Consider the following 72,089-nt stretch of genomic DNA (forward strand, 5'->3'; position numbering starts at 1 on the left):
ATGTTGGCTTTGACTTCCCTTGTCAGCCACAGTTATGACAACCTGCCTTTAGAATACATCCTCTTCTTTGGGATGTATATATCCTGCACCGACCAAATTGGTCCTACAAACTCCAGCAATTGCTGCTCTGCCATCATCCCTACTAATATCCCATTCCAATCAACTTTGGCCAGCTCCTCTCTCATGCCTCTGTAATTCCCTTTTGCTCAACTGTGATACTGATACATCGAACTTTAGCTTCTCCCTCTCAAACTGCACAATGAATTCCATCATATTATGATCACTTGCCTCCCAAGAGTTCCTTTACCTAATCAAGTTCCCTAATCAAATTTGGTTCAGAACTGCTGATCACTTTGTGGGCTCAACCACAAGCTGCTCGAAAAGGCATCTCAGAGGCATTCCACAAATTATCTCCTGAGATCCAGCATCAGCTTGATTTTCCCCAATCTCCAAACTGAAATCCTTCATTACTACTATAAAATTACCTTTTTGAATTGCTTTTCTATCTCCCACTGTAATTTGTAGACCACATCCTTGCTACTGTTCTGAGGCCTGTAAATAACTCCAATCAGGGTATTGGTCAGATTACAGATCAATAATAAAGGCTCCTGACGTTTTAAAAAAAAGACAAAAGTTAATTCAAGGCTGCAAAAACCAGGTCCTGTTAAAGTAATTTATTTTTGATTGTTGATCTTACAAACATTACAAATGAAAGGATAAAATAAAACTGAGGCAACAAAATGGCAGAAAGTATTATTTTGTTTCACTGGGGCCAGAGATAAAAATAAAATTCCAAATTTAAAATATGAACTGTAGATTAGAATTCCTATTCTGGCTGTATCAGTGCATTCAAAGTAATATGTATTAAAGTGGTTTTATCTTATTGGATCTGCAGTCCCAAATCTATTTAGACTGGATGCTGAAGGACAATCTCACTCATCCTCCACATTAATGTAAGGCAGAAAAATCTGCACAGAAAATAATTGATCTCCAGTGTATATATAGAGGCACAACACTTACCCAGCACTCTCAGACCAGATGCAGGGTCTTAACATAGAATAGTACAGCAAAGTACAGTCCCTTCGGCCCACAATGTTGTGCCAACCCTTAAACCCTGCCTCTCATATAACCCCCCACCTTAAATACCTCCATATACCTGTCCAGTAGTCTCTTAAATTTTACTAGTGTATCTGCCTCCACCACTGACCTAGGCAGTGCATTCCACGCACCAACCACTCTCTCGGAGTAAAAAAAAAACCTTCCCCTAATATCTCCCTTGATCTTCCCACCCTTTACCTTAAGGACATGTCCTCTTGTATTGAGCAGTAGTGCCCTGGGGAAGAGGCGCTGGCTGTCCACTCTATCTATTCCTCTTAATATCTTGTATACCTTTATCATGTCTCCTCTCATCATCCTCCTCTCCAAAAAGTAAGAATTTCCCCTGATATATTAGTCTTAAAATTTAAACTTGATTAACAGATGGAAATATGTTCAAGATGAAACAAAGCTTTATCTGCAGACGAATGTTTGGACGGACAAGTTGACATGCAACTCTAAGCTCCAATAGTCTGGTTGGATGTTTTTCCAGCATGCTCTTGTATATATTGTCTGGATTTTCTTCATCAAAATCTGTACAATTTTTAAATGAAACTGGCACACGTCTGCCCTATTTCTCTATTTGAATTTCTTGCATGATTCTCATATCATCTTAACCACAAGCAATGAAATGCTCGGGTGATTCATTAAATATTTTGATACAAGCAAGTCTAATCCCAGCACCAGCTAGTGACTGTTTATCAATAAGTACAGACATGTTGGGCCTCAAATATTGGAAACAAGTCAAGATTCATCAGAAAATTGGGGTTCTCAAGTCTTTTTGACTGTTGTGGTTAGACATCAAATTTCCCCAATATTGGTATAAATCAGCAATCACTGCTTATTATTTGGAAGCACATCTTGTTTACAGACTAGTAATTAAGAGGCACTAGCAGCTTGACACTATGTATCACTTGGCAACTGTGGATACCTTTATAATTCAATTTGTTGTTCCCCAATAGAACTTGACAACATTTGGTAAATACATTTGTTAAAAAATAACAAAATGAATTAGTACAAAATTTTCAGCAACATCTCAGTATGCATTAGTGGTTGAATAAATTTCAAAATAAATATTCTTGATATTAATATTCATTTAACTTTCTTAAATTTCTTTAATTTCTTAATATTCTTTAACTTTTAAAACTCTTAACAGATATACAGTTATTTAATCAATATGCAAATTTCTTGGCTCCTTGCAGCATTTCAAAAGATTGTCTTCCTTGCTTGCAGATCCTCTTCCTAATCCTTTCAGAATGAAGATCCAGTGAGGGATTAAATTTCACACCCAAAGGCGATAAAATCCAAGCACTACGGTGAGGCATGTGAAAACTGAACCTGCAAGGAAGTATCCACCAAGATAAAGATCAATACTATATGCCAATCATTTCAGTTAATATTTTAAAAAGCTGAATCCCTGTTGTGCATGATTCATATTAACCAGGCTGCTGTGTTCACATGCTGGACTCTTCCTTTACAAAATCATCTTTGTAAACTTTGTAAACTCAAAACTTCCTCCCCTCAAATCTCCATTAGGCAGAGGGAATCTGTTGTACCAACATAGCTTTATGGAATAACTACCTGCTCTGATTAGGATGAAAAGTAGCATCAACTTAATGTCCTAAGCAAGTTGGACATCAAACTACCTGCGTCTCAATATCACTAAGACCAAGGAGATGGTGGTGGACTTTAGGAGATCTAGGCCTCATATGGAGCCAGTGATCATTAATGGAGAATGTGTGGAGCAGGTTAAGACCTACAAGTATCTGGGAGTACAGTTAGACGAGAAGCTAGACTGGACTGCCAACACAGATGCCTTGTGCAGGAAGGCACAGAGTCGACTGTACTTCCTTAGAAGGTTGGCGTCATTCAATGTCTGTAGTGAGATGCTGAAGATGTTCTATAGGTCAGTTGTGGAGAGCGCCCTCTTCTTTGTGGTGGCGTGTTGGGGAGGAAGCATTAAGAAGAGGGACGCCTCACGTCTTAATAAGCTGGTAAGGAAGGCGGGCTCTGTCGTGGGCAAAGTACTGGAGAGTTTAACATCGGTAGCTGAGCGAAGGGCGCTGAGTAGGCTACGGTCAATTATGGAAAACTCTGAACATCCTCTACATAGCACCATCCAGAGACAGAGAAGCAGTTTCAGCGACAGGTTACTGTCGATGCAATGCTCCTCAGACAGGATGAAGAGGTCAATACTCCCCAATGCCATTAGGCTTTACAATTCAACCGCCAGGACTTAAGAACATTTTAAAAGCTATTATTAATGCTTTTTGAGATAGTGATTTAGATGCATATCATATTTTTTACTGAGTTAAGTATTGTATGTAATTAGTTTTGCTACAACAAGTGTATGGGACATTGGAAAAAAGTTGAATTTCCCCATGGGGATGAATAAAGTATCTATCTATCTATCTAACTTAATGTCCTAATAAGCAAGTTTGAAAGGGAGCAGAGAGTCACTACTAAAATTGAGACCAAAATAAAGAGCAATTTTGAAGGCTATGTGCAAATTCAGAAAAATCTGAAAAATAAATCTTCTACCACATTATCATTTGATTAGAACACTTAAGCAGCCAACTGTTATGTAGTGATTTTCTTTCATTTGGTTTTTATAGCTTTGACCAAAGGACTTTTGAATTGTACTCTACATTTGGCCTTTATTACAAAGGGAATTGAGTACAAGAGCAAGGAAATCCTCTTGCATTTGTACAGAGCTCTGGTGAAACCACACCTGGAGTATTGTGTACAGTTTTGGTCTCCAGGGTTAAGGAAGGACATCCTGGCTGTAGAGGAAGTGCAGCGTAGATTCACGAGGTTAATTCCTGGGATGTCTGGACTGTCTTATGCAGAGAGGTTAGAGAGACTGGGCTTGTACACGCTGGAATTAAGGAGATTGAAACATATAAGATTATTAAGGGATTGGACAAGAGAGGCAGTTTATATGTTCCAGATGCTGGGAGAGTCCAGTACCAGAGGGCATGGTTTGAGAATAAGGGGTAGGTCATTTAGGACAGAGTTAAGGAAAAACTTCTTCTCCCAGAGAGTTGTGGCGGTCTGGAATGCACTGCCTCGGAAGGTAGTGGAGGCCAATTCTCTGGATGCTTTCAAGAAGGAGCTAGATAGGTATCTTATGGATAGTGGAATCAAGGGATATGGGGACAAGGCAGGAACCGGGTATTGATAGTAGTTGATCAGCTATGATCTCAAAATGGCGGTGCAGGCTCGAAGGGCCGAATGGTCTACTTCTGCACCTATTGTCTATTGTCTACATTTATTTTCCCTCCATCTCATCGCTGCTTCCAAACATACAAGAGGTATACACAACTGTTATCAAGTTGACATTGCAGCTTTAGCAAAGTTCCAAAATGCTCCAAGTCATGAAGAAATACAGTAACTGATAATCAAATAGTTGAAGAGGTATTATGTTTTATGAGAAAAAGGGGTTTTGTGTACAGGATTTAAGTGGTGAACTCATAGCCACATTGGGTGGAGCAATTACATTTAATAGACAAACGAGACCACAATTAAAGTGCAAAGTTTTCAAAAGATTGCAAGGATGGAAAATAACTTGAAAAAACAGGTATGAGCAAGCACATGGTAACTACTAAATGTAAGAAATAGGCACCCGAGTTCTGATAAGCCCAAACTCAGAACAGAATAAGATTGGTCAAAAAGGACGGGTTGCACTTGAATCCCAGGGGGACCAATATCCTGGCGGGCAGGTTTGATAGAGCTGCTGGGGAGGGTTTAAACTTTGGCAGGGGGGTGGGAATCAGAATGTGAGTGCAGGGATTAAGGTAGAAGGACAAGGGCATGATGCTAAGAGTTTTGAGTTGATGAGGAAGGACAGGCAGGGGACAGGACATAATTGTAGCCAGTTAAAGGGGTTGAAATGTGTCTATTTCAATGCTAGGAGTATTAGGAACAAGGAGGATGAACTTAGAGCATGGAACTACGATGTTGTGGCCGTTACTGAAACTTGGTTGGAGGAAGGGCAGGATTGGATGATGCAGGTCCCTGGGTTCAGGTGTTTTAAAAGGAACAGGTTGGGGGGTAGGAAACTGGGGGGGGGGGGGGTGGCATTGCTGGTCAGGGATAGTATCATGGCTATAGAGAGGGAGGATGCTGCAGATGGAGTGTCCACGAGTCTGGGTGGAAGTCAGAAATAGGAAGGGATCAATCACTGTGCTGGGAGTAGTCTATAGGCCCCCAAATAGCCCTCGGGACACCAAGGAGCAGATAAGCAGGCAGATTTTAGAATGGTGCAGGAAATACAGGGTAGTAGTTATGGGTGATTTCAACTTCCCTCATATTGACTGGCACCTCCTGAGTGCAAGGGGGATAGATGGGGCTGAATTTGTCAGGTGTGTTCAAGAAGGATTCCTGACACAGTATGTGGACCGGCCGATGAGAGGAGAGGCTATACTGGATCTAGTTCTGGGTAATGAACCTGGTCAGATGACAGACCTCTTGGTGGGGGACCATTTTGGTGAGGGGGACCACAACTCCCTTAGCTTCAGCATAGCTATGGAAAGGGATAAAATCAGACGAAATGGTAAAGTGCTCAACTGGGGAAAGGCTAACTTTGAAGGGATGAGGCAGGAACTAATGAGAGTAAATTGGAAACAGATGTTCAAAGGGGAAAGCACAGAAGTAATGTGGGAGAAGTTTAGGGACGACTTGAGCTGGGTGGAGACATGTCCTTTTTGTGCATCCCATCCTTTTTGACCAATCTGATCCTGTTCTGAGTTTGGGCTTATCAGAACTCGGGTGCCTATTTCTTACATTTAGTAGTTACCATGTGCTTGCTCATACCTGTTTTTTAAAAGTTATTTTCCATCCTTGCAATCTTTTGAAAACTTTGCACTTTAATTCTGGTCTTGTTGAGCTGAAGGGCCTGTACTGTGCTGTAGTGTTCTATGGTCTACCCAAGCATGATAGGTTTGTCCCACTGAGGCAAGGAAAAAAATGGTAGGAGAAGGGAACCGTGGCTGACGAAACATGTGAGGCAACTCGTCAAGAGGAATATGAAAGCATATGTTAGATATAAGAAGCAGAAAGTAGGAGGGGCTTATGAGAAATATAGGGAAGCCAGGAAGGAGCTAAAAAAAGGACTTAGAAGAGCTTGAAGGGGGCATGAGAAGGCCTTGGCATGTAGGATTAAGCAGAACCCCAAGGCGTTCTATGCGTATGTGAAGAATAGGAGGATGACGAGAACGAAGGTGGGACCGCTAAAGGATAAAGAGGGCAACATGTGCCTGGAGGCAGAGGAGGTTGGGGAGGTCCTAAATCAATACTTTGCTTCAGTATTCACAAGTGAAAAGGATTTTGACCAGGATGAGGTCGAAGTAGTGCGGGCCTGTGTGCTGGACAATGTGGAGATTAAGGAAGTAGTAGTGCTGGATCTTCTTAAAAACATTAAGATTGCTAAATCCCCAGGGCCGGATATGATGCACCCCAGGTTGTTGTGGGAATTGACAGAAGAGATCGCAGGAGCATTAGCTATGATCTTTGAATCCTCTTTGGCTGCAGGGGAAGTGCCAGAGGACTGGAGAATGGCAAATGTAGTTCTCTTGTTTAAAAAAGGTAATAGGGAGAAACCTGGGAACTACAGACCGGTGAGTCTTACGTCGGTGGTATGCAAACTACTGGAAAGGATTCTTAAAGATAGGATCTACGAGCATTTGGAGAAATACAGTCTACTCATGGATAGTCAACATGGCTTTGTGAAGGGAAGATCGTGCCTCATGAGCCTGATTGAGTTTTTTTGAAGAGGTAACAAAAGAAATTGATGAGGGTAGGGCAGTGGTTGTCATCTACGTGGACTTTAGCAAAGCATTTGACAAGGTCCCTCATGAGAGACTCATCCAGAAAGTCATGAGGCATGAGATCGGTGGAACCTTGGCTATTATGTACAGTTCAGGTCACCGAATTATAGGAAAGATATCAACAAAATAGAGAGAGTACCGAGAGGATTTACTAGAATGTTACTTGGGTTTCAGCACCTAAGTTACAGGGAAAGGTTGAACAAGTTAGGTCTTTATTCTTTGGAGCGTAGAAGGTTGAGGGGGGACTTGATAGAGGTATTTAAAATTATGAGGGGGATAGATCGAATTGACGTGGATAGGCTTTTTCTATTGAGAGTAGGGGAGATTCAAACAAGAGGATATAAGAGTTAGGGGGCAAAAGTTTAAGGGTAACACAAGGGGGAATTTCTTTACTCAGAGTGGTAGCTGTGTGGAACGAGCTTCCAGTAGAAGTGGTAGAGGCAGATACGGTATTGTAATTTAAAGTAATATTGGATAACTATATGGACAGGAAAGGAATGGAGGGTTATGGGCTGAGTGCGGGCCAGTGGGACTAGGTGAGAGTAAGCGCTCGGCACAGACTAGAAGGACCAAGATGGTCTGCTTCCGTGCATAATTGACTTGTGCACCATAATTGTTATATGGTTATATGGCTAAAAAATTGGCTTAAAGGAAGAAAGCAGAGGGTAGTTGTGGAAGGAAAGTATTCTGCCTGGAGGTCGGTGACTAGTGGAGTGCCACAGGGATCTGTCCTGGGACCCCTGCTATTTGTGATTTTTATAAATGACCTGGATGTAGAGGCAGAAGTATGGGTGAGTAAGTTTGCAGATGACACAAAGATTGGAGGAGTTGTGGATGGAGCTGTAGGTGGTCGAAGGTTACAAGAGGATATAGACAGGCTGCAGAGTTGGGCAGAAAAATGGCAGATGGAGTTCAATCCGGACAAGTATGAGGTGATGCATTTTGGAAGGACAAACCAGAAGGCTGAGTACAGGATTAATGGTCGGTTACTTAAGAGTGTGGATGAACAAAGGGACCTTGGTGTTCAAACCCATACATCCCTCAAGGTTGCTGCTCAGGTTTAGAGTATTGTGTACAATTCTGGTCACCTCATTATAGGAAGGATGTGGAAGCTATGGAGAGAGTGCAGAGGAGATTTACCAGGATGTTGCCTGGTTTGGAGAACAAGTCATATGAAGCAAGGTTAGCAGAGCTGGGACTTTTCTCTTTGGAGCGTAGAAGAATGAGAGGGGACTTGATAGAGGTCTACAAGATTATGAGAGGCATAGGATAGTCAGTACCTGCTTCCCAGGGCACCAACAGCAAACACCAGAGGGCATATGTACAAAATTAAGGGAGGGAAGTTTAGGGGACACATCAGGGGTAAGTTGTTTTTTTTTCTTCCTTTTTTTTAAATTTAATTTAATTTAATTTTATTTTTTTTAAACACAGAGGGCTGTGAGTGTCTGGAAAAACTTGCCAGGGATGGTGGTGGAGGCTAAAACATTCCGGGTTTTTAAGAGCCTCTTGGACAGGCACATGGATGAAAGAAAAATAGAGGGTTATGGGGTAGTGTGGGTTTAGGAGGGCTGAAGGGCCTGTACTGTGCTGTAGTGTTCTATGGTTCTATGGTCTACCCAAGCATGATGCTACACATCTATGTGTAGCAAATGCACAGAGGAAGGTTACTCACCAGAAAGACTGAGGCAGAGTATAATGAAGCCAGAAATATGTAGTCTTACTGAAAGCAGGAATAATATAGCCCACTTCATGTGGGGGATTCAAATGTCACTAGGATTGAATTGATTTTATTTCTTACATCCTTCACATACATGAGTAAAAATCTTTGTTATGTCTCCATCTGAATGTGCAATTGACAGTAATTTGTAATAAATAGCATGTACAAAAGGACAGTCAATATAGCATAGAAATACAATTGTATCGGCGTGAATTAATCAGTCTGATGGCCTGAAGGAAGAAGCTGTTCTGGAGCCTGTTGGTCCTGGCTTTAATGCTGTGGTACCGTTTCCCAGATGGTAGCAGCTGGAACAGTTTGTGGTTGGGGTGAACTGGTCCCCAGTGATCCTTCGGGCCCTTTTTATGCACCTGTCTCTATAAATGTCCTGAAGAGTGGGAAGCTCACATCTACAGATGCGCTGGGCTGTCCGTACCACTCTCTGCAGAGTCCTGTGATTGAGGTAAGTACAGTTTCCATAACATGCAGTGATGCAGCCAGTCAGGATGCTCTCAATTGTGTCCTGTAGAAAGTCCTTAGGATTTGAAGACTCATGCCAAACTTCAACTGTCTGAGGTAAGAGGCCTGTTGTGCTTTTTTCACCTCATAGCCAGTATGTACAGACCACGTGAGATCCTCAGTGATGTGTATGCCAAGGAACTTAAAGCTGTTGACCCTCTCAACCCCAGATCTATTGATGTCTCCATTCCACCTGTAATCCACAACTAGCTCCTTTGTTTTTGTGACATCGAGAAAGAGGTTGTTTTCTTGACGCCACTGTGTCAGACTGATGACTTCTTCTCTGTAGGCTGCCTTGTTATTATTTGAGATTAGGCCAATCAATATAATATCATCTGTAACCTTAATTAGCAGATTGGAGCTGTGGGTGGTGACGTGGTCATGGGAATACAGAGTAAAGGAGGGGGCTTAGGACACAGCCCCGACGGGCTCCTGCATTGACTGTCAGAGGGGCAGAAGTGAGGGAGCCTACTCTTATCACCTGCTGGCAATCTGACAGGAAGTCCAGGATCCAGCTGCACAAGGCAGGGTGAAGGCAAAGGTCTCTGAGCTCCTTGTGAAGCCTGGAGGGAACAGCATTCTCACATAAGCATCCCTCTTCTCCAGATATGCAAGGATGGTGTGTAGAGCTGTGGCTATTGCATCATCTGTCGATTGGTTGTATTGGTAGGCGAATTGTAGGGGGTCCAATGTGGGTGGTAGCATGCTGCAGATGTAGTCCTCGACCAGCCTCTCAAAGCATTTGCTTATTGAGGTGAGTGTGACAGGACGCCAGTTGTTCAGACATGTTACTTTGGTCTTTCTAGGTACCGGAACAATGGTGGATGTTTTGAAGCAGGAGGGCACTCTCACTGGGAGAGAGAGAGATTAAAAATATCTGTAACCACACCTGCCAGCTATGCCACAACATCCCGAGTACTTGCCCTGGGATGCAGCCTTGTGGCTGTCCACTTGTTGGAAGCACCTGTGCACCTCAGCCTCAGAGAGAGATGACCAAGGTACAGGTAGCTTCAGCGACTCTCCTCAGGTGCTCAGTGTTGGCGACATCGAACTGAGCATAAAAAAGATTTAGTACATCTAGGAGAGAGGCAGCAATGTTGGCAACACCACTGCACTTAGCTTTGAAGTCTGCGATGGTGTGCAGACCTGCGTTGGTGTGTAAAAACACAATGCCATTTCTGGAGGCCAGGGTGGAGAATTGTGTCATTGGCTAGGAAATGGTGCTTGCGACAAACTGTGGCTGCAGTCTTCAAAATATTGCTGAAAAATTCTGAAGTTAGAATTGTGTCAAAAATGCAAATGTTTTCAGTTGACGAAGTCCAGCTCATGTGAACAATAGCAGGGAACTAATGATAGAGCCATAGAAACAGAGTTAATGGTGGAGGTAAGTGTTTGCATTTGAGCACATGGTAAGAATGGAGAAAGGCAAGAGCAGTTGGATGATGATACAAAGGTATTGAAGGAGGAGGGTATGGTCCTCTCATCCAACTGGAGAAGCATTGGAGTCGCATGATCAGATGGGTCATGGGGCAAGGTTACAGACACATTGAGAAGGGATAGTTAAACTTCATCTCAAGTTCACTGTCTGTCAGTGACTTTGATAACAGTCATTTTGGTGCAATTCCAGGGCTGAAAACACAATTCTTACCTGCTAAATATTTAATGGTGTCAAGTTTATGTGATTCCAACAGAGTTTTGAGTCCTGCTACTTCAGTGTCTATCTTTTGGTTCACTTGTGTTACAGCTCTTTCCTGTTGTGAATGCTGCAAATTAAATGAGCCACATTAAAACTCCTGGTGGTAACATTAACTCATTTATAAGCACCCAAAAGCACACTAAACAAAAAGGTAATGATAGAGATCCTGGAAACAAGCAGAAAGTCAATCTTATAGACTAGGAAAAATAAAGTTTATGCATAATTAAATTTCAAAGAAACTCTCACCACTTCTACTATATCTGCTTTGGTTTCCAACACTTTCTTTTCATGCTCTGTTAACTGTAGAGAGAGAGAGACATGTGTCACAAGTGATACAAAAATAATACAAGTAGCTTACTAGGTTATACAGAACTGCATAAAAGAAGCAGCTAAAAGGGTCACAAAATGTTTTACCATATTAAGTACTACTTTGAAAGTAAATTAAAGCATTAAAGAATAATCTTTTTTAAAAATTCTTACTAGAATCTAATGCTTTCCACACTGCGAGAGGACAAGATGTTTATATATTCCATTTGAGTTCTATTTGCCTTAGAAAAAATTCTAAGTATTTCACAACCTAACTCTTGGAATTCAGATACAATTGTACTTCCTCCTGCTTACGATAATTTTCTCAATCAAAACTAAAGATAATCTAGCTAAACACGCCTAGCTAAACAATTTCTAAACCACAGGTCAACAAATATACATGCACTGTACACAATAGAAATCTTGGCCAAAAATCATTAGAAAAAGTAGAATACTGCTCACATTGAAAACAAAAATGTAGATTGGACCTTAACTACAAAATGTAAACAAGACAGGCTCATTTGAATATTAAAGAACAATGGAAAATCAATGAGGTTTCAAAGTTTTTTTGCATTCTTTACTTACACTGATTTTAAACATAACAACTTCGTCCACTGGAGAAAGTCTGAAGCCCAGCTTCCTTCTTTCAAATGAAGATTCTGAATTAATCATCTACTAATAAATTCCAATCACCATCTCATCAGCTGCATCCACAATGTGACATTTCCACTAATGAAGAATCTGGGCTCAATTCTGGTAGCCTCACTATAGGAAGGACGTGGAAACTATAGAAAGGGTGCAGAGGAGATTTACAAGGATGTTGCCTGGATTGGGGAGCATGCCTTATGGGAACAGGTTGAGTGAACTCAGCCTTTCCTCCTTGGAGCGACAGAGGATGAGAGGTGACTTGATAGAGGTATACAAGCTAATGAGAGGCATTGATCGTGTGGATAGTCAGAGGCTTATCCCCAGGGCTGAAATAGCTAGTACAAGAGGGCATAGTTTAAGGTGCTTGGAAGTAGGTACAAAGGAGATGCCAGGGGTGAATTGTTTTATCTTATGCAGAGAGTGCTGAGTGCGTGGAATGGGTTGCCAGCGGCAATGGTGGAGGCAGAAACAACAGGGTCTTTTAAGAGACTCCTGGATGGCTACATGGAGCTCAGAAAAATAGAAGGCTATGGGTAAAGCCTAGGTAGCTCTAAGGCAGGGACATGTTCGGCACAGCTTTGTGGGCCGAAGGGCCTGTATTGCGCTGTCAGTTTTCTATGTTTCTACAAACAAGGCTGGCGACTTTCTCAAGACCAAAAAACGTACTGTCTATTTCACAACTGTTTACTTCATTCATCCAGACTATTTTGCAGCCTTTTCTGATATGACTGCTGTAAAAGCAGAAGTAATTTTCCTCTATTTACTCAACACAGATTTTCAAGGAGGTACATGAGCCTCAGCAAGTTGAACTGATTCTCAACATCTAAGCAAATATTCCAACTAATTGTAGTAGTGTCAGACACTGATTGGCAGTTAAAGTTAAGTGGCTCCTGGTCCTTGTAGCCGAACATGTGGATGCGATACTTATAGTTAGCCCCTCTGGAATTCCACAACAGAGAAAATTAATGTCATCCTCTACCAAGCTTCTAATTCCTATAGTGAAAACTCATGGATTTTTGAAATTCAAGCATTACAGTTGTGCAGCATGTCCATTCCACCTCCTTACATTACCCTTCGATATTTTGTGCAACACAACCTCAGCTTACAAATACAATTCAAACACACAATTCATGGTCATACTATTGATTGAATTGAGATAAAGAAAAATCTCAGTCTTGTACTGAAGGAAATAAGCACTGGTATATCATTCTGTGAAGGAACGTTGTTTATTTGTTGGTATGATTTAGCCACAAATTAACATCAACACAGGCTTGGGTACTGAAACATTTTGCAATTTGTATCAGGAAAGCTCAGCAAAAGCCATTTTCCCAGGACGGTTTTACAGTTCACTTGTCTGAAGAATAAAACTTTGTAAACACCTTTTAAAAGTTGATGAGGATTGGAAAAAATAAGCATCATACTTTTGGTTTGTATATAAATTATCCATTTCTGTTTTTTTTTTGGTGCCAGCAAGATTAGATTGAAACAGATTTTGCTAAATACAAGTAAATGGGGAAAATGATGTAATGCATCTTTGAGATGATATATAAAGCACAACTTCAGACCAAGGTAAGAGCTTTGTTTGCCCCTTTCTCCAGTAAAACTGCCATAAAGCCAGTTCTAACCACACTTCAAAGAAATGAACTTTTCTGGCCAAATACTGCTCATTTTTACCTAAGTATGGAAAATATTTACTCTAGTCCTATGTGATAAACTGTTATGGCAAGTTAGAGGCAAGGAAGGAACAGGAAATATCCAAAGGTATGTTTTAACCCAAGACATCCATTGTTAACAGATGAAATTAACAAATCTTCATATTCCAATTTAGTTCCAATTGTGTTGTTTCCTTTTTACGCCTTGTGGCACATTTGGTGGCTTTTTTAGCCATTTCCTTAGCAATTATTCCCCCCCCCCCCCCCCCCCACAATGTTGAGTTGTTAGCTCAACACTCAACCCAGCATGGATGGAAAGTGTGCAAGGGGGCAGCTGGATTCGTACCCGGGGCCATTTGCCTCAAAGTCCAGTGCGAGTGCCACTGCACCACGGGCCAGCAATTTTGTTCCGAAGCATGGTATATTTCAATTTTTCTCTATTTTCTCATGACGTAGGAGGCTTGTCAAATATATGGCAGCTCTGACTGCAATTCAGTTCCCTTAATTTCCCACCTTCTATCAACACTCTCCACTTCGACAACTTACTGGCAATTTAAATTACATCTTTGGAAGCTGGGAGGAAAGTGACTAGCAAAGGCTGGCCATGAAGTACAGGGGATATACACTGTTAGGAACTTGCTGGGACTTGCACACACAAACATTGGCAATTCCTCTTGGAACTGCTGGTCCTTCCCTGCACATTCTAAACCATTTTGTATTTTGAATCATGTCCTCAGAATCAGCTACTTTCCTCATGACTCTGCTCCTCATGATCAGATTTACTAGTAAACATGACCATTCTACACTACATTACTTAATCCAATTACATTCAAAAATAGTCACATTGTCAATACCAATCCTTCAGATACTGAATTCCATATTATTCAAAAACAATAGAATATTTAAAAACTCATTACTAAAAACATAGAAAACCTACAGCACAATACAGGCCCTTCGGCCCGCAAAGCTGCGTCAAACATATCCATACTTTAGAAATTACCTGGGGTTTCCCATAAGCCTCTATTTTTCTAAGTTCCATGTACCTATCCAGGAGTCTCTTAAAAGACCCTATCGTATCTGCCTCCACCAACATCACTGGCAGCCCATTCCACACACTCACCACTCTCTGCATAAAAAAATTACCCCTGACATCTCCTCTGTACCTACTTCCAAGCACTCTCATGCCAGCCATTTCAGCCCTGGGAAAAAGCCTGACTCTTCACACGATCAATGCTTCTCATCATCTTATACATCTCTATCAGGTCACCTCTCATTTTCTGTCGCTCCAAGGAGAAAAGGCCAAGTTCACTCAACCTATTCTCATAAAGTATGACCCCCATTCCAGGCAAAATCCTTGTAAATCTCCTCTGCACCCTTTCTATTGTTTCCACATCCTTCCTGCAGTGAGGAGACCAGAACAGCGCACAGTACTCCAAGTGGGGTCTGACCAAGGTCCTGTATAGCTGCAACATTACCTCTCAGATCCTAAACTCAATCCCATTATCGATGAATACACGATATGCCGCCTTAACCACAGAGTCAACCTGCACAGCAACTTTGAGTGTCCTATGGAGTCGGACCCCAAGATCCCTCTGATCCTTCACACTGCCAGGAGTCTTACTATTAATACTATATTCTGCCATCATTTGACCTACCAAAATGAACCACTTCACACTTATCTGGGTTGAACTCCATCTGCCATTTCTCAGCCCAGTTTTGCATCCTATCAATGTCCCAATGTAACCTCTGACAGCCCTCCACACTATCCACAACACTCACAACCTTACTGACATCAGCAAATTTACTAACCCATCCCTCCACTTCCTCATCCTGGTCATTTATAAAAATCACAAAGAGCAGGGGTCCCAGAACAGATCCCTGAGGCACTCCACTGGTAACTGACCTCCATGCAGAATACGACCCTTCTACAACCACTCTTTGCCTTCTGTGGGCAAGCCAGTTCTGGATCCACAAAGCAATGTCCCCTTGGATCCCATGACTCCTTACTTTCTCAATAAGCCTTGCATGGGGTACCTTGTTAAATGCAGAAATTTGAAATACAGATACACTACATCTACTGCTCTACCTCCATCAATGTGTTTAGTCACATCCTCAAAAAATTCAATCAGGCTCATAAGGCACAACCAGCCTTTGACAAAGCCATGCTGACTATTTCTAATCATATTATGCCTCTCTAAATGGTCATAAATCCTGTCTCTCTGGATCTTTTCCATCAACTACTGAAGTAAGACTCACTGGTCTATAATTCCCTAGGCTATCTCTACTCCCTTTCTTGAATAAGGGAAGAACATCTGCAACCCTCCAATCCTCCAGAACCTCTCTCGTCCCCACTGATAACACAAAGATAATTGCCAGAGGCTCAGCAATCTCCTCTCTCACCTCCAACAGTAACCCAGGGTACATCTCGTCCATTCCCAGTAACTTATCCAACCTGATGTTTTCCAAAAACTCCTGCACATCCTCTTTATTAATACCTGTAGGCTCAAGTCATCTCTATAATTGCCAAGATTCTTTCCTGTAGTGAATACTGAAACAAAGCACTCATTTAGTACCTCTGCCATCTCCTCCGGTTCTATACACACTTTTCCACTGTCACACTTGATTGGTCCTATTCTCTCACGTCTTATCCTCTTGCTCTTCACATACTTGTAGAATGCCTTGGGGTTTTCCTTAATCCTGTCTGCTAAGGCCTTCTCAAGGCCCCTTCTGGCTCTCCTAATTTCATTCTTAAACTCTTTCCTGCTAGCCTTATATTCTTCTAGATCTCTATCATTACCTAGTTTTTTTGAATCTTTCATAAGCTCTTTTCTTCTTGACTAGATTTACAACAGCCTTTGTACACCATGGTTCCTTTAGCCTACCATCCTTTGCCTTTCTTATTTGAGTGTACCGATGCAGAACTCCACGCAAATAGCCCCTAAACATTTGCCACATTTCTTCTATACGTTTCCCTGAGAACATCTGTTCCCAATTTACGCTTCCAAGTTCCGGCCTGATAGCCTCATATTTCCCCTTACTCCAATTAAACGTTTCCCTAACTTGTCTGTTCCTATCCCTCTCCAGTGCTATGGTAAAGGAGATAGAATTGTGATCACTATCTCCAAAATGCTCTCCCACAGAGATCTGACACCTGACCAGGTTCATTTCCCAATACCAGATGAAGTACAGCCTCTCCTCTTGTAAGCTTATCTACGTATCGTGTCAAGAAACCTTCCTGAACACACCTAACAAACTCCACCCCATCTAAACTCCTTGCTCTATAGAGATGCCAATCAATATTTGGGAAATTAAAATCTCCCACCATGACAACCCTGTTATTATTGCACCTTTCCAGAATCTGTCTCCCTATCTGCTCCTTGATGTCCCTGTTACTATTGAGAGGTCTATAAAAAAAACACTCAGTAGTTATTGACCCCTTCCTGTTCCTAACTTCCACCCACAGGGACTCGGTAGACAATCCCTCCATGACTTCCTCCTTTTCTGCCACCATGACACCATCTCTGATCAACAGTGCCACGCCCTCACCTTTTTTGCCTCCCTGTCTGTCCTTTCTGAAACATCTAAAGCCTGGCACTCGAAGTAACCATTCCTGCCCCTGAGCCATCCAAGTCTGTGTAATGGCCACAACATCATAGCTCCAAGTACTGATCCACGCTCTAAGCTCATCCACTTTGTTCATAATACTCCTTGCATTAAAATAGACACATCTCAAACCATCGGTCTGAATGCATCCCTTCTCAGTCTCCAAGCTTTCTTTATTTGTGAGCCAACCGCCTCTTGCTCCGTCTCTTCAGTTCGGTTCCCACCCACCAGCAATTCTAGTTTAAACTCTCCCCAATAGTCTTAGCAAACCTCCCCACCAGGATATTGGTCCCCCTGGGATTCAAGTGCAACCCGTCCTTTTTGTACAGGTCACACTTGCCCCAAAAGAGGCCCCAATATTCCAGAAATCTGAATCCCTGCCCCCTGCTCCAATCCTTCAGCCACGCATTTATCCTCTACCTCATTCTATTCCTATACTCACTGTCATGTGGCACAGGCAGCAATCCTGAGATTACTACCTTTGAGGTCCTGCTTCTCAACTTCCTTCCTAATTCCCTGTAGTCTGTTTTCAGGACCTCCTCCCTTTTCCTACTTATGTTGTTGGTACCAATATGTACCATGACCTCTGGCTGTTCTTCTCATTTCAGGGTATCGTGGACCCAATCAGAAACATCCCGGACCCTGGCACCTGGAATGCAAGCTACCATCCATGTTTCTTTCCTGCGTCCACAGAATCACCTGTCTGACCCCCTAACTATAGAGTCCCCTATCACGGCTGGCATTCTCTTCACTGTTGCTTCCCCCAGGTAAGTCATCCACCCCCTCCAACAGTACTCAAACAGGAGTATTTATTGTTAAGGGGGACAGCCACTGGGGTATTCTCTAGCATCCGACTCTTGCCCTTCCCTCTCCTGACTGTAACCCACTTATCTGTCTCCCGAGGCCCCAGTGTGACTACATGCCTACAACTCCTCTCTATCACCTCCTCACTCTCCCTGACCAGACGAAGGTCATCAAGCTGCATCTCCAGTTCCCTGACATGGTCCCTAAGGAGCTGCAGCTCGACCCACCTGACACAGATGTGGCTGACTGGGAGGCAGGGTGTCTCCAGGACTTCCCACATCTGACACCAAACAGAACACTTCCTGTCTGTATTCTACACAGGCAACCTACCTCACCTCAATGCGTTATTGCAGAAGCCTGTTGAGCCAAAGCCCTCCTACTCTGTCTCCCTCTACTCCTGAGCCCGCTCTATAAAGCTGTCTCCTTTTAAACTCTTTTCACTGTTCTAACTGGCTGACTTCCACGCACTTGCACAATCGTACCTCGAATTACTGTACTGTATAAAAGTTTCTCACCATTTCTTGGACTCGACCTTTTTCCAAATTCAGGTCCAGTTTATTGTTCGATGAAACTTTGACAACTTCATCCTAAAGCAGAATTTCAAATTATTATTCTAAATGTGGAAACTAGTTGAAATCATTAAAGTCCAAAGGACATTAATTCATCGTATTTTGACAAGTATTCATGGTATTTATTAAACATTCATTAAATTAGCCAAACAATACCCATGTTTTTAAATGTTATGTTAAAAATTCCTACACTGCTTTGAGAAAAATCAGTGGATTTGTCACATGTGCACGAGGGTACACAGGATCGAAAGGCCAAAGTCGAAAATAGAACCAAACTGGACTGATGGGCCCAGGACGCAGATCAATCATGATCTGACTGAATTGTGGAGATTTTTTTTATATAAAAGTGTGAATGTCCAACTTCTTTCCCTATGCTCTAGGAGATAGCACTGCACAAAACATTAAAATTCACTTGAAATAAAAGAGAAATTTAACAACTGTTTAAATAAATCTATTCTATAATTTCAATACCTTTGATGACATTGTTCCATTGAACTATAGAACAGTTAAATTTCAAGTTTACAAGAAAAATAGAAATGTTTTTGTCATTGAGGACCTGGGAAGCATGTGATAAATGCTCATAGCTCCACTGGTTTTATCGTGCCTTAAATACACCGAGCCTAATAGCTACAAAGCAGATTTTACCAATGATCTTAAGATGAGGTTGATTAATTGAAATGGGCAATGTTAGGAATATAGTAACAATGCTTTTAACTAGCTTCCCTCATAAACTGGCCAAGTATCAGTATTTCTGAGCCTTTCTCAGACAGCAGTTTACAGCTGTGGGGAATACTCATGTCTCTGCACCCAAAGATAAAGGGTCATTTTAATTGAGTAGGCAAAAATCTCAATTTCCTAATAACTGTTGTAACCTATTGAATGCTGCACACTAATGATCATTACAAGCTTTTGCTTTTTGCTTTCCTCTGAGCTATATGGCATAGATCTGTCACATTTGAGAAGTTACTTTTAGTACACAAATTCTGTACAGGATATATTCAATAGTGTATGAACCTTCATGAAATTTCCAGGGCTCTATAGAATCATGCACATAAAAGTAACTGCAAATGTAACAGTTAATTGGTTTTCAAGTCAGCACCACTGCAACTTGTGAGCTGAGTATGCTTATAGATTACACAATAAAGTTTCCTGACATTCAAATCAAACCAATAGTTAAAAAAGATTGACAGTGGAAAATTCTCAATTAAAAAAGTTCACAAAATTCAAAACTGTGGTTAATCTGTACAAGATATTTTATGATTTGAAAGAACCCTATGCTGCAGTATACATGCTGCAATTTGAAATATTCTTGTATCCCATCGAGGTTTGTACAAGAAATACATTACAGACTGCTCTAGCCAACAATTCAAATGCATTTTGAACCACTGCACTCACACTCCTAATACTGTCAGGCTTAAAATAAACATTGTATAAAGATATTCTTCCTCTTAAAAATGCATATTTCAAAATCAATTTCTGAGTTTTCTTGCCATTCTTATTTTTGAGAAAGTTGTAGAATTAGATTATGCAAATGAATTATTAAAGATGCCATTTTATCCAGACTAAAATTTCAAAACTTTCCAGGCCATAAGTTAATAATTTCTATGATTTCTAAAATACTATTACATTGGTAATGAGAACAAAACCTATGACTGATTGAGTGAATCAGAATCAGACTTAATATCACCAGCAAATCTCATGAAATTTAACTTAGCCGTAGCAGTAAACTGCAATCTATGATAAATGCAGAAAAAATCCAATTACAGTAAGCATTTGTATTTTAAGTTAATAAAAATAATGCAAAAAAATTTAAAAATATGAGGTAGTGTTCATGGATTCGATGTCCATTCAGAAATCAAATGGCAGTGAGGAAGAAGCTGTTCCTGAAACCAAGTGTGTGCCTTCAAGCTTCTGTATGCCCTTCCTGACACATGACAATAAGAGGGCATGTCCTGGGTGATGAGAGTCCATAATAATGGCCATTGCCTTTCTGAGGCACCAGCCCTTGAAGACATCTTGGATGCTACGGAGGCTAGTACCCAAAATGGAACTAGTTTTACAACTTACTTACGATCCCGTGCAGTAGCAACCCCGCACCCCCCCACCCCCCCAGCAATGCAGCCTGTCAGAGTGCTCTTCGCTGTACATCTATAGAAGTTTGAGTGCTTTAGGTAACAAACCAAATCTCCTCAAACTCCTGAAGAAATAGAGCCACTGCCTTGCCTTCTTCACAGCTGCATCAATATGTTGGAACCAGGTTAGATGCTCAGAGATCTTGGCACTCAGAAACCTGAAATTGCTCACTCTCTCCACTTCTGGTCCCTCTGAGTATTGGCTTGCCTTGTCTAACCTTTCCTGAAGTCCACAATCAGCTCTTTGGTCTTACTGACATTGAGTGCAAGGTTGTTGCTGCGACACCACTCAACTAGATGGTACATCTCACTTCTGTACGCCCTCTCGTCTCCATCTGAGATTCTGCCAATAATAGCTGTATCATTAGCAAATTTATAGATGGCATTTGAGCTATGCCTAGCCACACAGTCATGGGTATAGAGAGTAGAGGGCTGGAGAAGATTGCCAGTATTGATAATCAGCGAGGAGATGTTATTATCAAGCCACATAGATTATGACCTTCCAGTTAGGAAGTCGAGGATCCAATTGCAGAGGGAGGTACAGAGTTTTTGTAGCTTTTTTTAATCAGGACTGTAGGAATGATGGTGTTGAACACTGAGGTATAGTCAATGAACAGCACCCTGACATAGGTGTTTGTATTGTCCATGTGCTCTAAGGCCGCCTGAAGAGCCATTGGAATTACATCTGCTCTAGACCTATTGTGGCAATAGACAAACTGCTGTGGGTCTAGGTCCTTTCTGAAGCAAGAATTGATCAGCCATGACCAACCTCTCACAGTCATCACTGTAGATATGAGTGCTACTGGATGATAGTCATTAAGGCAGCTCACATGACTCTTCTTGGGCACTGGTATAATTGTTGCCCTTTTGAAGCAGGTGGGAACTTCTGACCATAGCAGTGAGCGATTGAAAATGTCTTTGATTGCACCCACCAGTTGGATGGCACGTTTTCAGAGCCTTACCAGGTACTCCATCGGGGACTGCTGCTTTGGAAGGATACACCCTCCTGAAAGACAGCCCGATGTCAGCCATCCTTCGAGACAGAGACCACAGGGTCACCGGGTGCAGCAGGAATGCTCATAGCTGTTATATTCTCCCTTTCAAAGAGGGCAAAAAAGACGTTGAGATGGTCTGGCAGTGAAGCATTGCTGCTGTTCATGGTGTTGTGTTTCGCTTTGTACTAAGTAACGTCCTGCAAACCCTGCCAGAGTTGAAGTGCATCCAATGTTGCCTCTAACCTTGCTCGGAATAGTTTCTTTACTTTTGAAATAGACCTCCACAAGTCATACCTGGTTTTCTTGCACAGACCAGGGTTGTCAGATTTAAATGCCACAGATCTAGCCCTCAGCAGCTGACGAAACTCCTGATTCATCCACAGCTTTTCGTTTGGGAATGTACAACAAACTTTCGTAAGCACACACTCATCCACATAGGTTTTAATAAATACAATGGAAAGCATTCACGATCCCAAGCTATCTTTACTTCATTGTTCAAACTGCCTCTAACTTTTTTTTAAATGATACCGCATGACCACCTATGAACTTGGCATCAAATGGTTCCTCTCCTTGTATTAATCGCATTTCATAATTAATGAAGCAATTATTTTTCACTGTAAAACATTAATTTGTCCATTCCACAACTGACCCAAACCCAGGATTAATGGACAACAAACTGTGCAAATGCAGCTATGAATAAATAGCAATAATGAGCATGAAGTATCAGGATAAAGGAGTCCTTAAATGAGTGTTTAAGAACTTTTGTTCAAGAATCTGATGGTTGAGGGGCAGTAACTGTTCTTGAACCTGGTGGTGTTAAGTCATGAGGCACTTGGACCTTCTACCTGAAGGCAGCACCGAGAAAAGAGGATGGCCTGGTGATGAGAATCCTTAATAATGGATGCTGCTTTCCTACAGCAACATTTCATGTAGATGTGCTCAATGGTTGGAAGGGTTTTACTTGTGAGGTACTGGGCCAAATCCATCATTTTTTGTAGGATTCTCTGCTCAAAGGCATTGGTGTTCCCATACTAGGCTGTAATGCCACCAGTCAGCACACCTTCTACCACACATGTATTGAAGTTTGCCAAGGTTTTTGATGACATGCTGAATCTCCACAGGCTCCTGAGGAAGTAGAGCTGCTGCCGTGCTTTCTTTGCAATTATATTTATGTGATGGGTCCAGGACAGGCCTCTGAGGTAGTGACACCCAGGAATTTAAAGTTATGACACTCTCCACCTCTGATCCTTAAATGATTCTTAGCTTATGGATCTCTGGTTTCCCTCTCATGAAGTCCACAATCAGTTCCTTGGTCTTATTGATTGACTCAAATTACTTGACTAACATCCTTGCGGGAAGGTTTGCTAGTGCTGCTCTGGAGGGGTTAAACCAGATTTGCAGGGGGAGGGGAACCAGAGTGTTAGAGGAGATAGTGAGGTGAAGGATAAAGGTCATGCTAGAGCTGCAAGTATAGTGCATGAAGTAAAGCCAGACCTAACCTATAAAGAGGCTTTGAGGAAAGAGAAACAGAATAAAGGGTGTAAAGGTAGTAAAGTGGAAGGGCTAAAGTGCGTGTACTTCAATGCAAGAAGCATCAGGGACAAAGGTGATGAACTGAGAGCTTGGATACATACTTGGAATTATGATGTAGTGACCATTACAGAGACTTGGCTGGCACCAGGGCAGGAATGGATTCTCAATATTCCTGGATTTCAGTGCTTTAAAAGGGATAGAGATGGGGGGAAAAGGGGAGGAGGGGTGGTATTACTGGTCAGGGATACTATTTCAGCTACAGAAAGGGTGGGTAATGTAGCAGGATCCTCTTTTGAGTCAGTATGGGTAGAAGTCAGGAACAGTAAGGGAGCAGTTACTTTATTGGGAATATTCTATAGGCCCCCCGGTAGCAGTAGAGATACCGAGGAGCAGATTGGAAGGCAGATTTTGGAAAGATGCAAAAATAACAGGGTTGTTATCATGGGTGACTTTAACTTCCCTAATATTGATTGGCACCTGATTAGTTCCAATGGTTCAGACAGGGCAGAGTTTGTCAAGTGCATCCACAACGGATTCTGGTCACAGTATGTTGACCGGCCAACTAGGGGGAATGCCGTACTAGATCTAGTATTAGGTAACGAACCGGGTCAGGTCACAGATCTCTCAGAGGGTGAGCATCTGGGGGACAGTGACCACCGCTCCCTGGCCTTTAACATTATCATGGAAAAGGATAGAATCAGAGAGGACAGGAAAATATTTAATTGGGGAAGGGCAAATTATGAGGCTATAAGGCTACAACTTGCCGGTGTGAATTGGGATGATGTTTTTGCAGGGAAATGTACTATGGACATGTGGTCGATATTTAGGGATTTCTTGCAGGATGTTAGGGATAAATTTGTCCCAGTGAGGAAGATAAAGAATGGTAGGGTGAAAGAACCATGGGTGACAAGTGAGGTAGAGAATCTAGTCAGATGGAAGAAGGCAGCATGCGTAAGGTTTAGGAAGCAAGGATCAGATGAGTCTATTGAGGAATATAGGGTAGCAAGAAAGAAGCTTAAGAAGGGGCTGAGGAGAGCAAGAAGGGGGCATGAGAAGGCCTTGGCGAGTAGGGTAAAGGAAAACCCCAAGCTATTCTTCAATTATGTGAAGAACAAAAGGATGACAGGAGTGAAGATAGGACCGATTAGAGATAAAAGTGGGAAGATGTGCCTGGAGGCTGTGGAAATGAGCGAGGTCCTCAATGAATACTTCTCTTCGGTATTCACCAATGAGAGGGAACTTGATGACGGTGAGGACAATATGAGTGAGGTTGATGTTCTGGAGCACGTTGATATTAAGGGAGAAGAGGTGTTGGAATTGTTAAAAAACATTAGCATGAATAAGCCCCCGGGGCCTGACGGAATATTCCCCAGGCTGCTCCACGAGGCGAGGGAAGAGATTGCTGAGCCTCTGGCTAGGATCTTTATGTCCTCGTTGTCCACAGGAATGGTACCGGAGGATTGGAAGGAGGTGAATGTTGTCCCCTGTTCAAAAAAGGTAGTAGGGACAGTCCAGGTAATTATAGACCAGAGAGCCATACGTCTGTGGTGGGAAAGCTGTTGGAAAAGATTCTTAGAGATAGCATCTATGGGCATTTAGAGAATCATGGTCTGATCAGGGACAGTCAGCATGGCTTTGTGAAGGGCAGATTGTGCCTAACAAGCCTGATAGAGTTCTTTGAGGAGGTGACCAGGCATATAGATGAGGGTAGTGCAGTGGATGTGATCTACATGGATTTTAGTAAGGCATTTGACAAGGTTCCACACGGTAGGCTTATTCAGAAAATCAGAAGGCATGGGATTCAGGGAAGTTTGGGCCAGGTGGATTCAGAATTGGCTTGCCTGCAGAAATCAGAGGGTTGTGGTGGAGGGAGTACATTCGGATTGGAGGGTTGTGACTAGTCGTGTCCCACAAGGATCGGTTCTGGGACCTCTACTTTTCGTGCTTTTTATTAACAACCTGGATGTGGGGGTAGAAGGGTGGGTTGGCAAGTTTGCAGATGACACAAAGGTTGGTGGTGTTGTGGATAGTGTTGAGGATTGTTGAAGATTGCAGAGAGACACTGATAGGATGCAGAAGTGGGCTGAGAAGTGGCAGATGGAGTTCAACCCGGAGAAGTGTGAGGTGGTACACTTTGGAAGGACAAACTCCAAGGCAGAGTACAAAGTAAATGGCAGGATACTTGGGAGTGTGGAGGAGCAGAGGTATCTGGGGGTACATGTCCACAGATCCCTGAAAGTTGTCTCACAGGTAGATAGGGTAGTTAAAAAAACTTATGGAGTGTTAGCTTTCATACGTCGAGGGACAGAGTTTAAGAGTCGTGGGGTAATGATGCAGCTCTATAAAACTCCGGTTAGGCCACATTTGGAGTACTGCGTCCAGTTCTGGTTGCCTCAATATAGGAAGGATGTGGAAGCATTGGAAAGGGTACAGAGGAGTTTTACTAGGATGCTGCCTGGTTTTGAGATAATGAATTATGATCAGAGATTAAGGGAGTTAGGGATGTACTCTATGGAGAGAAGGAGAATGAGGGGAGACATGGTAGAGGTATACAAGACATTAAGAGGAATAGACAGAGTGGACAGCCAGCGCCTCTTCCCCAGGGCACCACTGCTCAATACAAGAGGACATGGCTTTAAGGTGGAAAGTTCAAGGGGGATATTAGAGGAAGGTCTTTCACTCAGAGAGTGGTTGGTGCGTGGAATGCACTGCCTGAGTCAGTGGTGGAGGCAGATACCCTAGTGAAATTTAAGAGACTACTAGACAGGTATATGGAAGAATTTAAGGTGGAGGGTTATATGGGGGGGGGGGGGCAGGGTTTAAGGGTCGGCACAACACTGTGCTGTACTGTTCTTTGTTTTTTGAGCAGATCTATTGTAGCTTGAACACATTCTCAGCTGTGAACACATTCGTCAAATGTTTTTACAAAGTCTAACCAGAGTATCATATTTTGTCACAAACTGTCCAGAAAAATGTTGGGGGCTTAACCACCCTTTTTAAATATCATCCACAGAATAATACTGCATAGATGTCAATTCTCCAGTCTTGATATGGGCTCTACAATTTCTTTAGCTTTTTAAGATAAAATTCAAATTTATAACCATAGAACAATTACAGCATGGAAACAGGCCATCTCTGCCCTTCTAGTCTGTGCCAAACGCTTAATCTCACCTAGACCCACTGACCTGTACTCAGCCCCTAACCCTCCATTCCTTTCCTGTCCATATACCTATCTAATTTTACTTTAAATGACAAAATCGCGCCTGCCTCTACCACTTCTACTGGAAGCTCGTTCCACACAGCTACCACTCTCTGAGTAAAGAAATTCCCCCTCATGTTACCCCTAAACTTTTGCCCCCTAACTCTCAACTCATGTCCTCTTGTTTGAATCTCCCCTACTCTCAATGGAAAAAGCCTATCCACATCAACTCTATTAATCCCCCTCATAATTTTAAATACCTCTATCTAGTCCCCCCTCAACCTTCTACGTTCCAAAGAATAAAGACCTAACTTGTTCAACCTTTCTCTGTAACAGAACAATGACTTCTGTAAAATTTATTCATTTTAAACTCATTAAATATTTGCAAAAGTAGTCTTTACACTAACTTACTTCTGTTCCCAACATATACGTGCTTTATGTTCTCAAAAACAGAAATAGAGGAGAAACCTTGAGATAAAAATAGCACAAAATGACAAATAACCCAAAGTATCATCTGCATTTACAATGACAGTGTCTTGATGATGTTGGATTTTTGAATTTGTATAGTAACTTCCACATCATATCACCACATTTTCTGGTGCAGGTGATGGTAATTCTGGGCACTGGACCAGGTTAGCATGACTTTCCTCCCTTTATTGCTATTTGAGGGTTAATATCTTTCCAAATCTTGAGTCTTAATTTCACCTTTTCTTTCTGGAAAAAAATATGGAATCAAGATACTGATGGTGGCTGTTACCAAACTCAGAGCAGAGCTCAGATGTGGGGAGGGTGTGGTCACTATGTGAGAAAGGAACCAAGAGCACATACATTGTAAAGAAATAGTCAAAGTATTCATTTCCTGTACAAACACTGATGTAGCAGCATCTTATAAATACACTTAAAGACCACTACCCCTAAAATTTCTACTGTTAACATTTCCAGTTCTCAATTTATCAATTAGTACATCTGGAATACCAATAAAAGACTTACAGTTAACTGCTTTTTTAATTGTTGCAATTCAATTTTCAGTTTCTGAAAAAGAAATCATGATTAGTTTTTAAAACTTTGCAGTGAAGACCAGATTTACACAACTTCTAAAATATTTTCACTCAGCTACATGTACAGTATCTTTTAACTCAAAATTAAAAACTACCTCTACCAGCTTTCACTCTAAACATAGAAAGATGGCCCATTTTCATTCTTAAACTTCAAAACATCGACTTAACCAGCTTAAATATAAACAGCAGCAAAAATTTGACCTCCATGTAGCGTTTAAGTCACTCCTTCAACTGACAGTTCATCAACTGTCTTCCACAAAACACATAGTCATTTGTAATCTCCTACTGTTACTATTCCAACAAGTAGAAAGGAAGCCCACTTAACAATTATCACAGGATGCGTTGATAACGCTAAAATTATTCACACACTTTACTTTTCCCTGTTATTTTTCCGATCTGTACTATAAATATGATGTTGATGCAAGAGTATCCTTTGTTTAGCTTGGACAGATTATAACCTTACCATTTCATATATTGTAATCTCAGCACAGCAATCCTCCAGCAACAGTTCACATTTCTAGTTGCTGAGATCCCAGTGACCTAGACTTTACTGATTTATAAACTTAGTTTCAATTTGACACATCCTTACCTCATTTGCAGCCCGTAAAGCTGAAAATTCACTCTTTTCTAATATAATCATGTCTTTCTTTACAGCTGCTATGTGAGACATAATCTGCTGAAGCATTATCTCCTGTATTTAAATACAAAGAAATATTTAATCCAAGACAATGAATAATTTCAATCAAAAGACAAATACAGGTGTCCACATAAGATTTACATAATTAAGCAAATATCAAACTAAAATCTTAATTTAAAGGAAGCTGTTTGATGTTATAATCAACAGCCAAGAAAAAGTTGGATCTTCAAATAGTTTTAAATCTGCAAATCACCGCTTTCTGAAGTTAATCAGTCAAATTGCGTTATTAACCTTAACTTAGTTAGAAATACCTTGCACCATTTATTTAAACTGCTCCATTTACACTACTGAAATGAAGGGGAAAACATTAGTAATACCAGTGGTACAAAATTTGCATACTTGTATTTTGACTTACTTTTCAGCCACTAACTACCTCATCAATATAATTACTTCAGTTTCCAGATAACATTTCTACTCAAAACTCTGATGAAACTGAGTACTTTTTTAGAAACATAGAAAACCTACAGAACAATACAGGCCCTTTGGCCCACAAAGTTGTGCCGAACATGTCCCTACCTTAGAAATTACTAGGCCTACCCATAGCCCTCTATTTTTCTAAGCTCCATGTACCTATCCTAAAGTCTCTTAAAAGACCCTATCGTATCCTCCTCCACCACCGTTGCCAGCAGCCATTCCATGCACTCACCAAACTCTGAGTAAAAAAAACTTATTCCTGACATCTCCTCTGTACCTACTACCCAGCACCTTAAACCTTTACTTTTAAATAAAGGTATGGAATAACCAGAGCTAAAATATGCAAATATGTCTGCTTTGTTCAAGCTGACTCAAAAATGCAAGTGAGCTAGCTGCAGGTAGTCACCAGTACTGTATTTCAAAAAATAAATTCAGTATCTATTATAATTTTGCCATTTATTTTCCTGCCTCTTCTAAATTGCTTGGATATAGTTCAGTGCTTAGATGTTCGCCATCAAATCACTTTGTTGTGGGTCTTAATAGAGAAAACGACTGCCTTTATTTTTGAGATAGATTTTGGAGTTATTGTTTATTATAACCTAAACCCCATAAACACAAATATACAGAATACCAGTGAGAACTGCCAGATCTCATCGTTGCTCCCAATTTTGAGCCTATAATTGTGCCAAGAGCTTAAAGAGAACAACCTGAATACCAGAGAACTAGCAGTGCAGGGTAGAGGGAGGAAGAAAGTGCGCATACTTCATTCTGTCTACCTTCTGTGTAACTTCTGAGAAGCTGCTCCATAACTTCAGTGACTTCTGCTGTTCACTCTGCTGACCCACGACTGTGCTGCAACACACAGCTCGAACCACGTCGTCAAGTTCGCCAATGATACAACCATGGTGGGTCTCATCAGCAAGAACGACCAGTCAGCACACAGAGCGGAGGTGCAGCGGCTAGTGGACTGGTGCAGAGCCAATAACCTGTCTCTGAATGTGAACAAAACAAAAGAGGAGGGCACGGAGAGGCTCATCGACGGCTCCTTGGTAGAGATGGTTAAGAGCACCAAATTTCTTGGTGTTCACCTGGCGAAGAATCTCACCTGGTCCCTCAACACCAGCTCCATAGCAAAGAAAGCTCAGCAGCGTCTCTACTTTCTGCGAAGGCTGAGGAAGGTCCATCTCCCACCACCTATCCTCATTACATTCTACAGAGGTTGTATTGAGAGCATCCTGAGCAGCTGCATCACTGCCTGGTTCAGAAACTGCACCATCTCGGATTGCAAGACCCTGCAGCGGATAGTGAGGTCAGCTGAGAAGATCATCAGGGTCTCTCTTCCCACCATTACAGACATCTACACTACACACTGCATCCGCAAACAGAACTCCACACACCCCTCATACAAACTCTTCTCCCTCCTGCCATCTGGGAAAAGGCACCGAAGCATTCGGGCTTTCACGACCAGGCTTTGTAACAGTTTCTTCCTCCAAGCCATCAAACTCCTCAATACCCAGAGTCTGGACTGACACCAACTTACTGCCCTCTATTGTGCCTATTGTCTTGTTTATTGTAATGCCTGCACTGTTTTGTGCACTTGATGCAGTCCTGGGTAGGTCTGTAGACTAGTGTAGTTTGTTGTGTTGTTTTGCGTAGTTCAGTGTAGTATTGTAGTTTTGTATTGTTTCAGGTAGCACCATGGTCCTGAAAAACGTCTCGTTTTTTCTGTGTACTGTACCAGCAGTTATGGTCGAAATGATAATAAAAAGTGACTTGACTTGACAAACAGCAAGTGCAATAAAGAAGATACAGCAATGAGAAAATACTTGGGGGTGAAGGGATTATGGCTAATTAGTGTTAATTTCAAAGTTCACTGTTCATAATGACATGGTTTGTAAGTTGACAGACTTCACCCAGCAAACACTTGTGTCAATGCAACTTCTGGAATTACTGCAGTTCTTCCGGTGAAAGTACTCCTATGCATTGTCGAACATGGAGTTCCAGAATTGAGATACAGCAGTGATGAAAAATGTGGATCATGTGTGACTGGGATTGGAAATGTGCAAATGGTGCACTCCAATGTGCCTACCACCCTCATCCTTTTCTGATGCAGAGGTTTTAAGATTGTGCAACGCACACAACAATGCTGGAGGAACTCAGCATGTCAGGCAGCATCTATGGAGAAGAATAAACAGTTGACATTTCAGAGCCTTCAGGTTCTGATGGAGTGTATTAGCCAGAAACATTGATTGTTTATTCCTCTTCATAGATGCTGCCCAACCTTCTGAACTACTCCAGCACTGTGTGTGTTCGTCAACATTTCCAGCATCTGTAGAATCTCCTGCGTTTGAAAGTTTGGGAAATATAGGTTTCCCTCAATATCCAAAGGTAGAGCGTTCTTATGAAACCGTTTGTAACCTGAAATGTCGTAAAGCGAAGAAGCAATTACCATTAATTCATATGGGGAAAAGCTTTTGAGAGTTCCCAGACCAAATAAATAACCTACCAAATCAAACCAAATAACACAAAACCTAAAATAACACGAACATATAGTAAAAGCAGGAATGATATGATAAATATGTAGCCTATATAAAGTAGAAATATTGTATGCCAAAATCGATGTGGAGAGAAAAACAATCTCTCCTACGCATCTCTCAAACACACCTACGCATGTACACGTAAGCATGCACAACTGCCTACACAAGGCTTCATGGTCATGGTAGTCTTTCTCGGGGTAACTCACGCATAAAGCGGGAGTTACGTCTTTTTTCATCAAAGAGGATTTTCGCTTTACCAGTTAGCAAAAACTGGTACTAATGTAGATCTTTCGTAACAGCGAGCTGTCATAAAGCAAACGTTCAAAAAACAGGGGCTACCTGTACTACCAAGTTAACATCTGCAAATGATAAGAAAGTGTCTAAGAAAATAGAACCGTGCACAGGAATAAGCCCTTTACTCCACAATGTTGCGCCAACCCAATTAAATTAGTAATCAAATAGGCAACTGAACTTATCCATATCCTTCCATTTTCCTCACATTCATGTGCCTATCTAAACATCTCTTAAAAGTCTTTAATGTATCTGTCTCTACCACTAACCCAGGCAGCCCATTCCAGGCACTGACCACTCTGTTTTAAAAAAACTTGCTCCTCACGGCTCTTTGAAATTACCTTCTTCACCTTAAATGCATGCCCTCTGGTATTAGACATTTCAACCCTGGGGATAAGATACTGTCTACTCTATTTATGCCTCTCAATCTTATAAACCTCTAATAGATCTTCCCTCAGCCTCCGCTGCTTAAGAGAAAGTAATCCAAGTTTGTCCAACCTCTCATTATAACTGCATCACTGCTTGGTATGGAAAGTACATCGTGGCAGACAGGAAGGCTCTACAACGGGTAGTCAAAACTGCCCAACACATCACCAGCACTAGCCTACCCACCAAGGACATATAAATGGAAAGGTTCCAGAAAAAGGCCAGTAACATCATGAAGGATCCCACGTACCCTACTCCCACTCCCATTAGGGAAAAGGTCACAATGGCATCCACGCCAGGACCACCAGACTCAACAACAGTTACTTTCCCCAAACAATAAGGCTGATCAACACCTCCACCCACTAAATCCACCACTAGTTGGTCGCTTCCTGTCTGTCACCTTATGCACAGACTCGTGTCAGTTTATGGACATAAAATCAATGCATACAAGCCACTCATTTAGATTTACAGTGTTCTTAATTTTTTTGGGCTGCATCAGATGTGGAGTAACATTTAATTCTCTGTTACACTTGTGTACATGAAATAACATCAAACAGCCTTGCATCCTTCCCACAATGGGGAAACCAGAATTATATGCAATATGCAAACACTGCAACCTGTTTCTTACTTGAAGGTACTGCTTGATCTGCTAACCTCTTCCAGCATTTTGATGAGCTTGACTTCAGATTTGCACAACCTGCAGCATTTTATTTTTGTATACAGATGCCTAAAAGGCTTTCAAATAAGAGTGTCATAAAGCCCAGGAATGATGGGAGTCAAAACAAAAGACTGAATTGGAGAAAATTAACAATAATGACAATATTTTGAGGCCAAGCACAAGACCACGTAAAAAGTATTACTAGTCTTTAAATTATGTGACATTATTCTTTTGAGTATTGCTCACAGTTGTCTTTCCTCAGAAATCCATTAAAAACTCCCACAATTACTAAAGTTTCAGGATAAATAGAAATGGATAGTTAACACTGGTTGGCAAACTAGCAAATGGGCCTAAATAAGACTGTGGCAAAGATCAAGGGAATTAGAGGTGAATAGTGCTTAAAAAATGGTTTAAACATTTGAAAAAAATAAAACAAGGATGCATTGAGGTTATGCTAGACAGCTTGTGATTGAGAGTGAACACCTGCATAAACAAATAAGTTGAAAAGTCTCCTTCCGCACCATGGTTCTACTTTATTAACATGTCCATTAATGCCTGTGAAAATGAGAAACAAACTAAAGGATTCATGTTCTCAACATTCAACAATAATTTTAAATACCCATGTGGGGTGGCGGGGGGAGGTTAGATTTGTTTCTACAGTGGTATTATGCTCAAAACCTCGACCATATTACACAAGCTTTACTGATCAGGTTAAAATAAATTTAAACATTAAAAGCTCTTCACATCAAGCTAATTTAGAAACACAGAAAATGTACAGCACAATACAGGCCCTTCGGCCCACAAAGTTGTGTCGAACATATCCCTACCCTAGAAATTACTAGGCTTACCTACAGTCCTCTATTTTACTAAGCTCCTATCTAAAAGTCTCTTAAAAGACCCATTCATATCCACCTCCACCACTGTTGCCAGCAGCCCATTCTACACACTCATCACTCTGAGTAATAAACTTACCCCTGACATCTCCTCTGTACCTACTCCCCAGCACCTTAAACCTCTGTCCTCTTGTGACAACCATTTCAGTCCTGGGAAAAAGCCTCTGACTATCCACATGATCAATGCCTCTCATCATCTTATACACCTCTATCAGGTCACCTCTCATCATCTGTCTCTCCAAGGAGAAAAGGCCAAGTTCACTCAACCTATTCTCATAAGGCATGCTCCCCAATCCAGGCAACATCCTTGCAAATCTCCTCTGCACCCTTTCTATGGCTTCCACATCCTTCTTGCAGTGAGGCGACCAGAACTGAGCACAGTACTCCAAGTGGGTTCTGACCGGGGTCCTATATAGCTGCAACATTACTTCTCAGCTCCTAAATTCAATTCCACGATTGATGAAGGCCAATACACCATACACCTTTTTTTTGTATTAATTTTTTATGAGTTTCTACAATGTGACAAGATAAAAAAACAAAAAGGTTTATACAGTGCAAAATAAACATATCAAATGTACAGTTCATAACAATTAAGAAAAAGCACCCATAGTAGAATCGTATAAAGTTAGTTACCACCCACCCTCCCACTACCAATCTCCAAGCCAACCTTACGATATATAAAAAAGTTAATCAGAACTTTTATCACCACAGAGCTGTATTTATAAAAAGGTATATTGCTTACACATTAAAAAAAAATGTAAATCTTAACCATAAGGAGCTGGAAGTAAGGGATTTAAATTCAAAAGAAAAAAGGGGCGCATGCACCCTTAATCTAATTGAGAATTATGAAAATATTCAAGATAAAGTCCCCATACCTTTTGAAGGGACAGTATGCCTTCTTAACCACAGAGTCAATCTGCACAGCTACTTTGAGCATCCTATGGACTCGGACCCCAAGATCCCTCTGATCTTCCACACTGCCAAGAGTCACTAATACTATATTCTGCCATCATATTTGACCTATCAAAATGAACCACTTCACAGTTATCTGGGTTGAACAGCTGCCACTTCTTAGCCCAGTTTTGCATCCTGTCAACGTCCCGCTGTAACCTCTGACAGCCCTCCACACTATCTACAACACCTCCAACCTTTGTGTCATCAGCAAACTTACTAACCCATCCCTCCAATTCCTCATCCAGGTCATTTATAAAATTCACGAAGAGTAAGGGTCCCAGAACAGATCCCTGAGGCACCACACTGGTGACCAACCTCCATGCAGAATATGACCTGTCTACAGCCACTCTTTGCCTTCTGTGGGCAAGCCAGTTCTGGATCCACAAAGCAGTGTCCCTTGGATCCCATGCCTCTTTACTTTCTCAATAAGCCTTGCATGGGGTACCTTATCAAATACCTTGATGAAATCCATATACACTACATCTACTGCTCTTCCTTCATCAATGTGTTTAGTCACATCCTCAAAAAATTCAATCAGGCTCGTAAGGCACGACCTGCCCTTGACAAAGCCATGCTTACTACTCCTAATCATATTATACCTCTCCAAATCTTCATAAATCCCACCTCTCAGGATCTTCTCCATCAACTTATCAACCACTGAGGTACGACTCACTGAACTATAATTTCCTGGGCTATTTCTACTCCCTTTCCTGAAAAAAGGAACAACATTCGCAACCCTCCAATCCTCCGGAACCACTCCCATCCCCATTGATGATGCAAAGATCATCACCAGAGGCTCAGCAATCTCTTCCCACAGTAGCCTGGGGTACATCTCATCCAGTCCCAGTGACTTATCCAACTTGATGCTTTCCAAAAGCTCCAGCACATCCTCTTTCTTAATATCTACATGCTCAAGCTTTTCAGTCTGCTGAAAATCATCACTACAATCACCAAATCTTTTTCCATAGTGAATACTGAAGTAAAGTATTCATTAAGTACCTCTGCTATTTCCTCCGGTTCCATACACACTTTCCCACTGTCACACTTGATATGGCCTATTCTTTCACGTCTTATTCTCTTGCTCTTCACATACTTGTAGAATGCCTTGGGGGTTTTCCTTAATCCTGCCACCAAGGCCTTCTCACGGCCCCTTCTGGCTCTCCTAATTTCCTTCTTAAGCTCCTTCCTATTAGCCTTATAATCTTCTAGATCTCTAACATCTAGCTCTCTGAACCTTTTGTAAGCTTTTCTTTTCTTCTTGACAAGGTTTATTACAGCCTTTGTACACCACAGTTCCTGTACCCTACCATAACTTCCCTCTCTCATTGGAACGTACCTACACAGAACTCCACATAAATATCCCTTGAACATTTGCCACATTTCTTCTGTACTTTTCCCTGAGAACATCTGTTTCCAATTTAAGCCTCCAATTTCCTGCCTGATAGCTTCATAATTCCCCTTACTCCAATTAAACGCTTTTCTAACTTGTCTGTTCCTATCCCTTTCCAATGCTATTGTAAAGGAGATAGCTCTCCCACTGAGATATCTGACTCCTGACCAGGTTCATTTCCCAATACCAGATCAAGTACAGCCTTTCCTCTTATAGGTTTATCTACAATTTGTGTCAAGAAACCTTCCTGAACGCACCTAACAAACTCCACCCCATCTAAACCACGTGCTCTAGGGAGATGCCAATCAATAGTTGGAAAATTAAAATCTCCCATCATGACAACTCTGTTATTATTACACCTTTCCAGGAACAGTTTTCCTGTTTCTCCTCGATATCCCTGCTACTATTGGGCGGCTTATAAAAAACACCCAGTAAAGTTATTGACCCCTTCCTGTTCCTAATCTCCACCCACAGAGACTCTGTAGACAATCACTCTATGGCATCCACCTTTTGTGCAGCCATGACACTATCTCTGATCAACAGTGCCACGCTCCCACCTCTTTTGCTTCCCTCCCTGTCCTTTCTGAAACATCTAAAACCCAGCACCTGAAGTAACTATTCCTGTCCCTGAGCCATCCAAGTCTCTGTCATGACTACCACATCATATCTCCAAGTACTGATCCATGCTCTAAGCTCATCCGCTTTGTTCACAACACTCCTTGTGTTAAAATACACATGTTAACCTTCAGTCTAAATGCGTCCCTTCTCTATCACCTGCCTATCCTCCCTGTCACACTGTCTACAAGCTTTCTCTATTTGTGAGCCAACCTCCTCTTCCCCAGTCTCTTCAGTTTGGTTCCCACCCCCCAACAATTCTAGTTTAAACTCTCCCTAGTAGCCTTAGCAAACCTCCTTGCCAAGATATTGGTCCCCCTGGGATTCAAGTGCGACCTGTCTTTTTTGTACAGGTCACATCTGCCCCAAAGGAGGTCCCACTGATCCAGAAATCTGAATCCCTGCCCCCTGGACCAATCCCTCAGCCACGCATTTATCCTCCACCTCATCCTATTCTTATTCTCACTGTCGCGTGGCACAGGCAGTAATCCCGAGATTACTACTTTTGTGGTCCTGCTTTTCAACTTCCTTCATAACTCCCTGTAGTCTTCTTTCAGGACCACTTCCCTTTTCCTACCTTTTGGTACCAATACCTTTTGGTATCAATATGTACCACGACCTCTGGCTCTTCTCTCTCCCACCGCAGGATATCTTGGACGTGATCCAAAACATCCCAGACCCTGGCACCTGGGAGGCAAACTACCATCCGAGTCTCTTTCCTGCCTCCTCAGAATCGCCTGTCTGACCCCATAACTATAGTGTCCCCTATCACTACTGCCTTCCTCTTCCCTTCCCTACCCCTCTGAGCTACAGGGCCAGAAGCCACTGCCGCTTCCCCCAGAATTTCCAAAAGAGCCTGTTGAGTTTAGTACCATTTATAACAAAAGTGTTATACTGCTGCAGCAGAAACATTTAAATAAAAGAAATTATTTAATTTCTTTTAAAAAAAATGATTCAAAGTAAATTGGAAAAAACTTGTTTGGAGGCTCACATATTTTACGGGAAAGATAATAGGACCAAAACTTAGCAAAAGCAGAATAAGAGCCAACATACCGGAAAACCATTAAAAACGAATGGAATACTTTTTACATTGTTTTAACAGCAGCAGCATTGCAGTTTATTTTCACCACTTGAAAGCTGTGTAGTTTGAGGCTCTTTAAGCTGACTTGTCAGAATCATAAGCAGAATTATAAGCTCAATTAAATATAATTGTTAAATTATATTCTCAACTAAGGATGTGTTTTATACAGTTCACCATATTACTGGGCAGAAACAAAACAGAAAATACTGGAGCAACACAAAATGCTGGAGGAACTCAGCAGGTGAGGCAACAGAATAAACAATTTAATAAATAAACAAAATAAAAATAAAGAAGAATAAACAGTTGACATTTCTGGCTATGATCTTTCATCAGGACCTCTGATTCTTTAGAGCTGAAGGAAGGGGGCAGAAGTCAGAATGGGAAAGTAGGGGGAGGAAGGGAAGGAGTACAAACTGGCAAGTGATAGGTGAAAACAGGTGAGGTAGGGTGGGTGGATTGGGGAGTGGGTATGAAGTAAGAAGCTGGTGGTGATAGGTGGAAGAGGTAAGGTAAAGGAAACCTGATAGGAGACAAAGTGAACTACAGGAGAAAATGAATGAGGAGAGGCACCGGAGGGAGGTGATACACAGGTGTGGAAAAGAGGTGTATGATTGGAGCCAGAAAGAGGAATGGAGAAAGAAGAGAGAGGGGCAAGAAGTTACCAGAAGTTAGAGAAATTGATGTTCATGCCATCAGATTGACGTATATCCAGACAGAATGTGAGGTGTTGCTTCTATAAGCCGCGAGTAGCCTCATGGTGACATTAAAAGAGACCATGGACAGACACGTTGGAACAGGAACTGCAAATGAAATGGGTGTCCACCGCTATATTCAACCTTTGTATATACAGAAGGGATTAGTTCCAGTAAGACAGCGGCATGCTCAGCCACAGCAGCTTCTGCAGGGTCAACCAAAGGTTTTTATGATTGCAAGACCCTGGTGGACATTAAGAACTTAAAGTACTGCAGGGTTACCCCATCAATGATTTCCTGATTGGTGGAGAAACAGAAGGAGCTGTACTCAGTACTGCTGTCAGAAGTCGAGTCAGTGCTCAAATAGTGCGCAGCCTAACAGCAAGCGATTGTCTTAACTTGCTTTTCTTGTGAACGCTAGACCCTGCTGGATATTGTTAATGTGGAATACTGCAAGAGCAATTCACTAATTTATTGGCAGACAGCAGCCTCGGTGTTGCCTGTTTATGGCTGCCCAGGAGAGAGGCGTTGGGAGTCAATAATTCCACCGGAGTACTGGGGGCAGTGTGGCACAGCATCCAAGCTGGAGTTGGTACAAACCCCCACCCCATCCCCCATGTTCGCTCAGCAGAAGAAAAGCCATGTTGTACTTGACTGCAGCTTGCTGCAACATTCATGGACTCACGTGTCTTGGGGACTTTTTTTTTGTGACTATATTTTACTGATATCTCATGTGTGCTTACTATCTTATATGCAGTATATGTGCCTTGTGCTGTGCATGACAATTGGCCCTGGAATAAAGCTGTTTCATCTGGCTGTATTCATGTATGGTTGAATAACAATTAACTTGAACTATGAAGACAGAGAGGAAATGCTGGATGAAGCACTCCCCCACTCTACATTGGGGCTTACTGATGTAGAAGAGGCCACATTGGGCGCACCAGATATAGTAATCACCCTGAAAGACTCTCGAATGTCGTCTCACATGGAAGGACTAACTGGGCCCTGAATGATGAGTAGGGAGGAGGTGTAGGGGTAGGTGTAGCCCTTGTCCCAATTGCAGGGATAAGTACCAGGAGGGAGATCAGTGGGGAGGGACAAGTGGACAAGAGAGTCACATAGAGAGCGATACCTGGAGCAAGAAGAAAGTGGTCGAGGAGGGAAAGATGTGCTTGATGGTAAGATCCCATTGAACACAATGGAAGTTACAAAGAATGATGTGATTGATACAAAGGCTCATTAGAAAATACTGGAGATGCTGCTTTACCTGCTGAGTATCATTGGAAAAACACTAGGTACACAACTACATATATTGATTGATTGATTCAAATGATGCAGGCTGATCAAGTATTTCCTGTATTTTTGCACAATTTCCAACAGCTGGGGTAATTTATTTTTACTTTTGCTGCTGGCTTACTTGTTGATTTTTTGTCGCCATGTCTTTGTATGTAATTTCCATATTAGAATTCATGACTCTCAGCAGTGTAGCTACCACAACCTCCGATTGCTTAGAGCTGAAACCTGAAAGAGAAACAATAGCAAGAGACTAAGAGGGGAGCTTTTAGACAAAGATACTAGAGTAAAATTTATGGGAACAGAAAGTGGTGGATACTACACAACCCACCCCAAACAAATCCTACTCCACCACTGAGCACATTTACATGGATCACTGCCACAAGAAAGCAGCACCCAAAACCCCCCACCACACAGGTAATGCCCTCTTCTCTCTACCATTGGGTAGAAGGTACAGAAGCCATAGGGACAATATCACCAGATTCAGGAATAGTGTTTAACCTTACAACCATTAGGCTTCTCAATTGGAATAGATAACTTCACTCACTGCTATGAGCTGATACCACCAAGTACAGACATTTTTGACTTGACAACTCATCTTCTCAGTATTATTTTTATTTGCAGTTTATATTCTTTTGCACATTGGCTGTTTGTCAGTCTTCATCTGTTTATGTAGTTTTTTTTTGGTAAAATTCTATTGTATTTTCTTGTAAATACTTGCAAAAATTGAATCTCAAGGTATTATGTGGTAACATATACATACTTTGATAATAAGTTTACTTTGAACATGCATCAAAAGGGTAGAGTAGCACTGTATTTTCTTAAAGTGGCTTTCAAAATGACTGGTGAATGAGGAAAGAGTATTGCGATTCACTTCTTATTTTTAACCTCTGCTCTATGAACCCATGAAACATTAATTAGATGAGAACCAGAACTTCAGGGTTGGATTTGGTCTTACAACCTGTCAGATTCTAAACCAACAGAACCCAAATTCGATTTTCTCCTTAAATTTTCTTATAAATACTTAAAAAAAACATTGTATCTACATCAGGAAGCATGGGTAAAGAATTTCGTATTCTATGAAAAATATTGCCTTAAATTTTCCTAATGGTCTCATTTATTTCATAGTTACCAGCTGTATAAAAATAAAATGCTCTTTATCACTTAGTTTTCATATGTACGATATCCTCAAGTCAAAATCCATAAAAGAAAAACAACCCCCATTTATATATATTCTAAAGCAGTCTAACAGCAACCAGCAATGTGTACAGATCAGCTCCCACAAACAGTAAGGTCATAATAACAATAATTATCCTTTCCAACAATCATGATTGAATAATAAATTTGAGGAAACAGGACTAACTGCCCCTCCCCATCCGAATGTGCCAAGAGAGCTTTTAGGCTCAGGGAACAGATCAGACCTCTTTATTGCATCCCTTCTGGACATCAAACCTCCAATAATGTCCGCCAAGGTTCTCCCCAAATCCTCGCACACAACAAGGGCCAATATTTCTAAATTTCTATCCAATTCTATTTAATAAATTCACATATACATTTTCCTTTTGTTCTACGATAGGATTTATATTGCGACAGAAGATACTTTAGCCAGCTAAGGAACATTAAGAGGTAAGATTGTATACAGCAATGACTGATGTTTGAAGGATTAATGCACATTTTACAACATCCATATAGTTTAAGGCACAAAAACAGGAAACAAAAAGATTGGATCAACCACAGCTGACAGGCGAAGTGTATAGATCAAAAGATACCACTAAAAAGTCAAAAAATGCACCAGAGGTTCAGAAAAAAAAACCCTCAATTAAATACAAGAAAGTTGAAAAATGATAAAGTCTGGAGGGAATTAGCTGAAAGAAACTAACTTCACTGAAAGCGATAAATCCCAAGATCATAGAACATAGAACAATACAGCACAGTACAGGCCCTTCAGCCCACAATGTTGTGCTGACCCTTACACTCTGCCTCCCATATAACCCTCCACCTGAAATTCCTCCATATACCTGTCTAGTAGTCTCTTAAATTTCACTAGTGTATCTGCCTCCACCACTGACTCAGGTAGTGCATTCCACGCACCAACCACTGAGTAAAAAACCTTCCCCCAATATCCCCCTTGAACATTCCATCCCTTACCTTAAAGCTATGTCTTCTTGTATTGGGGATTGCCCTGGAGAAGAGGCGCTGGCTGTCCACTCTATCTATTCCTCTTAATATAATGTACACCTCTAACATGTCTCCTCTCATCCTCCTCCTCTCCAGAGAGTAAAGCCCCAGCTCCCTTAATCTCTGATCATAATGCATACTCTCTAAAACAAGCAGCAACCTGGTAGATCTCCTCTGTACCCTTTCCAATGCTTCCAAATCCTTCCTATAGTGAGGCGACCAGAACTGGACACAGTACTCCAAGTGTGGCCTAACCACAGTTTTATAGATCTGCATCATTACCCCACGACTCTTAAACTCTATCCCTCGACTTATGAAAGCTAACACTCCATAAGCTTTCTTAACTACCCTGTGAGGCAACTTTCAGGGATTTGTGAACATGTACCCCCAGATCCCTCTGCTCCTCCACACTCCCAAGTATCCTGCCATTTACTTTGTACTCTGCCTTGGAGTTTGTCCTTCCAAAGTGTACCACCTCACACTTCTCCGGATTGAACTCCATCTGCCACTTCTCAGCCCACTTCTGCATCCTATGAAGGTCTCTCTGCAATCTTCGACAATCCTCAACACTATCCACAACATCACCAACCTTTGTGTCGTCTGCAAACTTGCCAACCCACCCTTCTACCCCCACATCCAGGTCGTTAATGAAAATCACAAAAAGTAGAGGTCCCAGAACCGATCCTTGTGGGACACCACTAGTCACAACCCTCCAATCCGAATATACTCCGTCCACTTTCTGCAGGCAAGCCAATTCTGAATCTACCTGGCCAAACTTCCCTGGATTCCATGCCTTCCGACTTTTTGAATAAGCCCAAGATGCTCCACAGCCCAAGGATTTGAGAGAGGCAGTGAACAGTTCAAACAGATTGGAAATTAGAGACTGTAACCACACTATTAAAGAAAGCAGAGGAAAACTGGGAACTACTGACATCATCACTGGAAAAATTACATATTATTATCATGGCAATAGTAGTAAGCCACTTAACTTAGGATTGGATAGAGTGAACAGCATTTGAGAGGGAAATCAAGCTTGAAAAATCCTCTGCTGCGTTCTCAAGGATGCAACCAGCCGACCAACAGAGAGAAATTAGCAAATATAATCCATTTGGATTTTCAGAAGGCTTTGGATTCAGTGCATATAAAAGGTTATTCAACAAAATAGACCTACCTGAAATTGTAGTAATATAAAGCCAGGAACAGATTGCTTAACAGATAAACATTACTAGGTCATTACTGCGTTGGAAGGCTGTACAACAAATATTGGTGCTTGGACAACCGCCATTCACAATCTGTATCAATAATTTGGAAAAGGGAGGAAGCTTACTGATGACAAAGGCCGGTGGATGTTGTGAGGAGGATGCAGAAATACTTCAAAGATATAAACAGGCTGGCTGAATGGCTGAGGACATGGCAGACAGGCTGTTATGTAAAAAAAGTTTCTGTTATCCACATTAGGAGAATAAAAAAAGCAGGGACCAAAAAATGTTGTTAATTAGAGAGGCCTGGGTTGCTCAGTATACAAATAGAACAAATTACGTGCAATATAGCAAGCAACTGGGAAGGTAAATTGCATTGCAAGGGAATTTGAGTTAAGACATCTTGCTGTAATTACACAGGCTGTGGTGAGACCACACCTTGAATATTGTGTACATGTTTTGTCTCTCACCCGAAGGAGGAATATGCTTCAGTGCAATGAAGGTTCAGTGGACTGATTCTTGGGATTGAGTAAGAGGGAGTATGAGGGTTGGGATTACCAGTAACACAAGTTCTTCCAGTCAGAATCCGTATAGGCCCAGACTGAGAATGAGAGTCGATCTCAGAGAAGGATACAAAAATGGGAATTGCAAGGAAAAACAAGGGATCAGTGGGGGTTGGGGGTAGATACATATTTTGATCTTTGCAAGTCTTTACTCAAGCAAATCTCGAGATTCTCTAGTTGAGTGTATTCAAAATGGAGACTGATAACTTCATGGATCCAGGTTTGGTTTAGAGGTCAAAGTTCAGCAATGGTCCTGTTAAATACAGAGCAGGCACAATACACCAAAAGACCCTCATCTGCTTATAATTTAATATGTTCTATGTTATCCTGTTTGCTGACATAAACAGCTTTTGCTCTCTCCACCTCTATCATACAATTGATTTTAAACATATATATTTGAAGTATTTAAAAGCAGGTGCAGAAATTTCATATCACAAAGGTACTAGCCACAGTCAATACTCAATTTCTGAGACTGAAGGTACTTGCACTTTAGTCACACTCCCCAACATCACTCCCCTTCAGTGATTTCAATCTATTGTCAAGCCACACAGGAAATATCAGAATACCATTTACCAAACATGATACCTATTCAGTCAGATTTTTTTTTAAATGTTTGAAAGATAATTTTAGCAGAGATAATGCTTACAACAAAATGAATTTCATTGGGTTTTCCCTGAACTGTTGGCATTGAACAATGCAGAAGTAGTTCAAAAGCACCTGCATGAATCTGCAAATCTGAAACTTGCTGACTGAATTTCAGGAACCATTTCCCAGAAACAATAGAGCTGAGCTCCAAGTAGAACCCAACTACAAAATGGAATCCCAAAGAATCCCAAAATACTTGGGAATCTGCTCTGGCTTTCCATGGGGCATGTGAGCCCTACATTAGGCAGCAGCAACTTCCCTATTTAAAGAGTGAGTGTTTAATATTGTTAATGGTGTTGTTATGCCTGCAGCCCCCTCCTTTGTGAGAATCGCAAGATCACTATTGGGTTGGGTCAGGGGACCCAGGAAATGAGAGAGAGACGTGCAGAATGCCTCGTTCCCCGGCGATGTAAAGCTACGGGACATGGCCATTGTCTCTTGGAGACACATTTGTGGATTGAAATACTATGCTACGTGAACGCCCTCAGGCAAAGTGGGCTGGGTGAGAAAGAGATTGCATCACCCCATCCTGATTGACATCTACGACCCTGCAAGTCAGGATAAAAGAGGGTCTGTAGGAACAGCCCCTCAGACGCACCAGAAGAAACGCTAGCGATCCCGTAATAGCGGGAAGCCATTTGAAGGAGGCCTTGTGCGTTCAGTTCCGTTGCCTGGGACTGGTGGCTGGAACCACGGAAAACGGCTTTTAGCTAGCAACAGGGAAATCAACTCCCCCGACTCAAAGGACTGGCATCATAAAAGACCTGGGCAAGTTTAAAACCGTCTCTCTTAAATCCAAAACGTTGCAGCTTGAACAAACTAACAGTGACTGTTATATTTCCATCGGACAATACATTATCCCCTAGACAACGATAGAGCTATTTCTTATTGATTATTATTATACCCGCGCTTTTAGATTTAGTACTGACGACGTATATTATCTGTATGTTTGCATTAATCTTATTTTTGTGTCCCTTTATCAATAAATACTTTTAAAAATAGTACCATCAGACTTCAACGGACCTCTCTATCTTTGCTGGTAAGTGACCCAGTTATGGGGTACGTAACAGTGTAAACTGTTGTGATTGATTTCCTTTTTAATTTAAATTATAATTGCTGGACACATTCTAAAAGCAATGCAAAGCCATTATATCAAGCTCAGCTTTGTTATCTTTCAAATGTTTTCAGAGTTTCATGGGTGAGGCTTATTCGAGTTCTGAAGGAACTAGCCGAAGAGATTGCGGAGGTATTAACGATGATCTTTGAAGGATCAATAGATTCTGGCATTGTATTGGATGACTGGAAAATTGCACGTTACTCCGCAATAGGCAGCAGCAAGGAAACTATAGACCTGTTAGCCGAACATCAGTGGTTGGGAAGTTGTTGGAATCGATTGTTAGGGATGAGATTACCGACTACCTGGAGGAACATAAGATAGGCCAAGGCCAGCATGGTTTCCTGAAGGGAAAATCCTGCCTGACAAGCCTACAATTCTTTGAGGAAATTACAAGCAGGGTAGACAAGGGAGATGCAGTAGATGTGGTGTACTTGGATTTTCAGATGCCTTTTGACAAGGTGCTGCACATGAGGCCACTGAGCAAGATAAGAGCCCGTGGAATTGCAGGGGAGTTACCAGCATGGGTGGAGCATTGGCTGGTCAGTAGAAAAGAGAGAGTGGGAATAAAGGGACCCTATTCTGGCTGGCTGCCGGTTACCAGTGGAGCTCCACAGGGATAGGTGTTGGGACTGCTGCTTTTAATGACGTAGGAATGATTTGGACTGCAGTATTAATGGAATTGGGGCCTAAATTTGCCAATGATACAAAGATAGGTGAGGAGCGGGTAATGTTGAGGAAACAGAGAACCTGCAGAGAGACTTAAGATAGTTTAGGGAAATGGGCAAAGAAATGGCAAATGAAATACAACATTGGAAAGTGTATGGTCATGCACTTTGGTGGAATAAACGGGCAGACTATTATTCAGATGGGGAGAGAATTCAAAATGTAGAGATACAAAGGGACTTAGGAGTCCTTGTGCAGGATACCCTAACGGTTAACCTCCAGGTTGAGTCGGTGGTGAAGAAGGCAAATGCAATGCTGGCATTCATTTCCAGAGGTATAGAAGAGCAGGGATGTGATGTTGAGTCTCTATAAGACACTCGTGAGACCACACTTGGTGTATTGTGTACAGTTTTGGGCTCCTTATTTTAGAAAGGATATTCTAACATTGGAGAGGGTTCAGAGAAGGTTCTCAAGAATGATTCCAAAAATAAAAGGGTCACCGTAAGGGAACGTCTGGCAGCTCTTGGGCTGTATTCCCTGGAGTTCAGGAGAATGAGAGGGAATCTCATTGAAACATTCCGAATGTTAAAAGACCTGAACAGATTAGATATGGCAAAGTTATTTCCCATGGTAGGGGATTCTAGAACAAGAGGGCACAACTTCAGGATTGAAGGACGTCAATTTAGAACTGAGATGTGGAGAAATTACTTCAATCAGAGGGTGGTAAATCTGTGGAATTTGTTGCCATGAGCGGCTGTGGAGGCCAGTCATTAGGTGTATTTAAGGCAGAGACAGATAGGTTCTTGATTAGCCAGGGCATCAACGGGTATGGGGTGAAGGCAGGGGAGTGGGGTTGACTAGAAGAATTGAATCGGCTCATGATTGAATGGTGGAGCAGACTTGATGGGCTGAATGGCCTACTTCTGCTCCTATAACTCACCACCAGAGGCATTCCAACTACAAAATTCTTTTCCTACAGTCTACTTAGAACATTGAGAGATACAACATGGAAACAGGCCAATCAAATTCATACTATCACCCATCCATTTACACGAATCTTACATTCATCTCATTTCTTTTATTCCCCCATCCCTCAATATTCTCATCAACGTCCCTCAGAAGCAGCAGCTCTACCAGCTGTGCTGTTGTACTACCCAACTCTAAAAAGACAACCATACATCTACCTCCAAGTGGCCTTTGACAAAAGAACATGGAAGAATGGACCAAAAGGTTATAAGCCCATGAAATCCAAAATAAATTGGAAATCGAATCCAAAGTTGGCTTTGTAACTGGAGGCAGTGTGATGGTAGAAGGTTGTTTCTGTGATTTGAAACCTATAATTAATGGTCTCTCACAGTGCTGAGACCCACACTATTTGTTATATACACTGATTATGAAGTGAACATTGAGGCAGTATGGTAGATTAGTGGTTACACAATGCTTTACAGTACAGGCAACCTGGGTTCAATGCCTACTGCTGCCTGCCCTACCAGTTGCTAGATTAATTGATAATTGTAAATTGACCTGTGATTAAGCTACGCTTAAATCAGGGGATTGCTGGGGAGCACAGCTCGAAGGGCAAAAAGGGCTTATTCCACATTGTATGTGAATGAATAAAATAAGAGGTAACAAAATTCAATACTGTGGAGGGTAGACAGGCTAGAGGATCAGATCAGTTGGCAAGATGGGCAGATGGAATTTAATCCTAAGGTAAAGGCTTTGGGAAGACTAATAAAAGTAAGGCTTACACAATGAATGTAGCTCTAGAGACTACAGAACAGAAAGACCTCCGTGAACAAGTGTTAGGATCCCTGAAGCCGGCAGCACAGACAGATATGCTGGAAATGAAAGACATACAGACCATTTATCCACAGTAAGGGCGTTTGCATTGGAACAGATGCAGAGAAGAGAAATCAAGATGTCTTCTGGGGTGATTTATTTTAGTCATGAGGAAAGAATGGATAGGCTGAGTTTATTTTCCTTCAAGCAAAGGAAGAATTTGACAGAGGTAACTAAAACTGAGAGGCATAGTTGGATAAATATTTTTTTTAAATGTTATCTATAACAGCAGCGCTACAACTACAGGGCAGAAGTTTACAGCAGATGAAAACCATAAAAAATTGCAGACGCTTGTAATCTAAAATACAAACTGAAAATGCTGGAAATACTCAGCGGGCTAAGCTGAACCTCAGAGAAAAGAAACAGTGAACGTTTTAGGCTGAAACAGAAGTTAGATTCCATACACAGACCAATTCATAACTTTCATGTCATAGTGCACAGAAAAACATGGAACACGCCAGAGATCTGGGAAAGGTGCACATGACCTCTCCCTACAGACCTGGACCCATGGAGTCCTGAATAGTTTACAAGGTATACAAGAGGCTGGATATAACCCATCAACTTCATGACATCAATAGATGGAATATCGGTTTCTCTTTCCATTGATCCTGTCTGACTTTCTGAGTATTTATAACATTTTATGATTTTTAATTGCACTTTAGTGAGGACCAAGGAAGAATTTTTTCATCCAAATGGTGGCGGGACCCAGAACGCATGCCCAAGAGGGTGCCGGGACTCTGGAACGCACTGTCTGAGGTGGTGGTGGAAGCAGAAAACATTTAAGTATCCAGAATCAACAAAGCAGAAAAAGGCGCAGACCAAGAGGGGAAATACAATGCTTAGGTGTTGGACAGCATGGACTTGAGACTACGGATGCTGAAATCTGGAGTGAGAAAAAAGCCGTTGGCGGAACTCAGCAGGTCCAGCCCAGATGAAAGATCTTAACCTGAAACAATGACTGTCCATTTCCCTTTACAGATGCTGCCTGACCTACTGAAATCCTCCAGGAGTTCATGGATATGGTGAGCCCAAACACCTGTTTCAGTGTCCTACAATGCTAGGACTCCATTACTGGATTCAATAGAAGGCAAGAAGATTAAATAAATTTAAGATGACCAACCATTAGGTTAAAAAAAAGGCAGAAAGTCCAAGGCAAGGGTAACTAGCAGTCTGATCATGATGATAGCCAGCCAAGCATTCTATACAGAAGCAGTAAATAGCTTCCACATATATGTCAGGTATTGCAAAATACTTAAAAAGCTAGACATACTTTACCTCTGACCTCTCAACCTCATGACCCCATGTCACCAAACCACGTGGAAATAACTTGAAATTGTTATACTTGTAATTCAATAAAGTTGATTTTTAAATGAATTTAAATAATAAAAACATTTTAAAGTACTTTAACTAACTCCAAATGCATCTGGTCACCACATTGTTTGGAAACATGGGGAAAAAAAGAGCTTTGTGTGTCATAAGAACTTCCGTCTGCACTGTCGGAAACCCAACCACAACTTTCAGGCTGCCCTGCTGTCCTAGGGAGAACTCAAGGAGCCTGAGAGAAGGTATCAATGACAAGTGGAATTTCAGGGATGCCACTGGAAGCAGAAGAGAAACATAGGACTGGTTGAGCACAGTCCAGCCAAATAATTTCCTGGTTATTCCTCCTCTAAAGTCAACTGGTCTGTCTGAAATATTAATTTAGAGATCAAAAAGATGAACAGCAAACAGGAACTAAATACAGTTGCTACATTTTGCAAAAGAAAAAATAATATCTATTTACTTTATGATCATTGATGATTAGAAATGCCGTTGAAAAATAATTCACGCAACCTACAAAAGCTACGGTAATCTATTTTGACTAGCATTGTAAAACTAGGCCCAGTTATCAAATTAATAGTTACAAGTTAAATCAAATAATAGAAGTGAGTATCAGGTGCTCTTTTGTGGAAATGACAACACCTTGTATTTATAGTAGTATCTTGCTTCTTTCATCACTGAATACCATACAACTCTCAAATGGTAATCTCCCTTGACCTTCAAGGCATTGGCTAGTTATGGTAACAATCCCAGAGACATGGGAAGAAATTGCTGGGGCCCAGGCAGAGATCTTTAAATCTTTGCTAACCACAGGTGAGGCTTGTGATTATTGGAGGATAGTGCATGTGGTACCTTTCTTTATTCAAGACAGACTGTAGGGATAAGCCAGGGTCAGGTAATTACAGGCTAATGAGTCAAATATTACAGATAGGGAAAGACAGAAAAATCATGAGGGGCAGGATTAATCTGCATTAATCCTGACAGCCAGGGATTACACAAAGATATACAGAAGGGCTTTGTTACGGTCATTGACAAGACACCACATGGGAGATCTCCAACAAATTGGGTTGGTAATGGGAGGTAGAAAGTGATATTGGAAGTTCTTTTTGAATGACTCAGGCTTTTTATACTAATTGTTTACATTAATGATTTAAATACAAATGCAGTATGAGTACTAAACTTGCAAGACAGTAACATTTTTGTTGATAGCTGAGAACAATCGTAGGGTACAGGACAATGCCGATCCCTTGATAAATGGCATTAAGTCTATTAAGAGCACTTTGGAAGGACCAATAAGGAATGGACTTACATAATGGATACTAGGGTTCCAGGGAATAGTGAAGAACTTAGTGTACAAGTCCAAGGATCCCTGAAGGGGGCAGCATAAGTACATCAGATGGGAAAGACAGCAAACGCTGCAAGAGCAGGGAGGTTATAGTAGAGTTTTATAATGCATTGGTTAAGCCACAGACAGGAGTACTGTGTGCAGTTCTGCTCACAGTATAAAAAAATATAACTGATAGAATGCAAAGGAGATTCACCAGGATGTCACCTTGGCTGTAGCATTACAGTTATGAGCAAAGGAGATTCGCCAGGATGTCACCTTGGCTGTAGCATTACAGTTATGAGCAAAGGAGATTCGCCAGGATGTCACCTTGGCTGTAGCATTACAGTTATGAGCACAGATTGGGTTTATTTTCATTGAGGCAAAGGATGCCTAGAAAAAACCTGACAGATATGAGGGATATAGATCGAGTAAAAGATGGGGAACGTTTCTCCACGGCAATCCAAAATTAGTCATGGTTTCTGTAAGGGACAAGAGGTTTAGACTGGATCTGAGGAAGAACATCCAGTGTGTGGTTGGAATTTGATAAGCACAGACTGAGTGGGAGGCAGGGGCAGATACTCTAACAATATACAAGTATCTATGTAAACACTTGAATTATCAGCACATTGTGGGTCAAGAACTGGTAAATGGGATCAGTAAAAATATGATCTACCGAAGGGCCCGTGTGGCGATACAACACTAAACCTCATGAAATGACACAAATTCTTTAGTGTAACTTGCATTTATACGTTGCCTGTTTGAGGAACAGCCAGCCCATGGGATTACAAAGATTTACAGAAAATCCGTTACAAATTGCATTAAGTTTTGTCCTTTAAAAAAACATGGATTATGCCACTAAGGAAAATTTCACCTTTACCAAGGAAAGCAAGCACTGCATTTGTATTTAAATGAGTCAAAAAATCATTTTTATTTGGGAGTGGCATAAGCACAAAGTCCAATCACTAATAACAAACCAAGTACCAATGTTCTGGCGATAACTAACATGCAACTTTGTAAAGTATAAAACTTGAAGCCTTTGCTCAGTAATAAGCATCTTTTCTTTAAGTATTATATCCAATGATTAAGCACTGAAACCCACAAAATGCTGAGGGAATACTGCAGATGCCTTGATTTGGATGATATGTGAAACTGAATTTCCAATTGCTATGTTAGGTACAGTAAATAATCTCATGATAGTTTGAGTGCTGGAAGGTGCTCCTGCTCTAGAACCTACCTACCTTTCAACTCATCACTACATCAGCTCTTTTGGTCATGTACATTATTGCTGAGCAGAGCTTCAAGTGTAAAAGCTTCAAAGCTGTAAGTTGGTCCAGAAATTAGACCCTTTTAATTAATTGAAATTCAAAACACAACTATTGAGTAACATATTTTGCACTGTGTTATATTTTTGTGCAACATTGGCGTCTTGTGGGATTTAAAACTGCCATACTGGTGCACTTAAAGATAGATGCAGATGATTAATTGTATATCAGTGTTGGTCTTTAAGAAGGAAAAAACAATTATTACCAGAACATTGGTTTTGGTTTGTTTCTAGCGACTGGACTTTTTGCATATACCACTCTCAAACTAAAATGTCATTTAGCTCAATTAAACACAAATGCAGATATTGCTTTCACACGGTTCCCCAGAATACAAGAACAAGCAAAATTCAAAATGCAGTTCATTGTAAAGCACAAAGATGTTAAACAAATTCAAGTACCTCCCTTTTAACACATTCACAATATTCAACACCTTAAATGTTTGAGATAGAGATCAAAAACTGAGAATAGTTTGCTGTTGCACATGATTTGGATCCAAATCTCTAATGTACAATTGTGATGCCACCAAAAGGAAGCCATTCAGTCCACTGGATTTATGGCAGATTATGAACCGCCTACTCTCCAATGCCTTATCAAATCAAGAGACATTTTGCCGCCAGTGTAAATTAATTCTGAGTTATGGAGGGGGAATTGTTTGGAGACAGGGAAAAATGTGCATTGTTAAATAAATAATCCTCCAAACTGATGTATAAATTGTTCAAATCATGGCTAGAATTCACAAAAATACACAACCAGCTGAGCTTCAGAAATGGCAGTCTAAATTAATTACGTGGTCAAATGCCTTTAAGTACAAGTTTCTGTACAATATTCGCAACCATGAAACAAAATTTATATTGGTTGAAATCACCAATTCAGGATGGATTAATAGCTTTAATAAGTGCTGAAGAAGGCCCAAAACATTGACTGTTTATTCATTTCCATAGATGCTGTCTGGCCTGCTGAATTCCTCCAGCATTTTGTGTGTGTTACTTTGGATTAATAGCTTGAACTATTTTCCCACACACTGAAATTACTCTACATTCAAAGTCAAAGATCACCTGTCACTAATATGAACATATCTTAGTTTGAGAATTCACTCATTTCCAATGTTAGCTGTAAATCTATATCACTCTGACAAGAGCACTGTTTCATTTTGGAAAACTGATTTAAAAAGTGGTAGCAAAATAAAAACAGAAAAACATGCAGCAAAATTATATTTACCGCATTCTTCCAAATGTCGAACAACTGCATGGGTATCAAAATAGAATTTTTGACCTTCCACCGAAGACATTCTTCTTGAATTATAATGCAGAGAGATCACTGACAAGCTTAGCCCTAAAATAACATTGAAACAACTTTTAGTCAGGAAACACAAATAGCTAAAAAATTATATAAATGCACATTTATATCAAGGCTGCAATTTATGCACAACAAGTTTCCATAAGCAGCAATGTGATGATGATCACATTTCAGACACATCACAGATTCACAGATGTACAGAATGAAAACAGACCCTCCACCAACATTCTATGCTGATGATGATGCCTACCTATGCTAAAGCCTTTTGCCTGTTCTTGGTCCACATCCCTCCAAACTCCTCCTATCTGGGCAACTGTCCAAATGTCTTTTCAACATTGTAAATTCACCTGCCATCATCACCTTGTATAACCACTTGAGAAATAAATATTGCTCTTCAAATGATGATGTTCTTTTACAGTCACCTGAAGGTAGCAAATTGAGTATTGATTGAACATTTCATGGATGATTGTGTGTATTGAGCACAGAACTCTTTCAACAGCACACAACCACTGTAAAATGATGAATAATATCTGAGCTATGGGGTGAATGGTGGGAATGGCAGGGTAAAGGAAGGGCCCACCAATTGCAAGAACAATAAAAACTGCATACTTAATGCAGCTGGATCCTCTAACTTGTTCCGTAACCATTGGATCAAGAGTTAAAACAAGCAGTAGACACAAATACAACACAAATAAATAATAATTTTATACAATGGTATGAATCTTCTAAGGAACTATCCATGCAAAAAGACCAGCACTGATCTCCATAACTGAGACTGTAATACAAAGGAAAGAGTGAATCAAGTCATGGGAGAATGTGACAGCTCCACCAATCAGCAGCACTATAGCTGATCTTCTAATTTAGTCCTGACCCAATTACTCTCAATTTCCTTAAATACTTGGTGATTAAGCCTCCACTGCCCTCTTTGATAATGTCTGAAGACATGCCACCGTTTATGCAAAGAAATTTCTGCTCACCAGCCCCGAGCCATCAATTCGCCTTTTGTTTTTAAGGCTCATGCCAGGTTGATTTTTAAGACTGATTCCAAGCATCCAAATCTATCCTGTTAAGCTCCATAAGAAGTTTGTGCACTTCAATGCAATCACTTCCCATTCTTCCAAGCACAAGCCCAATCTACTCAATTTCTCCTCATATGACAAATTACTACTCCGAGGATCAAGCATGTGAACTTCTGCCTCATTTCTCATTGCACAATTGTATCCTTCTTGGGTAAATAAACCAGACTTCTTACACAATAGTCTACATTCCCATTTAACCAGGGTCTTAAACAACTGGAGCTAGGTGGCAAACCCCACCTTATGAGGCAGGTCAAAGGTGGTATACCGATTATGCTCTGCCACCAAATCTCAAGTCTATTCATTTTAAATCAAAAATAGCTGCAAGGGGTAGGGAAACAAATTATATTCAACTTTTATTTAGAGATACAACATGGAACCCAACAAGCCACACTGCCCAGCAACCCACCTACTCAACCCTAGTGTAATTTCAGAACAATTTACAATGGCCAATTAACCTACTGACCTGTATATCTTTGACACGTGGAAGGAAACCCCTGTGGTCACGGGGAGAACTCCTTACAGACTGCGTTGGAGTTGATCTCCAAACTCCAATGCCCCAAGCTGTAACAGCATCACTTTAATGGAATTAAAACAAGAAAACTGAATTAATTGCTTTCTAGCTCAATTTTTAGTATAAATTTCTTAAGCATTACGTTGCTTGACAGTTTTGACTGCTAGCCTAGGGGTTGACTTAACCAGCAGCTTATTATTCTGAGTAGCATTTATTCATTATCTCATGTTCTCATTATTTATTGCTATTTATTTATACTTGCATTTGCAGTTTGTCTTCTGAACTCTGGTTGATTTTTCATTGATCGTGTTATAGTTACTATTCAATAGATTTGCTGAGTAAGCCCACAGGAAAATGAATCTCTGGATTGCATGTGATGATGTATCTAAACACTTCCATTAAAAAAATTTTGAACCAATCACAAAAACACATAATAATTATGCAAGTTCAACTCCACATCATTGCCAACATTTGAAATGAATGTCTTCAATGACAATTTCTCAATGAATGTGCAAGTGTCATATCATTTGATACTCTTTGGCCTTTACACCTTTGACACGACTCAAGTTTGGAATGCAATGGAATAGTCCACTTGCCCCCAGATAAAAGTTGCTTGAACAATATTTACAAAGATTGACCAGCAAATATACTCTTTCCACACCAGAACATCACAGTTGTAGTGTGTTTCATCTACAAATTGCATTTGTAATTATTTGTCAAGGCTATTATGACCTCACCTCTTTATTGCAGCACGGTAGTCATAGTTATAGAAAAGTAAAGCACAGAAACAGGCCCTTCAAGTCCATGTCAAGCATTTAAGCTGCTACTCCCATCAACGTGCACCAGGACCACAGCCCTCCATACCCCTACATCCATGTACCTATCCAAATTTCTCTCTGAACACGCTGAAACTGAGCTCACTCACGTGCATCACTTGCACACTTCCATACTCCCCCAACCCTCTGGGTGAAGAAGTTTCCCTTCATGTTCCCTTTAAATATACATAGAGAAATATTTGCAAGCAATTACATTCCCCAGCGATATCAACCAAATGTGAAAATGTATCATTATTTTCATTATTTCATTATTTTCATCATGACAGGATCAAAATCCTGTATACTATACTACTGCTATCAAATAACAGTATGGAAGAATCTACAGAGCATCTGCAGAAGTTAATGACCTACGAAATGTGGCAATGAAGGCGAGTATTTTTATCAATACTCATTCCCTGTATGAATGTCACATCATTGCAATGTTTGGGATAAGGGTTAGGACATGTAGAACTGAGATGAGAAAAAAAACTCCTTGTCCTAGAGAGTGGTGAATCAGGGAATTCTGTCCCACAGAAAGCAAGCGTAGCCAAATTAACTATATTCAATGAGTTATAAGTTCAGCATAGACTTAGTGGACTGAAGGACCCACAATAATGCTAGAAAGTTTGTGAACCTGTTAGAATTTTCTCTATTTCTGCATAAATATTACTCAAAATGTGATCAGATCTTCACCGAAGTCCTAAAACAAAAGAGAACCCAAATAAACAAATATCAGAAAAAAAATTCTTGTTCATTTATTTATTGAGAAAAATGATCCAGTATTGCATGTATTTGTTGGAAAAAGTATATGAACTTCTAGGATACCAGTTTATTTAAAGGGGACATCATTCAGGTGTTTCAAACAATGGGCTAACAATCAGGTGTGAGTGTGGGGGGCCCTGCCCTATTTAAAGAACATAAACCTGGGTCTTCACTATCAAAGTCTGATCTTCACCTTGCAGGCTTTTGGAAGTGTGCCATGCCTTGATTAAAGGAGATTTTTGAGGAAAAAAGTTGTTGATGCTCACCACGCTAGAAAAGGTTACAAAACCATTTCTAAAGAGTTTGGGCTCCACCAATCCACAGTCAGGCATGTTGTACAAATGGAGGAAATTCAACACCGTTGTTACTCTTCCCAAGAGTGGTCAGCCAACAACAAAAAAATCACTCTAAGAGCAAGGCGTGAAATATTCCAGGAGCTCACAAAGAACCCCAGGGTAACACCTAAGGAGCTACAGGCCTCTCTTGCATTGGCTAATGTCAATGTTCATGAGTTTACCATCAGGCATACACTGAACAACAATGGTGCAATGGTGTGCATGGCAGGATTGCAAGGAGAAAGCCACTCCTCTCCAGCAAGAACATTGCTGCCCATCTAAAATTTACTAAAGACCTCGTGGATAAGCCAGAAGGCTACTGGAAGAATGCTCTGTGGACAGTTGAGTCCAAAATATAACTTTTTGGCTTAAATGTTATGTTTGGCAAAAAGCAAACACTACATTCCAGCACAAGAACCTCACCTCATCTGTGAAATGTGGTGGCCCTGTCATGGTTTGGGCCAGCTTTGCTGCCTTGGGACCAGGACAGTTTGCCATCATTGATGGAACTACGAATTCTGAATTGTACCAGCAAGTTCTACAGAAAAATGTCAAGGTATCCATCCGTCTGTGAACTGAAGCTCAAGAAAAAGTGGGTCATGCAGCAAGATAACAACTCTAAACACACAAGTGAGTCTACCAAAGAATAGTTAAAGCAGAAGAAATTTCATATTTTGTAATAGCCGAGTCAAAGTCCCGATCTTAGTCCTATAGAAATATTATGGAAGGCCCTGAAGCAAGCAGTTCATGCAAAGAAACCCACTAACGTCCCAGAGTTGAAGCAGTTTTGTAAGGAGAAATGGCCTAAAATCCTTCCAAGCCAATGTACAGGACTGATCCTGATCAACAGTTGCTAGAAACTTTCAGTTGAAATTATTGCTGTACAAGGAAGTTACACCAGTTACTGAAAGCAAAGGTTCACATGCTTTTTCCCCACAAATACATGTAATATTGGTTTTTTTCAATAAATAAATGAACAAGTATAATATTACTGTGTTATTTATTTAATTGGGATCGATGTATCTAGTTTTAAGACCTGCATGAAGATCTGATCACATTTTAGGTCATATTTATGCTACCAAGCTACGCAGACATGCCCCTTGCACTTATTTGTCCAATTGCGTCTCCTCCATAACCTTAACACACATTTTGTTTTTCCCCCTTTTGTACTACCTCGTTATAATTATGTCATTATCTGAATTGCACGCTGAAGTTTTTCACCGTACACATGGCAATAAACCAATAATAAATGTGGAGAGATGGCCATTCAAAAGGTTTAATATCACCAGCAAATGTCGTGAAATGTTTGCAGTATATTCTACACGAAATGAGGGAAAACTGTGAATTGCACTAATTAACTAGTTAAATTCAACAAGTAGAGCACAGGTAGTGTTCATGGGGTCAATGTCCATTCATAAATCGGATGGCAGAAGCTGAATCGCTGAGTGTGCTTTCAGGCCATTCCCAGTATTTTCTCAATGTGTCCATGTCACAAATTCCTTCATTAATTCAGGAATCTCCAAACTTTGAAGGGAGTGCATAAGAAAAGTGAAGTAGTTAACAGTGGAATATAGACCCCAGGAGCCACCAGAGGAGAATGAGGTCGACTCCCCTCCGCTGCGGCTGGCTGCTCACCCCCTCACTCACCTCTCCGCATCTGTCTGCGGCCCACCGTGGGCTCCACCCTCGCCTTCCTACCCTGCACCTGCATGCAGCGCGGCTCTCGCGCTCCCGCTAAGCGCACACCATCGTCTCCTCCCCAAGCCGCCGTAACCCGGTACCCGGCCGCCGCAAACTGCAGACAGGACATCGTCCGAGGACCGGCAACCAGCGCAGGCAGCGGCCGCCATCGCCAGACGCACACCACCGTCATCACTGCCCAACGTCTGGCGTCATACCAGGCGACGAAAAGACGCGTCTGGCGTCATTCAAGGCGACGATGAGTCACTGCACGTCTCCAATATGTGCACAAACTTCGAGCTAATTTTCAAGTGGATCTCGCAACTTTATCACCCCCGCCCACACACATACCCCAACTCTGGCGCCTGCTGAAGCCACCTACTCTTATTATCGTGCCTGATTTTGAGGGCGGCTTCCACGGGAACTTCCCCGACTTTCCCCAGTCCTGCTGAATGGTTGACGCTGCCCGGCCTGTTGAGTTGTGTTGCTTGGATTTCCAGTATCCGCAAACTTTCTCTTGTTCGCACTTTCCAGTGTCGTGCTAATGGGTAAACTGATGCAATCGGACAGTTTCCGCAGGAGAGCTAAGATGAAACAAAAACTTTTGTTTGATATCTCCCCGACACTTACACTTGACACGATAAGCATCTACTGATACCGTTCTTCATTTTGATGCCAGCTTTCTCCGCTCTTTTTTTCGCAATCCAGACGAAAGGACCCAGAATCAAAGTCACTAATATCAGTTGTGAAATATCGATACAAACAGCTGATTCTCTCCAGCTTTATCTGTGTTGCTGTAATCTGCTGGAAGGATTTAGCAGATTGAACAGCATCTGTGAGTGAAAAGGCAATGACGTTTTGGACAAATTTCATTAATCCCACAGGTTTTGCTTGACCTGCAGATTGCACCTGGAATCTGTTGTGGCTCCACGAGTTGATTGCAATGGGGAGGGGGGTGGGTCTGCGCCCTTTGTCTATACAGAAGAATATAATTAACATTTCTCCTAACCAAAAATGCATCAATTTCTTGTCTTGAATGCATTTAAGCAATGAATCTCCGTAAGCCTCTGGAGAATTTCCAAACGTTCACCGCTCTTAAGTGAAAAGGTCGTAAACGACCTACCACTTTGCTTTGAGGCTGTTAATAGGCAGAGGGCAAGCGTTTTCCCTGAAGAACTAAATGCCTTTTGTACATGGCCCTCCAGCTTTATGTATGATTGGCTGCTGTATATAGCATTTCTGTATTTATTTGAGGTCAGTGATCTTGTTTGAAAAGCCTGCTATGATTTAGGTTTTTATTAATTTGACTTAGCTACTATTTTACAGGTGTTTTTAAAATAACCATGCTTTTTAAATATTTTTATTTTTAAAATTATGCAAAACTGTTAGAACGCTTATGGTTTTTTCTCATCATCATTAACACTTCTTTGCTAGTACTTTGACATGGTGGGCTCCTTGCAAACTGCTCAGTTTTGTGGCCTTAAGCTTGACTGGACCTGTGGACTGCAGGAAGTACTGGTAAGTATAACTGCAAGAAAGTAGCCTGTTAATCTGTAAATGGAACATCAATGCCTTCAAGCAGAAAATCCTACAAGAGGTAGTGGATTTGGCCCAGTAGTTCATGGATAAAACCCTTTCAACCAATGAGCACATCTACATGAAACACTGTCGTAGAAAAGCAGCATCCATCATCAAAGATCTTCACCACCCAGCCCATGCTCTTTTCACTGTTGCCATCAGGTAGAAGGTACTAATGCCTCAGAACTCGCACCACCAGGTTCAAAAACCGTTACTACCCCTCAACTATCAGGCTCTTGAACAAAAGGGGATTTAAGTATTTAAGTATTCTTTAATTTGTTATTTCATGCTGGTTGTTTATTATCTGCATTTGCACAGTTTGCAACAGTTTACAGTTCCTCATGTTTACAGTTTACAGATCCTGCTTACAGTTACCGTTCTATAGATTGGCTAAGTATGCCCACGGGAAAAAAATCTCTGTTGTATGTGATGACATATGTACTCTGATAATAAATTTTACTTTGAACTTTGAAAAGTTTTCATTGACTTAAGAGCTTTAAATGCTTCCAAAATAGTTTGAGAGCTGGCAATGCCTTTGCCATCTGTCAAAGGCTTCTGGAGGAGCTGAGTGGATGAGATGGCTTGGCCCACCCACTTCATCATGGTTTCACATGGTGAGAAGGATGGTGTTTGAGCTGTACCTCCATGCTGCTCTCTGGTGTTTGCTCAGTGCTGCCCTCCAGTGTTCACTCAGTTGGAGAACAAGCTGAAAGGAATCTCAGGGACCTAGCTACTGTACATCGTGGATTTCAGTTAATCGGGAGACATCTTGGCCAAATTAAGGGGCTGCCCCAGTTATCTAAAGTTTAATGGAAATAGTGAAAACAGTATAAAATAGACAACTGAGTAACAAATTACATATTGAAATGAAATACAGAACATGTAGACAACATACACTGCCTTGCCTTTACCAACTTTCCTGATAACTTCCTTGGAAAACTATAAGATTGATTAGACATGACCTACCATGCTAACTATCCTTAATCAGTCTATGTCTGTCCAAGTACTTATATATCTGTTCTCTCAGAATACATTCCAATAACTTTCCCACTAATGATGTCAGTCTCATCAGACTATAATTTCCTGGTTTATACTTAGAGCCTTTCTCGAACAGCAGAACAACATTGGCTATCCTCCAATTTTCTGGTACCTCTCCTGTCACGAAGGATGATTTAAATATCTCTGCGAGGGCACTGGCAATCTCTGCAATTGCATCCCATAGGGTCTGCGGGAACACCTTGTCGGGCCCTGGGTATCTATCCACTCTGATATGCCTCAGGGTAGCAAACACATCCTCCTCTGTAATCTGTATCGGCTCCATGAAGTTGATGTTGCTTTGCCTTGCTTCTATAGACACTGTGCCCACTTCCTGAGTAAATACAGATGCAAAAAAAAATCATTTAAGAAAAAGTCTTCTGGCTCCACAGATGGATTACCATTCTGATCTCCCTGAGGATCAATTTTGTCCCCCACAATCCTTTTACTCTTAACATATTCAAGATTCAAAAACTTTATTGTCATTCCAACCATACATCAGCTCTGCAGGGCAGAATGAGACAGCGTTTCCCAGGGGCAAGTGCAATCATAACAACAAACACAACAATAAATAGTAAAACACAACAGCCACATGTCAGTTAAAATCAAGTTATAAGTGTCCAAAGCAGAGTCAGGTAGAGCAGCATGTCTGACTGCCTGTGGGAGGAAGCTGTTTAGTAGCCTTGTGGTTTTAGTTTTGATGCTCCTGTAACATTTGTCTGATGGCAAAAGAACAAACAGTTCATGGAGAGGGTGTGAGGGGTCTTTAATGATGTACCGTGTCTTCTGGAGGCATCAACTCTGAAAGAGGTCTTGGACAGAAGGTAGGGAGACCCCAATGACCTTCTCTGCTACCCTAACCACCCTCTGCAAGGCTTTTTTGTCGGCAGCACTGCAGCTGGAGTACCAGGTTGTGATGCAAGAGGTCAGCCCACTCTCAACCACGCCTCTGTAGAATGTAGTTAAGATGTTAGTGGGGAGAGAAGGTTGTTTAAGTTTCCTCAGAAAGTGCAATCTCTGCTGGGCCCATTTCACAATCCCTTAAAATCCCTTAGGATTTTCCTTCACCTTGTCTACTAGGACAACTTCATGCCTTCTTTGAGTCTTCCTGATGTATTTTTAAGTGATTTCTTGCATAACTTATACTCCAAAACAACCCATTTGTTCCTACCTGCTTATACCTGCTGTCCTCTTCTTTTTTTTCTTAACTATGGCCTCAATATGTCTTGAAAACCATGGTTCCTTACACCTGTTATCATTACCTTTTATTCTGACAAGCATATAGAACATAGAATAGTACAGCACATTACAGGCTCTTCAGCCCACAATGTTGTGCTGACCCTCAAACCCTGCCTCCCATATAACCCCCCACCTTAAATTCCTCCATATACCTGTCTAGTGGTCTCTTAAACTTCACTAGTGTATCTGCCTCCACCACTGACTCAGCCAGTGCATTCCACGCACCAACCACTCTCTGAGTGCAAAACCTTCCTCTAATATCCCCCTTGAACTTCCCTCCCCTTAACTTAAAGCCATGTCCTCTTGTACTGAGCAGTGGTGCCCTGGGGAAGAGGCGCTGGCTGTCCACTCTGTCAATTCCTCTTAATATCTTGTGCACCTCTATCATGTCTCCTCTCATCCTCCTTCTCTCCAAAGAGTAAAGCCCTAGCTCCCTTAATCTCTGATCATAATCCATACTCTCTAAACCAGGCAGCATCCTGGTAAATCTCCTTTGTACCCTTTCCAATGCTTCCACATCCTTCCTATTCTGAGATGACCAGAACTGGACACAGTACTTCAAGTGTGGCCTAACTAGAGTTTTATACTGCTGCATCATCACATCGCATCTCTAAAACTCTATCCCTTGACTTATGAAAGCTAACACCCCATAAGCTTTCTTAACTACCCTATCTACCTGTGAGACAACTTTCAGGGATCTATGGACATGTACCCCCAGATACCTCTGCTCCTCCACACTACCAAGTATCCTGCCATTTACTTTGTACTCTGCCTTGGAGTTTGTCCTTCCAAAGTGTACCACCTCACACTTCTCCGGGTTGAACTCCATCTGCCACTTCTCAGCCCACTTCTGCATCCTATCAATGTCTCTCTGCAATCTTTGACAATCCTCTACACTATCTACAACACCACCAACCTCTGTGTCATCTGAAAACTTGCCAACCCACTCTTCTACCCCCACATCCAGGTCATTAATAAAAATCACAAAAAGTAGAGGTCCCAGAACAGATCCTTGTGGGACACCACGAGTCACAACCCTCCAATCTGAATGTACTCCCTCCAACACAACCCTCTGCCTTCTGCAGGCAAGCCAATTCTGAATCCACCTGGCCAAACTTCCCTGGATCCCATGCCTTCTGACTTTCTGAATAAGTCTACCATGTGGAACCTTGTCAAATGCCTTACTAAAATCCATGTAGATCACATCCACTGCACTACCCTCATCTATATGCCTGGTCACCTCCTCAAAGAACTCTATCACACTTGTTAGGCATGATCTGCCCTTCACAAAGCCATGCTGACTGTCCCTGATCAGACCTAAATGCCCATAGATCCTACCTCTAAGAATCTTTTCCAACAGCTTTCCCAACACAGACGTAAGGCTCACTGGTCTATAATTACCCGGACTATCCCTACTACCTTTTTTGAACAAGGGGACAACATTCACCTCCCTCCAATCCTCCGGTACCATTCCTGTGGAAAACGAGGACATAAAGATCCTAGCCAGAGGCTCAGCAATCTCTTCCCTCACCTCGTGGAGCAGCCTGGGGAATATTCTGTCAGGCCCCGGGGAATTATCCGTCCTAATGTATTTTAACAACTCCAACACCTCCTCTCCCTTAATATCAACATGTTCCAGAACATCAACCTCACTCATATTGTCCTCACCGTCATCAAGTTCCCTCTCATTGGTGAATACCGAAGAGAAGTATTCATTGAGGACCTTGCTCACTTCCACAGCCTCCAGGCACATCTTCCCACTTTTATCTCTAATCGGTCCTACCTTTACTCCTGTCATCCTTTTGTTCTTCACATAATTGAAGAATGCCTTGGGGTTTTCCTTTACCCTACTCACCAAGGCCTTCTCATGCCCCCTTCTTGCTCTTCTCAGCCCCTTCTTAAGCTCCTTTCTTGCTACCCTATATTCCTCAATAGACCCATCTGATCCTTGCTTCCTAAACCTCATGTATGCTGCCTTCTTCCACCTGACTAGATTTTCCACTTCACTTGTCACCCATGGTTCCTTCACCCTACCATTCTTTATCTTCCTCACCGGGACAAATTTATCCTTAACATCTTGCAAGATATCCCTAAACATTGACCACATGTCCATAGTACATTTCCCTGTAAAAACATCATCCCAATTCACACCCACAAGTTCTAGCCTTATAGCCTCATAATTTGCCCTTCCCCAATTAAAAATTTTCCTGTCCTCTCTGTTTCTATCCTTTTCCATGATAATGCTAAAGGTCAGGGAGCGGTGATCACTGTCCCCCAGATGCTCACCCACTGAGTGATCTGTGACCTGACCCGGTTCTTTACCTAATACTAGATCTAGTATGGCATTCCCCCTAGTCGGCCTGTCAACATACTGTGACAGGATTCCATCCTGGACACACTTAACAAACTCTGCCCCATCTAAACCCTTGGAACTAATCAAGTACCAAACAATGTTAGGGAAGTTAAAGTCACCCATGATAACAACCCTGTTATTTTTGCACCTTTCCAAAATCTGCCTCCCAATCTGCTCCTCGGTATCTCTGCTGCTACCGGGGGGCCTATAGAATACCCCCAGTAGATTAACTGCTCCCTTCCTATTCCTGACTTCCACCCATACTGACTCAAAAGAGGATCCTGCTACATTAGCCACCCTTTCTGCAGCTGTAATAGTATTCCTGACCAGTAATGCCACCCCTCCTCCCCTTTCCCCCCCTCTCTATCCCTTTTAAAGCACTGAAATCCAGGAATATTGAGAATCCATTCCTGCCCTGGTGCCAGCCAAGTCTCCATAATGGCCACTACATCATAATTCCATGTATGTATCCAAGCTCTCAGTTCATCACCCTTGTTCCTGATGCTTCTTGCATTGAAGTACACACACTTTAGCCCTTCTACCTTACTACCTTTATACCCTTTATTCTGCTGCTCTTTCCTCAAAGCCTCTCTATATGTTAGATCTGACTTTACTCCATGCACTTCTTTCACTGCTCTATCACTCCGGGTCCCATCCCCCTTGCAAATTAGTTAAAACCCTCCCAAACCATGCTAGCAAACCTACCAGCAAGGATATTGCTCCCCCTCAAGTTCAGGTGCAACCCATCCAATCTGTACAGGTCCCACCTTCCCCAGAAGAGATCCCAATGGTCCAAAAATCTAAAACCCTGTCCCCTGTACCATTTCCTCAGCCATGCATTCAACTGCCATCTCCTCCATTTCTTACCATCACTATCACGTAGTACTGGCAGCAATCCTGAGAATGCCACCCTTGAGGTCCTGTTCTTCAGCCTTCTGCCTAGTTCCCGAAACTCACAATACAGGACCTCATCCCTCTTCCTGCCTATGTCATTGGTCCCAACATGTATCACGACTTCTGGTTGCTTTCCCTCTCGTACCAGGATGTCATGCACCCGGTCAGAGACATCCCGGACCCTGGCACCCAGGAGGCAACAGACCATGCGGGTTTCCTTCTCACGTCCACAAAATCTCCTGTCTGCTCCCCTGACTATAGAGTCTCCAATGACGACAGCTTTCCTCTTCTCCGTCCCATCCTTCTGCACCACAGGGTCAGACTCAGTGCCAGAGGCCCTGCCACCGTGGCTCACACCTGGTCAGTTGTCCTCGCCAACAGCATCCAGGACGGTAAAGTTATTATTCAGGGGAATAGCTACAGGGGTGCTCTGCACTACCTGTCTACTCTCCTTCGCTTTCCCCCCTCGGACAACAACCTGCTTCCGGCAGCCTAGGTGTGACTACCTCCCTGTAGCTCTCATCTATGACTGCCTCATTCTCCCTTATGAGTCAAAGATCATCCAGCTGCTGCTCCAGATTCCTCACACGGTCTTCCAGATCGCCCAGCCGCATGCACTTCTGGCAGATGTGACTCTGCGGGAGAGGGGACTTCCCCCAAGACTGCCACATCTCACAGGAGAGGCACATCACCGTCTCAGGAGGCATTGTAAAGACTAACTGGGAACAAGCTCATCCTCTGCCTCTTCTCGTTGAAGCCTCTCGAGTCAAAGCCTCAAATCTCCACTCCTTCACTGGCCGCTCTGCTTGAGGTAACCCTCTATTTATTTGTTTGAGCTTTTCAAACTGCTTGGTCACCTGACCTTGATTGCCCAATCAGCTGCTTTCTGCTGAATCTGAGCTATTTAAATCTTGATTGTCTAATCAACGGCTTTCTGCCGGGCTATTCAAATCTTGATTGACTTGATTGCACAGTCCAACTGCCAAAACTGCAGTTTTGCAAGCTTTGTATTCTCAGAATTTCACTTTTGAAATCTTCCCACTTACCAAGTAGACTTTTGCCTAAAAACAGCCTGTCCCTGTGAGAGAGAGAGTCTCAAAGGGAAAAGGTCTCTTGCATCAGCCCTAAGTGCTCAAGATCAAAGAAAAGTTCAGGACCATTCAAACAAATCCATTTTTACAATCGCAAACACAAGGAAATCTGCAGATGCTGGAAATTCAAGCAACACACATAAAATGCTGGTGGAATGCAGCAGGCCAGGCAGCATCTATAGGAAGAAGTACAGTCGACGTTTCGGGCCAAGACCCTTTGTCAGGACTAACTGAAAGAAAAGATAGTAAGAGATTTGGTGGGTTTCTGGTGACATCATCATCGAGAATGGCAGCTTACGTCACTAGCTCCTCCGGAAAAACGCGTATTAAGCCCTGTTAACCCATCAAATACAATATTTTTCGAAAAATATTTCAACTGAAAAGAGGGGCAAGAATGGGGAGAAGAAATGGAAATAAAAAAGGCGACACTGTGGAGCCTGGGTCCCAGAGGAATGCAGCAAGCGGCTCTCCTACCCGACCGTGTGCTAGCGAGGTGGCTGCTGGGCCTCATTCAGTCGAAGCAGCGAATGTCTTCGAAATCCTGAAAGAAATAATGGAGGTCCAGAAAGAAATAAAGCAGCAGCTCCGTGATATTAAGGCAGAGCTCGCCAGCGTTAATCAAAAAATAGTGGTGGCAGAGACTCGAATTGAGAAAGTGGAAGATCGCGTTCAAAACGTGGAATGGATACTGAGCAAGACAATAAAAATAAAACATCACCAAGAAGGTAAACTGCTTGACCTGGAGGGAAGATCACAGCGGAAAAATATCAGAATCTACAATGTTCCCGAAGGAGCGGAGGGCTCGTCCATGACGGACTTTGTCGGAAAGTTACTGCAGGACGCGCTGGATCGTCACCCCGGCTATGAAGCTGGAAGTTGAAAAAGCCCACCACGCATTAGTCCCAAAACCTACCCAGGATAGAAAGCCACGCTCAATAATAATTAAATTCCTTCGGTACAGCACCAAGGCGAAGATTCTGCGAAGGACCTGGGGTAAGAAGAGAGTGTTTTTAGAGGATAAATTAATATATTTCGACCAAGATTAGCTCCCCCCTTCCCCGCGGTCCTCCAGAAATGCAAAGAATACTCCGAAGTAAAACGAGTACTAAAGCAAAAGAAGATTAGATTTCAAATTCCATACCCTACTAAACTTCCAGTGTTTTATGACAACGGGACGCGGTTGTACCAGACAGTGGAAGAGGTGACTACAGACATGAAGGCCAGAGGGTTGCCCATCAGCATGACCAAAATGAAGGAAAGCCTGACTCAGGAATTATCCCACTCCGCTTGGGAAATAATGCCAGAATTGAGAAAGCAGGAGACGGGAGGAGGCCGAGAGAAATATATCAGGAAGAGACTGGGAGTTTCCCAAAGACAGTCCTCACCCCCTTCAGAAGAGCTATAAGGTTTGGCTAACTTTAAAAATGTTGAGAAGTTAAACAGAAGCAAAAGTACATGGTGATATACCTATCTTGAGAAATACTTATTATAATGTGGATTTTATATTACTTAGTTGTTATTTTTTATTCGCTCACTTACTCCTTTTTCCCCACCAAAATGAGAATATATATATGTGTGCATATATGTGTATGTGTGTAATGTGTGTGTGTATATATGTATGTGTGTGTGTATGTGTGTATGTATATATATATATATATATGTGTGTGTGTGTATATATATATATATATATATATATATACCGTAGATTCCGGACTACAGAGCGCACCTGATTAAAAGCCGCTGGCTCTAATTTTAGAAATAAAATCAATTTTTTACTTGTAAAGGCCGCACCGGATTTTCGGCCGCAGGTGTCCCACGTTGTAATATGAGATATTTACACAGAAAGATATTACACGTGAGGATTTTTTAACTTTTAATTAAATCCATATGGTAACAAAAACAAATACATATTGCAAATGCTTTTTTTCGAACCGTGCCCGTAACGCGGCTACTTTTAAATATACGTTGCGTATACTTCTTTACTGAACAACATTCCAATATCTCCTAACGACTGGTAAAAAATATATATACTGCAGCCTACCAGGAAAAGTTATTGATCGCCTTTAACTTAAAAGCAGCGTTTTCGCTCCGCCGCTCGACCCCCTCCTTTCCGTTTATCGCAAACGGCATTTTTCCCACAAGACGCGGCGAAACCGGGTGTGACGTCATAGCATCCCACGATGTAGTACAGAAAACAAATATAGTTAAAACTCTTCTAACTTTAACTAGAAAATGAATTACTAAGCGAAAATATTATAAACTAAATAACTGCCATAAGGCAGCACAATGCTTCGAGTGTTTTCCATGTTGATGAGGGTGAGTACAAATGACTGATTTACAATAATTTAATTGTGAAAGTGCGCTTGATTTATCGTACAATTTCATTGGACCTCTGTGAACTATTCATCAATTTTATTGGTCTACTGTTACGAGGCAAAATGTTTACGAGGCGGCATGAAAAAAAATAATGCATTAGCCGCTCCGTATTAAAGGCCGCAAAGTTCAAAGCTGTTCAAAATGTGGGAAAAAAGTAGCGGCTTAAAATCCGGAATCTACGGTATATATATATATATTTGTGTGTGTGTGCATATATATATGTATATATAGGAGGAGTACACAGGGAAATCTTTTCTGTGTAATGGATTTGTTCACTGACTTTTATGAATACTGCAATGGGGGCCTTCAACTCACAAGTAGGAGGGGTTATCCCCCACAGCTAGACATTTCCTCTAGCTCAACGCAGGGTCAGTTACTAGAGACCTCAGCCTTGGAATCACAAGTTCGTTGCCATTTTTGTTATTATTTGTGTTTCTTGGTTCTTATTTGTTCAGGGAGTAGATCAATTAAGTTTTATTCTAATTTCAATGATAAATTGACAAATAAATACAGATGGCTAAGGACAAGGTAAAATTCATTTCTTTTAATGTAAATGGGCTATTAAATCCAATCAAGCATAAGAGAATTTTATCCAAAATGGAAAAAGAACAAGCCCATGTAGTATATTTACAGGAAACTCATTTAAGTGATAATGAGCATAAAAAACTAAAGAGAATGGGCTTCACTAATCTGTTTTTCTCCTCATATAAATCAGGACATAGGAGAGGAGTTGCTATTCTTATCTCAAGTAGGCTAAATTTTGAAAAAGTATTCGAAATGGGAGATAAAGAGGGCAGATATATTCTGGTAAGGGGGAATATAGACGGCAATTCCGTTACTCTATTGAATATATATGCACCCCCGGGAAGTGATATTGGTTTCTTTCAGAAAATTACTGATATTATGGTAACGGAAACAGAAGGTCTCCTGATATGTGGGGGAGACTTAAATTTACAATTACAACCAAACTTAGACTCTTCCAATAGAAAAACCTATGAAACAAAATCTTTACATAAGAAAGTTAATACACTTTTTGAGGATATTGGTTTAATTGATATATGGAGGGACCTTTTCCCTGACAGAAGGGATTACACTCATTATTCTGCTCCCCATTCTGTATATACAAAAATAGACTATTTCATAACATTTGGAAAAGACAAAGACAAAATAAACACCTGTGGAATTGGGACAATAGATGTAAGTGACCATGCACCTATATATTTATCTGTTGATTTTGACCTAGAACCAAAGAATACTATTTGGAAACTAAATTCAAGTCTACTCAGTGATCCGTACTTTAAGGAACAAATTTAAAAAGAAATTGGTCTCTACTTAGAATTGAATGATAATGGAGAGGTTTCACCTCCCATTTTATGGGATACTCTGAAGGCAGTCTTAAGAGGGAAAATTATAGTAATATCTTCATATAAGAGAAAAAAAAGGAATAAAACATTAGAGGAATTACAAAATAGGCTGAAGGGACTAGAGAAAAAACACACATTGAATTTGGCACAGGATACATTAGGGGAAATTAAAAGAATTAGGAATGAAATAAATAATTTGGCTACGCAAGAAATCAGGAAAAACTTAATGTTTCTGAAACAGAGACATTATGAAAGTGGATCAAAATCTATGAAAATACTCGTGTGGAAACTGAAAAAAAAAGATAGCAGAAAATACAATTAATAGAATTAAGGACCCAAGAATGAAAATAATAAAAAATAAGCTAAGTGAAATTCAAGAAGCCTTTGAAGTGTTTTACAAAACTCTATATTCCAAAGTTCCAGGGGGAAGCATAACCCAAATTGACACCTTCTTGAATTCTCTAGAGTTACCCACTTTAAGCGAAGAACAAAATAGAACGATGACTGCTGACATAACTGAAGTTGAATTAAAAGCTCAAATTAGTAGGCTTAAATTAAGCAAGTCACCAGGATCAGATGGGTATATGGCAGAGTGGTACAAAGAATTTTAAAATGAGTTAATTCCTGTTTTACTCCCCACACTGAACTGGGCTCTAAAAAAGGCACAAATGCCACCCAGTTGGAAGGAAGCGATAATCTCAGCTATAACGAAAGAAGGCAAGGATAAAATGGAATGTGGGTCATTTAGACCAATATCTGTTCTTAATATAGATTATATATTATTTACCTCCATCATGGCCAAATGATTAGAGGAGTTTCTACCCATACTGATACGTAATGATCAGACAGGTTTTATATGACAATGCCAGACACAAGACAATATACGAAGGACACTTCACGTTATGGATCATATACAAAAAAATAAAATCGAAGCAATAGTGATAAGCGTGGACGCGAAAAAAGCATTTGATTTGGTTAATTGGAATTTTGTTTACAGAGTTTTATATAGATTTGGTTTCCAAGACACAATTATTAAAACTATACAGACACTATATGACAATCCTACTGCTAGGATTAAAATCAATGGATATTTATCAAATAGCCTTACCCTAGAAAGGGGCACGAGACAGGGTTGTGCATGGTCACCACTACTCTTCACGATATATCTGGAACCATTAGCTCAATACATCAGACAAAATGAAGATATCAGGGGAATTACTATTAAAGGGACAGAGCATAAATTGGCTTGTTATGCAGATGACATTTTGATCTATCTAGGGCAACCAACATACTCTTTACCTAAATTGATGCAATCCTTTGAACAATATGGTCAATTATCAGGATACAAGATCAACATAGATAAAACCCAATTACTTTCATATTACTATAGCCCACCAAGAGAAATCGAAAGTCGATACCCCTGGGCATGGCACACAGAGTCTTTCAAATATTTGGGCATCATTATGCCAAAACATTTGGCAAAATTATCAGAATGTAATTATCAGCCTTTATATAAAAAAATTAAGGAAGATGTGGCAAGATAGAATCTGATTCCTTTTTTCAGTCTCAGTTCAAGGATTGAGTCTATTAAAATGAAAATACTGCCCAGACTGTTATATCTCTTTCAGATCCTACCAATAGAGATTAACCAAAATCAATTCAATGAATGGAACAAGATGCTATCAAAGTATATTTGGCAGGGTAAAAGGCCTAGAGTTCGTCTCAAAACTTTGCAATTAGCAAAGGAAAAGGGGCGATGGGGCCTTCCTTCTCTTAGAGATTATTATTTTGCAGCACAGTTTGAGAGCTGTGATATGTTGGTGTAACCCATTGTATGACGCTCAATGGAAAAACATTGAGGAGCGGGTACTTCCCATCCCCATACAAGCAATTTTGGCTGATAACAACCTGCAAAGGTACATAAATACTATTGATAACCCATGGGTGAAATTGACTCTTAAAATATGGAAATCTACTATAAAAGAATATAATCTAGAGGGAAATATTGCAATTTTTAAATGGTGTGCATATGACTCGGATTTTACACTAAATAAATTGGATGCTAGATTTAAGGACCGGACAGCTAAAGGAATAACAGTTCTTTGCAACATAATGAAAGAAGGAACACTGTTCTGTTTTGAAATGCTTAAAGAGAAACACTTATTAGAAAAACAAGATTTTTATCGGTATTTACAGATGCGACAATATGTTAATAA

The 72,089-nt window shown here is 41.3% G+C and overlaps 1 protein-coding gene across 3 annotated transcripts; it reads right to left on the reverse strand.

Moving 5' to 3' along the window:
* Window positions 1–659: 659 nt before the first annotated feature.
* Window positions 660–58,160, reverse strand: mcur1 (mitochondrial calcium uniporter regulator 1). Of its 3 annotated transcripts, XM_073023927.1 has the most exons (10): window positions 57,911–58,046; window positions 54,304–54,415; window positions 52,684–52,797; window positions 39,417–39,520; window positions 27,941–28,042; window positions 27,284–27,325; window positions 18,381–18,452; window positions 11,099–11,152; window positions 10,805–10,919; window positions 660–2,433 (listed from the first exon to the last, which is right to left on the reverse strand). In XM_073023927.1, exons 3-10 carry the CDS (start codon window positions 52,751–52,753, stop codon window positions 2,378–2,380), a joined length of 615 nt encoding a protein of 204 aa, XP_072880028.1. In that variant the 5' UTR covers window positions 52,754–52,797; window positions 54,304–54,415; window positions 57,911–58,046; the 3' UTR covers window positions 660–2,377. The 3 variants fall into 3 exon arrangements, with proteins under 3 accessions (XP_072880028.1, XP_072880026.1, XP_072880027.1); XM_073023925.1 differs by lacking the exon at window positions 54,304–54,415 and having other exon boundaries at window positions 57,911–58,160; XM_073023926.1 differs by lacking the exons at window positions 52,684–52,797; window positions 54,304–54,415 and having other exon boundaries at window positions 57,911–58,160.
* Window positions 58,161–72,089: the final 13,929 nt, after the last annotated feature.

Source organism: Hemitrygon akajei, chromosome 20 (genome assembly GCF_048418815.1).
Source record: "Hemitrygon akajei chromosome 20, sHemAka1.3, whole genome shotgun sequence".
Classification (NCBI taxonomy): Eukaryota; Metazoa; Chordata; class Chondrichthyes; order Myliobatiformes; family Dasyatidae; genus Hemitrygon; species Hemitrygon akajei.

Excerpts from the sequence above, each read along its gene's own strand:
- mcur1 (XM_073023925.1), bottom strand. The coding sequence starts at position 58,136 with ATGACGGTGGTGTGCGTCTGGCGATGGCGGCCGCTGCCTGCGCTGGTT. Across the intron at positions 27,326-27,940 it reads CTTTACGGGCTGCAAATGAG|AAACTGAAAATTGAATTGCA; the intron begins GTAAGGATGTGT and ends TTTCTTTTTCAG. Across the intron at positions 18,453-27,283 it reads AATTAAAAAAGCAGTTAACT|GATGAAGTTGTCAAAGTTTC; the intron begins GTAAGTCTTTTA and ends ATTCTGCTTTAG.